Consider the following 70,321-nt stretch of genomic DNA (forward strand, 5'->3'; position numbering starts at 1 on the left):
CATACACCAGAGAGAGAGAAAAGAAACACATAGTATTGTCCCCAAACCAACAAATTATGGGCTGGCCATTCCCTCACCTTCTTAGCTGTATATATCAGCTTTGCATAAATAACTGAAGGTAGGTTATAGGCAGCACATGGCTAAGGCCTCTAGGCTTCTCTAAGTACTGAGTGTTTTTTTTTTTTTTTGGTTTTTAGTTGCCCTTTGTAAGCTTTGAGTTCTAATTTTCATTTGGAATTTTTCTGTTCAACAATCTATCAGTAAAATGATATTACTATCCTGTATTATCTAAAGCCAGCAGGACCCTTGTCAGTTTGTGCACTACAGTGGCATTAAGTATGTGTGGGAAAATCTGTTCACAAGAAGCCTGCATTCCAGGAGCAATAGGTACAAATCTCCTCCATGTACAACCCCCACAAAATCAGTAGCATGCACTGTGAAGATTGTTTTCATTGAACACATTAAGGAAATATAAGGAATGCAATAAAGAAAGGCTAACTTAAGAAGCTAACATTTGGGCTAGAGTTAAAATGAAAGGGAAAGAGATATCATATTATGCCAAAAGAAACATTTCAGAAAGTGAAAACATCTTATACAAAGGTGAAGGCCTTCAGAGTAGAGTAGAGAAGGGGCAAGGGGAAGCTTGAGTCAGAGGCAAGAGTAGGTGGTCGGCCTTATGAGAATTATCCCCTAAAGTAAGGGTTGTTTAAGATGAAATACAAAGCCACTGGAAGATTTTAAAGAGGGAAATAATATGATGCATGTTTGAATATGATTTTTCCTTCCATTTTTGTGATAGATGGATCATGCAAGGAGAAAGTGAAAGTGGATAGAAATTCAGACAAAACACAGTGGGTAGCATGAGCTTGGAACCTTGCGGGAAAAATACACAGAATGCACATACTTAGAGGACGAGGGGCTAGAGAGATGGCTTAGAGGTTAAGAGCACTTGATATGCAAGCTTGAGAAGCTGAGTTCAAATCCCATCATCCACATAAAAGCCAGGCATGACCATGTGTTCTGGTAACCCCAGTGGTAAGGAGAGGAGATAGGGGGGTCCTGGGAACTCCCTAGCCAATCAGCCTAGCTGAAACAGTAAGATTTGGGTTCACTGAGAAGCAGAAAATAAGGTCAGAGTGATAGAACAGGATGTTTACATCCTCCTCAAGACTCCACACCCTCACATGGACATACACTATATATGTGCACACACTCAAATAGAAATTATAAAGAACTAGCCAATAAATTGCAACCTGGAGGGGAAAAAAAGAAGGGAAGTAAAAAAATAGAGTGTATGTTTGAGCTTGAAGAATTTCCTGAGGGATGGTGCCATTTCTTAGAAAGGAAAAAAGCTAGAGAAATATTATAGTTACATTGTTTTTACTCATATGAAATGTGAGATGCCCTATTGATTCGCAGCTAAGAGTCTAGATAAGCAAGGGGCATTTACATTTCAGAATCTAAAGCTCCTGCATAGATCAAGCTTAAAGAAGCATTTTGGAGACGCACCTTTCACTGCACAGAATCTCTAGAAAGCCAGGGTGACGTGAACAATGGTGATGCCTTCGCTTGCCTCTTGGATCCTGTTCATTCTCACTCCCATAAGCTTCTACCCATAAGCTTGGGGGAATGGGATGGTTGGGATAAAGGAAGGGTGGATATGGGAGCAGGGAAGTATATATCCTAATTAAGGGAGCCATCTTAGGGTTGGCAAGAGACTTGACTCTAGAGGGCTGTCCAGGGAGATGTCCCCAGTTAGTTCCTTGGGCAACTGAGGAGAGGGAACCTGAAATGGCCTATCCTATAGCCATACTGATGAATATCACCATAGAACCTTCATCTGGCGATGGATGGAGATAGAGATAGAGACCCACACTGGAGCACCGGACTGAGCTCCCAAGGTCCAAATGAGGAGCAGAAGGAGGGAGAACATGAGCAAGGAAGTCAGGACCACGAGGGGTACACCCACCCACTGAGACAGTGGGGCTGATCTATTGGGAGCTCACCAAGGCCAGCTGGACTGTGACTGAAAAAGCATGGGATAAAACCAGACTCTCTGAACATGGCAGACAATGAGGGCTGATGAGAAACCAAGGACAATGGCCTGGGTTTTGATCCTACTGCATGAACTGGCTTTGTGGGAGCCTAGTTTGTTTGGATGCTCACCTTCCGAGACCTGGATGGAGGGGGGAGGACCTTGGACTTCCCACAGGGAAGGGAACCCTTACTGCTCTTCAGACTGGAGAGGGAGGGGGAAAGGAGTGGGGGAGGGGAGAGGAGTGGGGGCAGGGGGAGTGGAGTGGGAGGAGAGGGAGGGAAATGGGAGGCAGGGAGGAGGCGGAAATTTTTTCAATAATAAATAAATAAGAATTTATGAGTCTAATTTGGCACCAAGAGCTATGTTTAACAGTTGCCTATGCTCCGCTACTGACTAAAGTTGGCCAAACTTAATTCAGACTTTTACTCTGTAGGTAAATGTCTCACTCCCTGCTGATAACGCCTTTCTTTTGAATTCAAAGTCTGTTTGCCTGTTTCTGGAAATATCCAGATTAGAAATTAAGAATGTAGACACCTGTTTGATAGGTTCCCTCGGGGGGGGGGGGGGATCTTAACTACCTCTCTGCAGATGGTGTAAGAAGAGCAGGGAAAAGCAGGAATAGGATGTTTCCCTTGACCTTGGAGACCAAAGCAACTGGAGATTTAGAAGTCTGGCCAATTTTCAAACTGTACCTGCATACAGAGTAGCCACTTCTAATCTGGGAGATGAAAGCTTATGTTTCACCAGAACTCATTCTGGTTGCATTGATGAGGAGAAAAATGAAGGAAAACAGGGATAGGAACCTCCACACAGCATCTTCTACTGAAGAGAAACAACCAGTCTGAGTCTGACTCATCCGCAAGCAAACAAGCTAGTTAAACCAATGGTGCACCAAGGCAATCAGGCCCCTCCTCTAACCCAGCTACTAAATTGTATCACACCTACTCCACAGCTCGAGGTGGGGTGACAACAGAGGGCAGAGGTGTAGGAGGACTTACCTTTGAAGAAAATGATGGTGATAAAAGATGGAGCATTGAAAAGCAAACAGGGTTGCCAGCCCTCCAACCGAGAACTGCTTTCAAAAGCTCCAACCCAGTGAGAGATGTCCACAGACCAGTGAGGTCTGAAGAACCACTTTAGCTGTGACGTCCACAATGCCACACTGATGTGGAGTGATGAGGCTCTGCTTTATCCCCTCCCCCACACCATACACTAAGAATGCTGGGATTTAGAACAGGTCTTAAAAAAGAGAAGGAGTGTGGGATTGAGGGTTGACCCAAACATTGGCGAGAAGAGGCTGGACTATTTCATCAGCTCACACCTCTGTCTGCTCATCTAACAGCAGGAATGTCTTGCCCATGTGAGGGGGTGTCTTGGTGTGAAGAACAATTTCACATACATGATCCTATATGAGGCTCTGTAACACTACAAAGCAAGTCAAAATATCACCTTTTTGGTTTACATGCTAAGACCTGGAGATATAATGGGATAATGGGATTTGTCTAAAATTACTTCCCAAGTCAACAGCGCTTCAAGGAATCAAGCAGAGGCTCAGGCCTCATGTTCCACACTCACGCTAAAGTTGGATGGAGATGGGGAGGACAGCACCACCACTCGCACCACGTGACAAAGCTGTGCGGTCACCACTCTGAACCATGCTCAACAAAGCTGTGCGGTCACCACTCTGAACCATGCTCAACAAAGCTGTGCGGTCACCACTCTGAACCATGCTCAACAAAGCTGTGCGGTCACCACTCTGAACCATGCTCAACAAAGCTGTGCGGTCACCACTCTGAACTATGCTCCGTTCTCAGCTAAAGAACATTCCCTGGTTCTAGGCCTTTGAAGGCCGCCAAATCAAGTTTATTGCTCAGAATACGATTCATAATGATTGTCGAGTTGGTGGGACGTAGAATCACCTAGAAGTCAAGCCTCGGGGTACACCTTTGAGGAATTACATGGACGAGGTTAACGGAGTGGGAAGACCCAGACTAAGCATGGGCAGCACCATCCCATGGGCTCCGATCCTGGACTGACCAAAATGGGGAAACAGAACTGAGCCCCATCATTACTCTCCTTCTGTCCTGTGAACGTGGACGCCGCTCCCCCTGCCATGACTTCCCTGCCATGACTTCCATGACTTCCCTGCCATGACTTCCCTGCCCTGACTTCCCTGCCCTGACTTCCCTGCCCTGACTTCCCTGCCATGACTTCCCTGCCATGACTTCCCTGCCCTGACTTCCCTGCCATGACTTCCCTGCCCTGACTTCCCTGCCCTGACTTCCCTGCCCTGACTTCCCTGCCATGACTTCCATGACTTCCCTGCCATGACTTCCATGACTTCCCTGCCCTGAATTTCCTGCCATGACTTCCCTGCCCTGACTTCCCTGCCATGACTTCCCTGCCCTGACTTCCCTGCCATGACTTCCATGACTTCCCTGCCCTGACTTCCCTGCCATGACTTCCCTGCCCTGACTTCCCTGCCATGACTTCCCTGCCATGACTTCCCTGCCCTGACTTCCCTGCCCTGACTTCCCTGCCCTGACTTCCCTGCCATGATGGACAGCATCCTTGAACTGTGAGCCCAAGTAAGCCTTTCATTCCTCAGTTGCTTTTCTTTGGTATTTTATTAGGGCAACAGAAAGTATGCTGTTAGCATTAATGTGTCAGAATTGTGTCAGCTCACTGGAATTTTTTTAATCCTAGAATATTCTAGCACATGCTTGAGCATGGCCAACACATCTTAAGTTGAGGAAGGAAATATGGGGGAGGAGTTGTGCTAGGAAGGGTGACAGAGAGGGATAATAATGGCAGTGGAACTTTTATCCGTGAATTCAGTGTTTGTATTTCTGAGCCAATGCCAGGTTGTGGTGGTGGTGGTGGTGGTGGTGGTGGTGGTGGTGGTGGTGGTGGTGTCTGTCTTCTCTGGCCATGATTGTTAGTGATGATGATGATGGTGGTGTCTGTTTTCTCTGGTCATGATTGTTAGTGATGGTGGTAGTGGTAGTGGTGGTGGTCATATCTGTCTTTCCTGGCCATGATGGTTTGTGTGATTAAGATGATGATGGTGGTGGTGGCAGCGGTGGTGGTGGCAGCGGTGGTGGTGGTGGTCATGGTGGTGGTGGTGGTCATATCTGTCTTTCCTGGCCATGATGGTTTGTGTGATTAAGATGATGATGGTGGTGGTGGTGGTGGTGGCAGTGGTGGTAGTGGTGGTTGTGGTAGTGGTGATGGTCATAGCTGTCTTCCTGGCCATGATGGTTGGTGATTAAGATGATAATGGTGGTGGTGGTAGTGGTGGTGGTGGTCGTGGTGGTGGTGATGGTCATATCTGTCTTTCCTGGCCATGGTGGTTTGTGATTAAGATGATGATGGCAGTGGTGGCAATGGTGGTGGTGTGGTAGTGGTATCTCTGGTCATGATGATGATGATTCAGGTGATTGCCAATCACAGTGTTGCAGGAGCACATGTTTAACATTAAACTGACCTAAAATTTTATCACTTACTAGCTGACTCTTCTCCAAAACAGAGGTGAAGTTAACTACCTTGCTTGGCCTTGACGGGAATCTTTTCAGGTCAGCGATCATGAACTCTTCCCCTGCACCTTGATGCTAAATGTCAAGTGCATATGAATAAATGAGACTTCATCCTTAACCCTGAGAAGGTCACAAGAAAGCAGAGCTTTTGTCACATTCTAATGCCCATCAAAAACTGCCCACGAGAATGGCAGGTATATACAGCATACTCTGGAAGTGCCGACAAAAGTGTGATTAAGTCTATAAATGTTCAGTTCTAAGGAAGCCTTCACAGAGGAGGTACTTCAACCACAAAAAAGAAATTTACAGGTAGGGCATGGGACCATAAATACAAAAAAGCATAGGCTCTTGAGTCATGGCTGCCTGTAGGAACGGCAAGCTCTGCGCTATGAAGCCTTTTTGTTGATGTGAAAGCATTCTGCAGAGGATAAAGCACCATCTCCGCACACTTAAGCACACTCTGCACTGATGGAGATCCATGGCCAGTACGAAGCGTGAAGGCTAAAGTCCTCTCGCACAATCCTTTTATCTTCATATCTCCCTCTAGCCTGCTTTCTGCTGCAGGGTCTAGAAAGTACAGCCTTCCCTCCACAGCCCCAGGGCTGGACTCACTCAGTCAAAGAAGACAGAGAACGTAGAGCGTTTGTAAAAAGATGCAGGGAAATAGCTCAGAGACACGCTGTGAGGAGGGATGCTACGCTTGTGGCTGATGGAAGCCGTAGTAATGAGAGAGCTTCGGGCTAATCACATTAGGATCTATTATAACATTATCCCACGTAAGACAATGGAAGGACTGGAGAGAACAGTGCTACATAAAGCAAGAATGAGAAGAATACTCACAATCTCACTACTGATTTTTTTTAACTTTTCATTCATTCCACAAAATTGAAATTACTGTAAAATAAATTGTTCTGTAACTAGCCTTATTTCAAAGGAAAACATTATACAAGTATTTTCCCCATGTCGTGGAATTTTCCACAGCATTTTGATTTTGGAACGTTTTAACTCTAAAGCGTGATTTAAAGACACACACAGCATGACCCACGCATCCCCACCCTGTAACACCAGAGGTAAAATACTCACTCACTGAACCCAACTGTTATCCTGGTGGCTGTGGATCTGTCAGGAGGTAGACACGGGACCTCTGACCCTGCCACAGACCAGCACTCCAGTCCCTGGTCTGGCCTCATGCTGGCTAGTGGATCACTGTCAGGAGCCAGCCAATCTCATGGCTCACCCCAGCAAACTAAATCTACAACCTCCTGCAACATTGTGCCTTCTGTTCTTTGCAAATTGGACCACCATAAGAGACCCTTGCTGGGTGGTAGTGGCACACACCTTTAATACCAGCACCCGGGAGGCAGAGGCAGACAGATCTCTGTGAGTTCGAGGCCAGCCTGGTCTACAAGAACTAGGTTTCAAATCTATAGAGAAACCCTGTCTCAAAAATACAAAGAAAGAAAGAAAGAAAGAGAGGAAGGGAGGGAGGGAGGGAGGGAGGGAGGGAGGGAGGGAGGGAGGAGAAAAGAACCCCTTGTCATGTCCACAGGCTCCCACTGCAGTGCTCTGTCCTCATTGATTGCTTTGGTCTCTTAGGATTACTTTTCTTGCTCATCCCAGGGCTCATCATGGTTCAGGCTAAGCGCTTCTAAAGAAAGGATGACTTGAATGTTCTGAGTCTGGGACAGATTGGCTAGAGGCTAAGAAAATGAGTTCCAGGTTAGACTTGCTCTCAGCCTACCACATAGTTTATTACTTAACTCTCTAGGCCTTAGTTATTTCACCAATAAGACGGAAGAAGCCCAATCCTGCTTCCCGTCCTCAATCTGGGAGACTGAGAACCCCATGACCATGGTCCCTTTATTGTGACCTAGAATTCCACCATCAGGACCCCATCCTCTTTTGATAGTCATCTTCCTGAAGGATGATGAACTAGCTGCACACCTGTCTCCATGGATACTGAGATTTGTTGTCTAAATTCCCTTGAGTCATGACCACAGTTGATTTCAAAAATAGCATAGGCGCCAATTGGGTTAATGATGTTCTTCTGTCGGATTTAAAAACTTATCCTCAGTGTCATGGACAGTCCCTCCAACATGGCAAATGATAGGATGGGTGTGAGACCCAAGACATTTTCATCACATCTCTCTTATGGCTTAGAAATGTTTTAAGATTGTCTCCAAGAGTTCATGAGTTAATGTGAAGAGTGTTCTTCATCCCTCACTCCTACTCTTGGGAGAGAATGATTATTCTGGAGGGATCTCTCAGGGTTATTTTAAAGAATAAGCCTCTATGAATAACTTTCAGGCTCTCAGTCTGGTGGTGTGACCCCTACCTCCCCAACACATTTCTATTATCATGACACTGTCCATCATAAGGTCCTACATGAGCCAAGCAGAAGCCAGTACTCAGGCCTGGGGGTCCCAGAACTGTGAGCTAACTAAACCTACTCTTTATTATGGTACCCATATCCAGGCATTTCATTATAAGATTAAAAAAATCATCAGGGGCTGGAGAGATGGCTCAGAAGTTAAGAGCATTGCCTGCTCTTCCAAAGGTCCTGAATTCAATTCCCAGCAACGACATGGTGGCTCACAACCATCTGTAATGGGGTTTGGTGCCCTCTTCTGGGCTGCAGGCATACACACAGACAGAATATTGTATACATAATAAAAAAAATATTTTAAAAAAATCATCATACCCAAGATTTCCTCTCCTGGGCTGAAGTGTTGGCTCAGGGGTTAAGAGTTCCTGCTGCTCTTGCAGAGGACACAAGTTTGCTGGGCAGGTCACAAGTGCCTGTAACTCCCGATCCAAGAGATACAATACCCTATTCTGGCCTTCACACATACTGCAATCAAATACAAAAACCCATGTACAGACAACCTCTCAGGGCACCCACACACATGTAGTGTATACTCACAGACATGAACAAACATATATATACATGCCATCAGAAGGGTTAAGTCATAGGACTAGAAATGTCTTTAAAAGCGATGTAGTCAAAATTCCCTGTTTACAAGTTGTGGCATGTTAAGATCCAAGAACACAACAAGGTTTTACAAGGACCCACGGTAACTTTCTGGTTCTGCCTGCTGGATGATTCTTTTGTAGACTGAAATTGTCTAAGGGGTAACAAGAAGGATGGGAAGCTGTCTGCTTGGAGGGGATTGCTGGAGAGGCCTTGTTGTGAGCAGCCATGGTAAAGACAATGAAATTTGGTCAATTCAGCACAATTACAGTTTTCTTAAGGGAGGTTGGTCAGCAGCAATTCTGTACAGTTACCCTTTGGTAACTACAGGGGGTGATTCCCTTCTGAAAAATACCATAGTATATATAATTACTTATGCTCCTGCTCTTGTATACCTTTAAACAACTTTAAAAGGTTTAAAATTCCCAATGCCAAATTTCTATATAAGCATTGTCACGAGGTTCCATTTGGGGAATAGCGACAAGAAAACGGGCATCTGCACACACTCGGCGCAGATGCTGTTCTCCTAAGCACTTTCAACCTAGAGTTGCTTCACCCCACAGATGCAGGCCCTGAGGATACAGAATTCCAACCATATTCAGGTTAGAGGACATTGCAAGCTTACCCATCTTTTTCTTTCTTCTGTAGCCAACCATCAGGCTGAAATTATTCATACGCTTCATGGCCCTGAGTATTTGGATATGCAAATCAACTGTGTCCATGCATAATTAAGACAGACACTGTGGAAAGTTTCATTTTCCAGGGAAAAGGCTGCCAGGCGGCTAGAGAGAAAGGTCAGAGTGGATGGCCGCCTCGTATTCTTGTCTCAGACTGTTGCTTGAAGATAATAGAATAACACGTATCCTGCCCTTTTATTCTGTTGGCTGAACTGGGGCACTTCTGGGGATGTCTTGTCACCCTTCTAGGCCTGGGGAGACCCTGGGGCTTTCCACAGAACATGCTGGGATGGAGTATGTTCTGCCTGAAGTAAGAGCAAAGGCAGGTAGCTGTATGCCCAGAGGCAGAAGTTTGCCCTCCTTCTGGAGTAAACAGGTTCCCTTTATGACCCAGGAGGGAGTTCTTTCTAAAGGACAACCATTTGGGGATATTTGCTGAAGTAGAGTGTGTAACTTACTAAACCCTTGGTGGCCAACCGCAAATACTCCTACTAGACTCATGTCTCTGAGTGGGGAGCACTGCCTGTCCAGATCTGGTGCCTCTGAGGAGGTGTGAAGATGCTGACTCTGAGATAATTAAGAGAGGCTAGAAAACTAATCCAACTGCTGTTGGAAGCAATTCCTGACTCTAGGATTAATTGCTTTTATTGGTTAATGAATAAAGAAGCTGCTTTGGACTAGGGCAGGGCAGAATAGAACTAGACGGGGGGGGGGGGGGGGATAAACTGAATGCTGGAAGAAAGTAGGTGGAGTCTGAGAGATGCCACCTAAGGAGAAAGATGCAAGTTGCCAGCCAGAACTTTACTGGTAGGCCACAAGCCTCATGGTAAAATACAAAATAATGGAAATGGGTTGACTTAAGATATAAAAGGTAGCTAGCAATATGCTTAAGTGATTGGCCAAGCAGTGTTATAATTAATACGGTTTCTGTATGATTATTTCAGATGTGGATGGCTGGGAATGAACAAATAGCCTCCATCTACATAGGATAAGGCATTACTGTAGGAAAAAAAAAAACAAACAGAATGGTAGGTGAACTAGGGGCAGAAAGTTCGTCAGCTTTGCAGCCTGGGAGACAGTAGGAAGCCTGCTAATGACAGGGAAATGCATGTTCATACTCCCAGCCACTAACTACCTGGCAGAAAACAATATAAACACCTTCCTCGCTAATGCCACCCACCCCTTTCCTTAGCAGCCACACACACTCTTCCTCATATGCAAACATACCCACCAAAGTTGGTAAGTTATTCCTGAATATTCTGAAGTGTTAATGATCAATATTCATTCACCTTATGTGAGATAAGATGAAAAGAAGAGCAAGGGGAAGCAGAGTCTGCCTTTATAACGCACATTTGTGTGTGAATGTGTGGATAACACAACAAGGAATTCTCACAGCTTTTCCCATCTTTGTGTCTCTAGCTGATGGTGGCCTCTGTAATTTCCTTCTAGTATTCTTTATTTCCCTTGTCCCCAGCTACCATCTCTCTGGTGGTGTCCTTCCTGATAATGTGCTGTAAAACTTCATTCTCGAGGTATCCAGGTCATTTGACTGGCCTTACTTTGTCTGTAGTCATTTCATATCCTTTTACTCTTGGGTATGCATTTACCTAACGGAGTGCTCCCTGACTCCAGCCCCTGGCTTCATCATTCTCTCTAGCATCCATATGTAGTAATCGCTGGTTTGACTTTAGAAATTGGGTTCCTGATGCCCATTCCTACATTAACCCTCTCCTATTCTTGGTCATCTCAGTTCCAAATCAATGATACTGCTTTGTTCCTCTAGTAGAGCTCTTTGCGAATAGAAATGAAGATATCCAGATGAACAGAACTCAAGAGTTAGCAGGATAAAGAGAAAGTGCATCAGGGCTGTGATGCCTCCTAACCATGGTTCAGGGAAGGCTCATTGCCCAGATGTGAGGACTGGGGTCTGCAGGGTCTAAGGGATGCTTTACCAGGCCCATATTTGCTGCAAAGAATCGCTTTACCAAAATTTCACACTTCCCAGGGCTACAGCTCTCTGACAATGATTGAATCAAGGCTATAAAGACCTGGTCAGCTCATCAAAGGCAGAAAACATCAGATGACCAAAACGTGCTTTAGAATTCCCTGCCTTGTTAGTTAAGGCTTTTCCAGGCCTACTCTGCAGCTTTAATTCTGCCTTTTATCAACCCTGCCCCCCTCTTACTTCATTTTATAGCTGTTGATCTGATGATCCAAATTCCATTTTAGTATCAATTTCTAGAAAACCCAGTTCCAAGGCCTAGGACTAGAATGGGGTGAAAGAAGAAGTACCTAGAACATCAGTTTCAGGAAGTGTTCACAATGCTTGCACAGGCTTGAGATCAAGTGCCTCCTTCAGTCTCATGCCCCAGTCCCATCTCTTTCCCTTGTCCTGATTCTGTACTTTGTAAAGCTACCATTAGAGTCTCTCAGACTGTAGGAGGTAAGTTGGCTTTGGTGGGCCATGTTTTTCACTGCCTAGCTAGTAATGAAGTCCAGAGGGTAGGCACAGCACACTGCCCACTGCAAAAGCCTGTAGTGACAGGCACCAACACATGTTCAACCTGCCAGTAACCGATTAATACTGAGTTCTCAACATGATACTGTTCCTTATGGGAACCAGCAAGCCATTGGATGGGTGACAAGATGGCTACGGTGGGCACTTTCCATCCTCAGAGGAGTGGACACACTATTCACCACATGAGTTTGTATTTCCTATATTTCCAGACCCTATATCTGATCTACACTACAGTGATTGACAGGTGTTTCTCCCACCAGCATGTGTAGGTGGTAGAATCTAGGTTCAATGTTTTAGAGTTTTCACTAGACTGAAGGACCCACTTTAGAATAGAGGTAGGAGAGAAGGTCCATAAAGAAGAAATCTGCTGCTCCTATCACATAGCAGAATCTTCTGGGATGATAGGATATTATAATGCCGCACTAACACAGCAACTAAAACACCAGCCCAGAGGCAATATTCTGTGGATATGAGGTAGACTGTATAGAACGGGAGCATCGGCAAACAGTCTTTTATTTATTTATATTTTTAGAGGAAGAATATATACGTGGACCCACAAACCCAAGAATGAACCAGGAATGACTATGCTTTCCGATATCTCCGGTGTTTTATTGGTAGACTGTGAGTTTCCCATGATCTCAGCTCTGTGCTTTAAGGGTTAGGAAATTTATCTCCCAAAGAGGCAACATGTTTTGCCAGAAGATGCAGTAAGTGTCTCAAACTGTAGTTACAGATGCTGCATGGGAGTTTTGGGGTCCCACGACCAAGGATAAGCAGGCAAGGAATAGACTTAAGATACACATTTGAGCAGCGGCAGTGGGGATCAGGGAACTCAGACGTTCCTTATCCCTCCTCCACTTCCTGGTCATCCTGCAGGGGCTATACTGTCCGATACCTCCTCTCTCTTCCTATTCTACCCAGCTTACATCCAGAACCCCCTACCCCCAGTCTCCCTCCCTCCCTCCCCACTTTGGCAGCATAGCACCTCCCAGCTCAGCCTGCTCGGGCGCTGGGACCGAACCTGAATCAGGAGGGCAAAAGGGAAGGCGGTAGTTCCTTTGTCTCCATAGCCTGCCTGCAGCAAGCAAGGTGGGCCCTTTGTTTGCGAGCTACCCAAGCAGCATGGAGTTTCGATCTGGACACCAGGAGAACCATCACTGGGGAGTGACATCACTGGGAAGGTACATCAGTGGGCAAGAAGACCTGATCCTGTAAAAGAAGATCCATAGGGGAGTATTTGGAGGAAGAGATGGGCAGGCGCCAATGCAAAAATTCACCCAACAATCTGAAAAACAACATGAAACCACCAGAACCCAGCAACCTCACAACAGGAGGACATGAACATCTTAACCAAGAAGAAGTAGAAAAAGCTGACTTTATGAAAGTGATAGAGGCCCTTAAACAGCATATAAAAAAATGCCCTTATAGAAATGGATGAGAAGTATAACAGAAGGTTTGAGGAATTGAGTAAATCAGTGAATGATACCCTAGGAAACCAAGGAAAAACAATCAAGCAGATAATGGAAACAGTTCAAGACTTGAAAACTGAAATGGAGGCAAAGAAGAAAACACAAACAGAGGGCCGACTGGACATGGAAAAATCTAGGTAAACAAATAGACACTACAGAAACAAGCATAACCAGTAGAATACAAGAGATAGAAGAAAGAATCTCAGATTCTGAAGATAACGTAGAGAAACGCACTGATCAAAGAAAGCAGCAAGTCCAACAAACTCTCATCACAAAACATTCAGGAAATATGGGACACAATAAAAAGACCAAACCTAAGAATAATTGGAGTAGAAGAAGGAGAAGAAGTGCAGCTCAACGGTCCAGAAAATATACTTAATAAAATTATAGAGGAAAACTTTCCCAACCTGAAGAAAGATGTACCTATGAAGGTTCAAGAAGCATACAGAACACTGAATAGGCTGGATCAAAAAAAAAATCCCCTCGCCATATAATAATCAAAACACAAAGCATACAGAATAAAGAAAGAATATTAAGAGCCGCAAAAAAAAAGGCCAAGTTACTTATAAAGGTAAACCTATCAGACTTACACCTGACTTCTATATGGAAACCATGAAAGCCAGAAGGTCCTGGATAGATGTACTGCAAAAACTAAGAGACCATGGATGCAAGCCCAGACTACTATACCCAGTCAAGCTTTCATTCACTATAAATGGAGAAAACAAAATTTTCCAGGATAAAAACAAATTTAAACAATACACAGCAACAAATCCAGCCTTACAGAAAATAATAGAAGGAAAATCACTAACCAAGGAGTCCAACAGTGACCGCAATAACTCAGACATCTAGAGATTCTTCATCAGCACAACTCAAAGAAGGGAAACACACAAACCCTACTACTAAAAAAGTGACCGGAGTTAACAACCTCTGGTCATTAATATCACTTGATGTCAATGGGCTCAATTCACCTATAAAAAGGCACAGGCTAAGAGATTGGATACGAAAACAGGATCCAACATTCTGCTGTTTACAAGAAACCTCAACCACAAAGACAGGCACCTTCCCAGAGTAAAGGGCTGGGAAAAGGCTTATCAAGCAAATGGACCTGAGAAACAAGCAGGTGTGGCCATACTAATTTCTAACAAAGTTGACTTCAAACTTAAATCAATCAGAAGAGATGGAGAGGGACATTTTATACTCATAACAGGAACAATTCATCAGGATGAAGTCTCAATCCTGAATATCTATGCCCCTAATATAAAAGCACCCACGTACGTAAAAGAAACATTACTAAAACTCAAGGTAGCCATTAAACTGCACACACTAATAGTAGGAGACTTCAACACTCCTCTCTCACCAATGGACAGGTCAATCAAACAGAAACCTAACAGAGAAATTAGAGAATTAATGGAGGTAATGAAGCAAATGGACTTAACAGACATCTACAGATTATTCCACCCAAAGAGGAAAGAATATACCTTCTTCTCTGCAGCTCATGGAACCCTCTCGAAAATTGACCACATACTCGGTAACAAAGCTAACTTACACAGTTACAAAAAAAAATTAGTAACCACCTGTGTCTTATCAGATCACCATGGATTAAAGTTAGAATTCAACAACAATGCTACCCCCAGAAAGCCTACAAATTCATGGAAACTGAACAGTCAACTACTGAACCATACCTGGATTAAGGAAGAAATGAAGAAAGAAATTAAAGTCTTCCTGGAATTCAATGAAAATAAAGAAACAACATACTCGAACTTATGGGACACTATGAAAGCAGTCCTAAGAGGAAAGTTCATAGCACTAAGTGCCCACTTAAAGAAAACAGAGAAAGCACATATTGGAGACTTAACAGCCTACCTGAAAGCTCTTGAAAAAAAAAAAGAAGCAGACTCACCTAGGAGGAGTAGAAGACTGGAAATAATCAAGCTGAGGGCTGAAATCAACAAAATAGAAACACAGAAAACAATCTAAAGAATCAATGAAACAAAAAGCTGGTTCCTGGAGAAAATCAACAAGATTGATAAACCCCTATCCAAACTAATCAAACAGCAGAGAGAGAATACGCAAATTAATAAGATCAGAAATGAAAAGGGGGACATAACCACAGACACAGAGGAAATTCAGAGAATCATTAGATCTTACTACAAAAGCCTGTATACCACAAAACTGGAAAATGTAAAAGAAATGAATACATTTTTAGATAAATAACGTATATCAAAGTTAAACCAGGACCAGGTGAACAATCTAAACAGACCTGTTAGTCGCGAAGAATTAGAAGCTGTTATCAAAAACCTCCCTACCAAAAAAGCCCAGGACCAGATGGTTTCAATGTGGAATTCTACCAGAACTTCCAAGAAGAGCTAATACCTATACTCCTTAATGTATTCCACAATATAGAAACAGAAAGGTCGTTACCAAATTCCTTTTATGAAGCTACAGTTACTCTGATACCAAAACCACACAAAGACTCAACCAGGAAAGAGAATTACAGGCCAATCTCACTCATGAACATCAATGCAAAAATCCTCAACAAAATACTGGCAAACCGAATCCAAGAACACATCTGAAAAATTATCCATTATGATCAAGTAGGCTTCATCCCAGAGATGCAGGGCAGGTTCAACATACAAAAATCTATCAATGTAATCCATCATATAAATAAACTGAAAGAAAAAAACCATATGGTCATTTCATTAGATGCTGAAAAAGCATTTGACAAAATTCAACATCCCTTTATGATAAAAGTATTGGAGAGATTAGGGATACAAGGGTCATACCTAAATATAATAAATGCTATATACAGCAAGCCGACAGCTAACATCAAATTAAACAGAGAGAAACTCAAAGCCATCCCACTAAACTCAGGAACACAACAAGGCTGTCCACTCTCGCCATACCTCTTCAATATAGTGCTTGAAGTTCTAGCAATAGCAATAAGACAACATAAGGGGATCAAGGGGTTTCAAATTGGAAAGGAAGAAGTTAAACTTTCGTTATTTGCAGATGATATGATAGTGTACATAAGCCACCCCCAAAACTCCACCAAAGAACTTTTACAGCTGATAAACACCTTTAGTAATGTGGCAGAATACAAGATCAACTCCAAACAATCAGTCGCCCTCTTATACACAAAGGATATGGAAGCGGAGAGGGAAATCAGAGAAGCATCACCTTTCACGATAGTCACAAACAGCATAAAATATCTTGGGGTAAATCTAACCAAGGAAGTGAAAGATCTATTTGACAAGAACTATAAGGCATTGAATAAAGAAATTGAAATGGATACCAGAAAATGGAAGGACCTCCCTTGCTCTTGGATTGGGAGGCTCAACATAGTAAAAATGGCAATTCTACCAAAGGCAATTTATAGATTCAATGCAATCCCCATCAAGATCCCATCAAAATTCTTCACAGATCTGGAGAGGACAATAATCAACTTTATATGGAAAAACAAAAAACCCAGGATAGCCAAAACAATCCTATACAATAAAGGATCTTCTGGAGGCATTACCATCCCTGACTTCAAACTCTATTACAGAGCTACAGTAATGAAAACAGTATGGTACTGGCATAAAAACAGAGAAGTCGACCAATGGAATTGTATAGAAGACCTGGATTTTAACCCACAAACCTATGAATACCTCATTTTCGATAAAGGAGCTAAAAGTATACAATGGAAGAAAGAAAGCATCTTCAACAAATGGTGCTGGCACAACTAGATGTCAACCTGTAGAAAAATGAAAATAGACCCATATCTATCACCATGCACAAAACTCAAGTCCAAATGGATTAAAGACCTCAATATCAGCCCGAACACACTGAACCTGATAGAAGAGAAAGTAGGAAGTACCCTACAACAGATTGACACAGGAGATCACTTCCTATGTATATCCCCAGCAGCACAGACATTAAGGGCAACATTGAATAAATGGGACCTACTAAAACTGAGAAGCTTCTGTAAAGCAAAGGACACTGTCACCAAGACAAAAAGGCAACCTACTGACTGGGAGAAGATCTTCACCAACCCCGCAACAGACAAAGGTCTGATCTCCAAAATATATAGAGAACTCAAGAAACTAGACTTTAAAATGCTAATTAACCCACTTAAAAAATGGGGCACTGAACTGAACAGAGAATTCTCAACAGAAGAAGTTCAAATGGCCAAAAGACACTTAAGGTCATGCTCAACCTCCTTAGCAATCAGGGAAATGCAAATCAAAACAACTTTGAGATATCATCTTACACCTGTCAGAATGGCTAAAGTAAAAAACACCAAGGATAGCCTTTGCTGGAGAGGCTGTGGAGGAAGGGGTACTCTCATCCATTGCTGGTGGGAATACAATCTTGTGCAACCACTTTGGAAATCAGTGTTTTGGTTTCTCAGGAAATTCGGGATCATCCTATCCCTGGACCCAGCAATACCACTCTTGGGAATATACCCAAGAGATGCCCTATCATATGACAAAAGCTATCATATGACAAAAGCTATGTTCATAGCAGTATTATTTGTAATAGCCTGTAGTAAGCCGGACAGGATCGCCATTACAAGATGGCGCTGACATCCTGTCTTGTTGGAAATAAACAACTCCATATTTGGCTAAGTCTTTGAGAGCTGCGTGTCCCCTGCTTCCCGCATGCGCGGGTGGATAAGGGTTCCTGGGCCTATCCCGATGCAGTCTGGTGTCAGCTGTTGGTGGCAGCCAATCACAGGGCGACCCGTGTGCCATTTCCATATATAAGCAGCTGCCTTAGTGCTCTTGGGCCCACTTCGCTTCATGCTCTCTCTCAACAAACGGCACTCCAATAAAGCGTGATCTGAGAAGAATCCTCGTGTGGTGTTCGTTCTTTCTTGCTGTTCGAGAAGTCCGCCGCAATAGCCAGAACCTGAAAACAACCTAGATGCCCTTCAATGGAAGAATGGATGAAGAAAGTATGGAATATATACACATTAGAGTACTACGCTGCAGTAAAAAACAATGACTTCTCGAATTTTGCATGCAAATGGATGGAAATAGAAAACACTATCCTGAGTAAGGTAAGCCAGACCCAAAAAGAGGAACATGGGATGTACTCACTCATAATTGGTTTCTAAGCCATAAATAAAGGACATTGAGCCTGTGTGTGTGTGTGTGTGTGTGTGTGTGTGTGTGTGTGTGATATGCATGTACATGAGTATATACACATGGTGGCCAGGGTTGGTGTCTTCTTCTATTAACCTCTGCCTTATTGCTTTGCAGTACAATCCCTTCCTGAACCAGAAGCCCGTCTTTTTGGCTAGTCTGGCTAGTTGCCAAGTTCTCAGGATCGCTGCAGGCTGCAATTTTTATTTCCCCATCAACATTCGACTTCATATACTTGCCACGATGACAATTTTTACTTTAGTAATTTTGTCACCTACGATGGCTATACTAACACTCCCCCCCTCCATTTGCATTTCTTGTTTTTCTAGGGATCTCCCATGACTAACATGGTAGGATTGTTTAAAGGCTGGCCTGTTGAATACATGGCCAGCTCCATCTGTTGGTATAGCTGAAGGATAGTGCTTCTGAATCTCGATGTCCTCTATCAATGCACACAAGAAACCTTCACCACTGAAATTACACAAAGCAACCGATAAGATAGAGTAGTTCAACCCAGAGGGCAGCTATCTTTAGTGTTCAGCCAGCCTGATGTTTCCCCAGCAGACCCACATATCTATATGTAGTGTAGGCTGTGCCTCCCAGCATCTCTACAATAGAATAACAAACCACTCAGTAGCAATCTATTTTCAGTCTCCTTCCATCCTGGAGGTGGAAGGGTTTTGTTCCCATCAGGATCCATATATAGTCTAGATATGTGTTTGCCTTTCTACCCCACAGTAGCCTAGCAACACCACTCTCCAAGGAAGCTGTGGGATCCTTCACAAAATTATGTTAAATCTAGGCACTTATTTTATGTCAGCCTAAGTAAAACAACATCACTCGTGTACAACATATAACATCCAAAGCTGATAGCTTAAAAAAGATACAGAATGGAAGGAAAGACGGGAACCCCAGCAGCCAATCACCAGGCAAGACTCCTGGGGGACAGACTGCTCTACCACCACTGCTGCCCATTGGACTCTGTAACCTACAAGACCCACTCTGCCTCGCAAACCCACCAAACCCACTCTCCTCCCCATGACCAACCATCCCCCTACAGCATCAGCGGCATCCAGAGGCAGAGATACCACCTGTACTTATTGGGGGAAGAAGTGAGAGACTGATCTCCCTGTTGGACTGCCCCATTCTCCAGATTTAGGCCCCAGGGCACAGTCTGTGCCCCTCCCCACCCCCATCTTAGCCCCAGTAGCTGGTCTGCAGGTAAGACTCCTGTGGGCAGGCTGCTCCACCAATGTTGCCACCCACTGGACTCTATACCCTACAAGACCCACTCCACTGCCCAAACCCACCTAACCCACCACCCCTCAACCATTCCTCATGGCAACAGCTTCCCCCAGAGGCACAGCGACTACTTTTACCAATTGGAAGAAGAGCCTCCTGTGAACAGCCCTCTCCAGCAACATCAATAGATCATCTAGGCACAAGCACCATCCATACCAGCTGGAAGAACAGGCATAGGCAAAACCTGCACCTGATGGAATAACAGACTCCATAGGCACAGGCAAAGCCTACATTATTTGGAAGAACAGATCCCATGGGCACAAAAAGCCTACAGCATCCAGAACTGGATAATACACAGGATCTAGGTAACCATGCCCCAACAAACTTCACCTGAAACAACCCTACTCGACCTGATAACCAGTCAATCACCAGAACCCTTGGCCATTCAGGCCAAAAGACAAGGAAACAGACAATAAAGAAATAAAAGACCCATCCAACAAAGACATCATGAGAATCAGCACTTGTACCTATAATTACCCCAAACCCATAAAGATAGATAGCAGTGTAAAAATACATTCAATGACATAAAGAGCAGTATGGAACCACAAGAACCTAGTGGTTCTACAACAACAAGACCTGAACATCCCAACGCAGACGAAGCATAAGAAAGCAACCATTAAAAAAAAAAAACTTTAAGAAGATGATAGAGGCCCTTAAAGAGAAAATGAAAAAAATCCTTTAAAGAAATTTAGGAAAAGACAAACAAGAATTGGAAGAAATTAATAAATCCCTTAAGTAAAACCAAGAAAAACAATCAAACAAGTAAAGAAAACAGTTTGAGACTTGAAAAATGAAATAGAGGCAATAAAGAAAACACAGACTGAGAGAATTATGGAAATGAAAAAGCTGGGTAAGCAAACAGGAACTACAGATGCAAGTATAACCAACAGAATACAAGAGACAGAAGAGAGAATCTCAGAAGTTGAAGATACAGTAGAGGAAATAGATTCATCGATCAAAGAAAATGTTAGGTCCAACCAAGGCTTAACACAAAACATCCAGGGAATCTGGGACACCATGAAAAGACCAAACTTAAGAATAATAGAGATAAAAAAGGAGAAGAGTCCCAGCTCAAAGGCACAGAGAACACATTCAACAAAATTATAGAAGAAAACTTATTCAACATAAAGAAGGCCATTATGCCTATGAAGAAACAAGAAGTGCACAGAACATCAAATAGACTGGACCAAAAAAAGTCCCCTCACCACATAATAATCAAAACACTAAACATAAAGAATAAAGTAAAAATAATAAAGAAATAATATTAAGAGCCGCAAAGGAAAAATGTCAAATAATATATAAAAGCAGACCTATCAGAATGACACCCAACTTCTCAATAGAGACTCTGAAAGCCAGAAAGTCCTAGACAGATATTTTGCAGACACTAAGAGATCATGGATGCCATACCAGACTACCATACTCAGCAAAACTTTTAATCACCAAAGATGGAGGAAACAAGATATTACTTCCTGACAAAGCCAGATGTAAACAATACCTATCCACAAATCCAAACCTAGAGAAAGTACTAGAAGGAAAACCACAACCCAAGGAATTTAGCTGTACACACAAAACATAGGCAATAGATAATCTACACCACCAAAGAAGGGAAGTGCATACACACTACCACAAATAATAGCAAAATCAAAAATTAACAAGAATTAACAATCACTGACCACTGTCTTTATGGTATGAATGAGTTTCATTTGGGTATATACCCAAAAGTGGTATTGCTGGGTCTTGAGATAGATTATTTCCTAATTTTCTAAGAAATCGCCATACTGATTTCCAAAGTGGTTGTGCAAGTTTGCACTCCCACCAGAAGTGGAGGAGTGGTCCCCTTACCCACATTCTCTCCAGCATAAGTTGTCATCACTGTTTTTGATCTTGGTCATTCTTACAAGCGTAAGATGGAATCTCAGAGTTGTTTAGATTTGCATTTCTCTGATGGCTAACGATGTTAAACATTTCCTTAAGTGTCTTTCAACCATTTTAGAATTCCCTGTTGAGAGTTCTCTGTTTAGGTCTGTACCCCACTTTTTATTGGATTATTTTTATTTTGATGACCAATTTCTTGAGTTCTTTGTATATTTTGGAGATCAACCCTCTGTCTGATGTGGGGTTGGTGAAATTTTTTTCTCATTCTGTAGGCTGCCATTTTGTCTTGTTGACCATGTCCTTTGCTTTTTAGAAGCTTTTCAGTTTCAGGAGATCCCAATTTATTAATTGTTTCTCTCAGCTACTGGAGTTATATTTAGAAAGTTGTCTCCTGTGCCAATGCATTCAAGTGTACTTCCCACTTTCTCTTCTATGAGGTTCAGTGTGGTTGGTTGGTTTTATGTTGAGGTCTTTGATCCATTTAGACTTGAGTTTTGTGCATGGTGATAGATATGGATCTATTTTCATTCTTCTACATGCTGATATCAGTTATGTCAGCATCATTTGTTGAATATGCTTTCTTTTTCCATTTTATATTTTTTACTTCTTTGTCAAAAATCGGGTGTTTGTAGGTGTGTTGATTGACATCTGGGTCTTCAATTTGGTACCATCAGAAGTGGTCTCCTGTGCCAATGTATTCAAGTGTGCTTCCCACTTTCTCTTCTATGAGGTTCAATGTAGTTAGTTTTATGTTGAGGTCTTTGACACTTTGGGGCATATACCCAAAGGAAGCTCATTTATACCACAAGGGTATGTGCTCAACTATGTTCAAAGTAGCATTATTCATAATAGCCAGAACCTGGAAACAATGTAGATGCCCCTCAATAGAAGAATGGATAAAGAAAATGTGGTACATTTTACAAAATGGAATACTACTCAGCAGTAAAAAATAATGACATCTTGAAATTCGCAGCTAAATGAATGGATCTAAAAAAACCATATTGAGTGAGGCAACCCAGACCCAGAAAGAAAAATATAATATGTACTCACTCACAAGTGACTTTTAGACATAAAGCAAAGAAAAACCAGCCTATAATTCACAACCCCAGAGAACCTAGACAACAAAGAGGACCCTAAGAGAGACATACATGGATCTAAATAGGAAGGAGAAAAAGAACAGATCTCCTGTGTAAATTGGGAGTGTGCAAGTCACAGGAAAGTGTAGAAGGGGAGAGGGGAGGAAGGAAACGGAATGGAGAAAAATATATAATGCAATAAAAACAATAAAAAAGAATAAAAACATAAAATATATAAAAAAGCAATCACTGACCATTAATAACTCTTAATATCAATGGACTCAGTTCACCTATAAAAAGATACAGGCTAGAGCCAGGCAGTGATAGTACATGCCTTTAATCCCAGCACTTGGAAGGCAGAGACAGGTGGATCCCTTTGAGTTCAAGGCAAGTCTAACCTGCAAGAGCTAGTTCCAGGACAGGCCCCAAAGCTACAGAGAAACCCTGTCTCAAAAAAAAAATAAATAAATAAAAATAAAATAAAGACACAGGCTAACAAAATGGATATGAAAACAGGAGCCATCCTTCTGCTACATACAAGAAACATACCTCAACTTCAAAGACAGACATTACCTCAGAGTAAAGGGTTTGGAAAAGATTGTATAATAAAATGAACCTAAGAAACAAGCTGGTATAGCTATCCTAATATCTAACAAATTCAACTTCAAACAAAATTAATCAAAAGAGATGGAGAAAAACATTTCATATTCATCACAGGAAAAATCCATCAGAGGAAGTCTCAATTATGAACATTTATGCTCCAAATACAAGGATATCCACATTTGTAAAAGAAACATTACTGAAGTCTAAGTTAAAAACTAATAGTGGGAGACTTCAATACCCCACTCTCAACAATGGACAGATCTGCCAGACAGAAAATTGGTAGAGAAATAAGGGAACTAACAGATGTTATAATTCAAATGAACTTAACAGATATCTATAGAACATTCTACCCAAACATAAAAGAATATACCTTCTTTTTAGCACCTCATGGAACTTCCTCTAAAACTGGTCACAAAGGAAATCTTAACCGATAGTAAAAAATTGTAATAACCTACTGTATCTTATCAGATCACCATGGCTTAAAGTTTGAATTCAATAACAACACAAATTGCAGAAAGCCTACAGACTCATGGAAACTGAATAATGCTCAACTGAATCACACTGGGTCAAAAAATAAAGAAAGAAAGAAATTAAATACTTCCTATAATTCAATGAAAATGAATGTACAACATTCCTAAATTTATAGGACACTATGAAAGCAATGCTAAGAGAAAAGTTTATAGCACTAAATGCCCAAAGAGGGACACTAAAAAGAAATCCCACACTAGCTCAGAATTGAATATTATAAAGGGTTATTTAGGAGTAGACTCACAGATCATAGTCCTCTGCTTGAACAGGGAATCCAGAAGCCAGAAGAGAGAGGGAGCATGTGCTTTACTTTGGCATTTATAGTATAAAAGGCCACGCCCAAGTGGGTGTGTAACTTAAAGGCTACTGGCTGAAGGATTTCCTATAGAAAATACCTCCATAAAAACTTTGGAGAAGCCTCGCACTAGCAACTTAATAGCACACCTGAAAGCTCTAGAACAAAAAGAAGTAAACTCACCCAGAAGCAGATAGCAGGAAATAATTAATCTGGGGGCTGAAATCACTAAAATAGAAACAAAGAGAACAATACAAAGAATCAATGAGATAATGAGTTGGTTCTTCAAGAAAATGAACAAGATAAAAAAAAAAACATTTATCCATAACAAAAAAGCAGAGCATTTCTGGGGGAGGGGGGATCATCATTTGGTGGACTTTCTGAGATGCAGCAGGGAGACAGATGGGGGAGGGCCTGAGGTGGAACTTCTACCAGAACAGAGAGGAGGATGTCATCATGGTTGCTCATCTAGATGCTTACTGACTATTGCTTGAGTCAAACCGAAACATACAAGGGGTCTAGGGAAAGCAATCTCTTGTTTGTGTTTTATCACTTAGGAGTTCTGTGACTTTGAGCAATTCACTTAACCCTTCTAGCCTCAGTTTTCCTCTTTTCTAAAATGGGGGCCACAATGCCAGACCTGCATGACTCCTAGGTAACTCATACCTTACCTACTTGGAAGGTTGCCATGGAGATTAAAAGGGATAATGCACATCAAAGTGTTTTTTAAAATTAAAAGCCTGGATCAATGTGAGGGATTGTTGAGGTTATTACTACACTGCCCAGTGCAGATTGGTGGCAGTTACTGCCAGCGCCAGTCTTGCAGACACCCCTTCTTTTTACCTCTCTAACATATGCTGTTCCGGGAGGCTGTGTATCTAAAATCATAGATGTTCTTTGTACCTGAGATGGGGCTACATCCTGACAAGCCCACTCATAGTTGAAAATGCATTTAATAACCCTAGCTTGTCACATATCCAAGCTTAGCAACACTGTGGTTGTAGTGTCTCAGTTTACTCTTATGAAGATTACGTGGGCTGACTGGAACTGCATCTCACTGCTATTTCCCAGGTTCATGAGCAAGTTTGGTGTCGCACATTGTTAGCCCAGGAAGAGACCAAACTTCAGAATCTGAAGGATGCCTTCTGCTGAATACCTATTGTCTTTCCACCATCAGCAAGTCAAGAAAAAACTTAAATGAAACCTTGATAAATCAGGGACATCTGTACTCAAGCCCCAGATGCCCTCACAGCGTGTGACCACTTCAGCAAAAGGCTATTGAATAGTGTTTCTAGAAAGCGACTATTTTCTCTGACAGGAAGAGGCAGGTTCTGTTGTCATGGTGATTTTATCCTTCACCCTTCTTCATACCTCCAGTGCATATTTGTGACCTAGAAGTAAGCTGACCGTCTTGTCAAGAAAGAGTCCTATCCTTAAGATGTCAAAGCGGGACGCTAAAGTCAAGGTCCTTGATTGATTAGTTCAAGCTCATCAACTGTGTTTTTCCACTGAAAATAAATAACTACACACAATCCACCCTGATCAGATTCTTGTCATAATGAGCTAAAGACAATTTTAGTGGACAATAGGTATTACTCAGAGCAACAATAGAAACAAACTGAAGCATTCTCAGGCACTTTGCAACAGTTTTGTGCCCTCAGAGTCATTCAAACATACATTCCGAGGCTACAGGGATGGTTCAGCAGTACTCTTACAGAGAACCCAAGTTCTGGTCCCAGCAACTCTATCAGGCAGTTCAAAACTGCCTATAACTCTAACTCTATGTATTGTTGACACCTCTGACCTCTTGACGCACATGTGTAGATATGTTCATGCCCAGACAAATACACACATGGGTGAACACACACACCTTGTTTAAACTATGTTAGACTTTTGTGCATTAGAAAGAAACAGAAAGCATGGGTTCCATGACCACTGTTCAAGAGCTGTGTTCTTCAACGGGCTCTTAAGTGTAAGTAGCCACAGAAATATCTTTGGAACAATGAGTTCCAAGTAAAAAGGGTGTGATGCATATTAAATACCCCACAAATGTGGATTGCGCTTGGTTGAGTGCGGAGAAGATCCTCTGCAGAACGAGGCTGGGAGCTATTGCTCCATAATGAAGCCATCTGCTTTCTGATGGGTTGCAATACAACACTAAAGGGCAGGAAGGACTGCCTATTCATCCAATAGGCTGGCAGTTAGGCATTCAGATTAGCATCATTAGCCACTGAAGACAGCAAGGTATCGGACTGAGAGATCTGATTTGCAACCTGGCTGCGCCCATCCTGCTTAAACTTCAACACATATATTGTGGAAGAAGTAGTTACCGCACTGCTCACAGAGCTGATTCTGCTCTCCTTGGTACTTACTTCACATTGGGCATTATGAGGTTCAAGTGAGAAGGCAGATGTGAACATGCTCAATGTGCTCAAGCTCCTTATTAATATGATTTGTCTTCTTTGGTCTATCAGGTGACCAGAGCTAGCAGGGGAGGGAGGAGAGGTCAGAAGAAGGACAGAGTTGGTTATAGTTATAGAATGAATTCAAAAAACTATAGAATACTGATATGTGAAAAGGCATGGAAAAGGGTACTTAGGTCAACGCAAGCCTGGAAGGAGATGTGGACTCTAAACTTGTGAAGTGGTAACTGCCTGCCAGGCTGTAGCACTTGGGAGGGTAGGGGCAGGTGCCAGAAGAGGCATTCAAAGTCCTACATAGCTCACCAGCTCTCCTCCATAGAAGTCATTTCCCTGAGGGCCCAGCAGGGCTGAAAATATCTTTTGCCGCTAACACTGTTCAATATATTTTAAGCTGAGGAGGGGTTGGGGGAAGGAGAGCTGAGCTGAATGCTATCTCTTGGCATTAAAAGTTTTCAGAATAAAAAAAAAAGCTTCTTTTAAGGAAGATGTGGAGGACACATAACATACACACACACACCATACACACATACATGTATGCACATATGCACAAATATACATACATGTACATATGCATGCATGCATAAGTACACAATTATACATATGCACATGCATGCATGTACACACACACATACATATATACATACACACACACACACACCTCCTTACTCTCCCCTCCCAGTCAGCAGCTATCATTCTCTGTGAAACTCAACTGTTCTACTGTTCTCAACTGTTTCTTCAGAGAACTGTTACTAGGACCAAACCCATCCTTTTCTTTATTTTTAAACGTTTATTTATTTATTATGTATACAATATTCTGTCAGTGTGTATGCCTGCAGGCCAGAAAAGGGCACCAGACCTCATTACAGATGGTTGTAAACCACCATGTGGTTGCTGGAAATTGAACTCAGGACCTTTGGAAGAGCAGGCAATGCTCTTAACCTCTGAGCCATCTCTCCAGCCCAACCCATCCTTTTCTTAGGACTTTGCATGGCTTCCTTCTGTCTCAAACATAAAAGTTCTGTTCCATGCTACAGTTGCAGAGCTAGGTGTGACCCCACTGGGATGAGGGGAACAGCAAGAAGGGCTCAGGTTGGGACACAGGGGATCAAGTCTCAATAACGCAGCAGCTCTAAGAGTGAGCAAGTTGTCCAACCTCTCTGACTGCTGGCACTCTTCAGGTTTATTTAAAAAAAAATTAACAAAGACACAGTAATGGCAGCTAAAAGCTGTGTTGCTTACAGCTAACACTGAGTATAAACAAGTGTTAAGGCCTGCTTCACTTGGACATGTATGCATGCATGGTGTGTGTGTGTTGTGTGTGTGTGTGTTGTGTGTGTGTGTGTGTTGTGTGTGTGGTGTGTGTGTGTGTGTGTGTGTGTGTGTGTGTGTGTGTGTGTGTTAGCATGCAGGTGGAGATCAGAGGACAACTTGTGAAAGCCACTTTTCTCCTTCCACCATGTGGGTTCCTGGGAACTGAACTCAGTTGCTCAGTACTGGGGCAAGGCTATTCACCCAACACCTCCCTGGCCCCCTGTTCCAAAAGTCTTATAGATGTTCATTTCATTCTTTCAATAACCACATGAAGAAAGAATCCTGGTTGCCCATGTCTTATAAATGGAGAAACAGATACACGTAGAGGTAGACTCAGGGTCACTTGCTCAACTATGTTCATAACCAAATTACTTGTCCTGATTTCTGACTTCAAGTCACAGGTTGGCTGCCTCCATTGCTGTGAACCTGTGCTGAGGCAGAGCAGGGTGGTAGGAGTGTGTGGCATAGGAAGCTGTTAGTCTCAGTGACAGAAAGTGAAAGATACACAGAGGGGCCAGCATGCCAAGAGTCCTTCCAAGAGCACATCTCCAAATGACCTACCTGTCTTCTAGTCCCCATCTCCTAAAGGTTCCATTCCCTCCCAACAGCATCTTGGGCTGAGAAGCAAGCCGCTGGGACACCAGATACAAACCAACAGCATTGCTAGCATCGCTAGTGATCCCTTCCGCCTTGACTCCCTCCCTTCTTTGGTATCTATGAAGTCATTCATTCCTGAATTCCTTCTTCCTCTTTCATCCTCCTCCACGAGTCTCTCTTCCTTTGCCCAACCCCGATGGACAGCACTTGTCCAAAGTCCTGCTGTGGCCATCTCATCTCACATCCCACACTGTAGGCTCAGACCCAGAGAGTTCACCCAGCCTGGGGCGTCGGATGATAGCTGCATGCTAACTGCTCCCATGCCCTTGGTTCCAGCCCAGACTGCTTTCCTGGGCATCAGTTATTTCCAGCTCCCAGCTGCAGATAAAATGAAGTAAAGCCCAAAGAGGACTATTCTTGAGTGAGCAGAGTTGGGATGAATAAAAATCAAACAATAACAGTCTGCTGGTGATTTGCAAGGCCTTATTAGGTTGTCGGCATTATGCTGAGGGTCCTACATGCACTATCGCTTTAAATCCTCACCAACTCTGAGAGGTAGATATATTTTTGGTAACCAGGCTACAAATGAGAAAAATGAGGTCTGGAGGGATCATAAGCAAAACTCAGTCAGCTCTGGCTGTGATGAAGTAAACGATATTAGACTCGCCTTGAAAAGCCACGCTATCAACTCCAGGAAAATATATGCAAAACATATTCACCATAAGGTGCTTGTGTGGAGAATATGAAGAGAAACATGATCTCACTTACAGGTAGCATATAAAAAGGCTGGACTCACAGAAGGAAAGAATATAATGGCAATTAGCAGAATCGAGGCAGGGTGGGGGGAGCGGGTAGAGAGGGAAATGGTCATTGTCAATCGTGGGGCACAAAGTTTTTGTCAGGCAGCTCTAGAAACCCACCGCCCAGGACGGTGACTGTGATCATATACTATTTATGGCAGAATTGCTAAAAGAGCATGCTTTAGAATATTCACCACCACGGAAAAGCAGATCTGTAAGGTGATATTTATTCATTAAGTTAATTTAAATATTCTAAAGTGGAACACCACAGTGTAGCCTATAAATATATAATTGTATTTATCAATTAGGAAGAAACTATTAAATAAGATATGAAAAGAACCCGTATAGCTGGGAGTGCAAGGTCATGTCTGTCATTCCAACCCTGGGGAGGCTATAGCAAGAATTCTGCTACAAATTCAAGACCAGCCTGGGGTCACAGAGATTTATGGGGCACCCTGACATGCACGAAAATCATATAATAATAATAAAACTTTCGAAAAACTAAGCACAAAACACTTTCAAGTCAATAATAAGAATATAACTATCCTGAAGTAAAAGTAGACAAAAAAAAATTGAGCAGGTGTTTGACCAAAGGAAAAATTCTCAGAATCATCAGTCACTGGAACATGTCAGTTGGAACTGTGATGAAATACCTAACCTTGAACCCAGGTATGGCCCGGGCTATCCCAATGCTTTGAAAACTACTTTTCAGCCTTTTTTGAAGTCAAGCATATGTGATATGTGTGTTATATATGAAAATAAAACAAGGCTGACATGTGAGCGTGGGGAGGTAACTCACCAGCTAAGAGTATGCATACTCGCTTCTCTGTCAAAGGACCATAGTTCAGTTCTCAGAACACATGTCAAATGGCTCACAGCTGCCTCTAACTACAGCTCCCGGAGACTCAACACCTTATTTTGGCCTCTGCAGACAAGTGTGCATGAGTGTGCATAGTATACACACACATACACACACACACACACACACACACACACACACATACATAAGAGAGAGAGATTTAATAATAATAAAAATAGATGGTATATGAGTGATGCTTGCAGCTTTTATTCACCATAATCAAAAGTAAAAAAAAAATTCGAAATGTCTATCTTTTGATGAATACTTGAATCTCAGTAGATCTGCATTGCATAATGAGAAGGAAGTGATCTCTTAATAAAGGTACTAGAACAATCATAAGAGGAACTGGGGTTTGGAGTGTGCTGCTGAGCTGGGCTTCATGTCCAACTGCTATCACTTCTTGCTACTCTGATCACAAACCCAAGGGTCCTCCACTTCCTGTGATTCAAAACACAGTCACTACTGGGGCCTTTGGGAGGGGAGAGGCGAAGCTGTTTGCTTAGGGAGTGAATTGGGATTAAATGTTCCGCATTAATGGTCCCTACCTACAGCCTCTCCCATCCCTGGGCATTCGGGTACACCTACGTGTATATTCCACATCCCTGGGGCAGCCTCTCCCTTGACCGGGGTGATGAGAGTTCCCAGAGATGTCTGGGTGGCATCCAGTCCATGTGATCTGTGAAGCTTGCACCCACACCCTAGGTAAGAAATTATACCTGTGAGGGAAGGAGGGGTAGATGGTAGATGCATGGCTGCATGCCTTAATTTCCCCATTGAGCCCACTTCCATAGAGCTCTGGATGGCAGCTTAGCCTTGCTTGTACTTTAGGGTCACATTTAGTCTCCTGGGGATGAGGCATCTTCTACTTTGCCAGACTTCAACTCTGATGCCACCTTCTCTTTCAGAGGCTGGGGCTGCTCTCCTGCACGCAAAGTATCAAGATCTGCTCATCTCCATTCCAGCTCTGTCCCTGCCAGTGGGATCCCCAAATTCACAGCCTGAGTCCCAGGAGTGCTTTTGTCGACGCTTCCCCCTGAGCCCAGGAAGGTGCCTGGAAGATATGGTATCTTCTATGTGGGGGTGCTCTCGAGCTAGCTCTGACCCTACCCTTGATCCAGATCTGAGCAGACTGCTCTTGGGGAGGACACCAGGATGGCCTGCTGTCCAGACACAGGACAGACACAAGACCAGGGTGCCCAGGCTGGGCGGCTAAGAGCTCGAAGACTGTATCTTGTAGAGTGGGCCAGAGACACCCATGTAGTAGGGCTGCTGGCAGGCGTATTAGGTGTAGCTCAACACTGCAAGGCCCTGGCACACTTGCAGAAGCTGACTGAGGAGGCTGGAAAACGTAGCTACATATTGGCCCTGGGGAGGCCCACATCTGCCAAGCTTGGCAGCTTCCCAGAGATAGACATCTTTGTGCTTTTGGCCCGTCCTCTGGGATCCCTAGCCCCCAACCTTCAGGTGGCTTCTTACAGCCTGTATAGACACCATATGAATTGGGCGCTGTCTATAACCCTGCCTGGCCACCCCCCAGGCCTGGCTCCCCAACCTCACACATTGTGGGGAGCTGCTGCCTGGTGAGTGGTGGAGACACACTCCTGGTGGCTTACTTCCTTAACACGCAGTGCCTCCAGCTGGGTCCTAAGTGTGAAGCACCTGAGCCTTCAAACCCCCTCACTGATGAATCACAAAATTATGCTAAGTGAAAACAAGTAGATACAAAATGAATCTGATTCTGTCAACGTCTAGAAAAAGCCAAACAATAGCAGTCAAATATGGATCGATGGTTGCCTGGGGCTAGCGACAGAGAATTGCTTGCAAAGGAATATGAGGTTACTTTAGCAAAAATAAATGCCCTCTGTATCTTGACTGTGGCATAGTCTATACGTGTTCATCAAAACTCATTGAATTGAATACAGAAAATTGATGAATTTCATTGCATGTAAATTATATATCATAAAGCTAATTTAAAAACCAATAAAGTAAATCAAAAGGAAAAGATACGCACAGGACACAGAGGAATCAACAAGAGGTACACATTAATCATAGTAGGGGTGTTCTAACAGTCTACCTGACTCTTAGGCACAAGTCAGTGAAAAAGTTATTCCCTACCATTGGTTCTGTTTGCCTGTATTGACTGAGGGTTGGGAATAGGTTCCTTCCTTCCACTGTAACTAGGAGAATGGGGGAAGTTAGAGAGCAACATTCCTAAGGCTAACATGGGGGCAGGCATTCAGTAAGGCTTATGCTTGTCAATACCTAAGGATATGCAAAAATAAAGCCAAGACAACAGTAGAGAACTTGGAGGGGATAAAGAATTCTTTGCCTACTTCCCAGTTCTCTGCCAGGGCATGTTACTGTTCTCTGAGCATAGTTTGAGCCCCTGAGATATGAGGGAAGAATGAGCTAATCTGATCATCTCCAGGGGATCTTGCTTCCTTAGCTTTTAATGAGATGTGCATGCTTTTGTGCTAGCCACTTGTGGGCAGAGACTGCTCGTTCATTTCCCAGCTGCTCAGACCCGAATAATAATAGAGAGACTATATTAATTACAATTAATTACAACACTATTTGGCCTATTAGCTCAGGCTTCTTATTAAACTAACTCTTACATCTTAAATTAATCCATTTCTATTGATCTATGTATCACCACGAGGCTGTGGCCTACTGTAGTTGGTGACTGCTCGTTCGTTCCTGGCTGCCCAGACCCAAAATAATCACATAGAAACTATATTATTTGCAATACTGTTTGGCCAATAGCTTAAGTGTCTTACTAACAACCCATTTCTATTCATCTGTGCATCGTCATGTGCTTGTGTTCTACCAGTAAGGTTCTATCCAACATCCAGCATGTCTCCTGCCGCAGCTATATGGCTTCTCTCTGACTCTGCCTACTGTCTCCCAGCATTTATTTTAGTTTTCCTGCCTAGCTCTATTCTGCCCTATCACAGGCCAAAGTAGCTTCTTTATCCATTAACTAATAAAAGCAACACAGAAACAGGAGGACTTCTCACATCGGCCTACCAGTAAAATCTGGTGTCTTTCTCTTTTGACAATTCCATGGCATCTCTCTGACTCTGCCTACTCTCTTTATAAATGTATCTCTTGCAGCCTGGCTATATTCTGCCCTGACATAGGCCAAAGCAGCTTTATTCATTAATCAATAAGAGCAACACATATACAGAAGGACATCCCTCATCATCTTCCCTTTTCTGACTAAATAAAAAGTAAGGTTTTAACTTTAACAAAGTAAAATTACATATAACAGAACAGGTATCAAGCAAGAATTACACTTACAATGCTTAGTCTATTTTTATATGGAAAATTTTATATCTAATTTATCTTTTATCATAACTGAGGAAAACTATAACTATCTGTCTCCAACTCTTCAAAGCCCTGGAAGGAAATAATATTACCTAAGTAAACAGGAAGTGCATTGTAAGCTACTTCCAAAACTCTAGAAATGACATGTTGGGCCAAAATTATCTCTATTAATCTATGCATCACCACGAAGCTGTAGCCTACCAGTAAGGTCTGACATCTTTCTCCCTTGGCAGCTTCATGGCATCTCTCTGACTCCACCTACTCTCTATATATTTATCTCTTCCAGCCTGGCTACATTCTGCCCTGTCATAGGCCAAAGCAGTTTTATTCATTAACCAATAAGAGCAACACATATCCTAAAGGACATCCCTCATCAGACACTTACCATCTATAACAAAATATCTGAGAAAACAGGACTGAGGAGCTGGGCGGTGGCAGTGAAGGTTTTTAATCCCAGGACTGGGGAGGCAGAGGCAGGCAGATCTCTGTGAGCTTGAGGCCACCCTGGTCTGTAAGAGCTAGTTTCAGGTCAGGACTTAGAATATGACTCAGTCAACAAAGTACTTGCTGTGCACATTACTAAGTTCAGGACCTAAGTCTGGATCCCGAGCACCAAATAAAGAGCCAGGGATAGTGTGTGCATCTGTAACTCAGCACTAGGAGGCAGAGACAGTTAGATCCTAGAGTTCACTGGCCAGCCAGGCCAGTCAACTGGTGAGCTCCAGGCTTACCAAGAGAATGACTCAAAGACTAAGGGAAGAAGTGATCAAGGAAGACACCAGATGTTGACCTCTGTCTAGCCTTTATTCACATGTGTACATACTTGCAAACGCACACCCACATAGATACATGCTCATATCCATACCCCATACAACATGCATATACATAAATAACACACATGCACACACAAAAAAACTTGAAATCACACACACACACACACACACACACACACAACCTGGGAAAACTGTTTAAGGGAGGAAGATATCAACTCATTCCACAGGTTTAGGACAGTCCCTTGGCTCTGTTACTGCTGTGCACTGATGAGCTGGAGCATTGTAGTAGGAACAGGTAGGTGATAGAGAAAACTGGTTTACCTGGTAGCATACAGAGAGGAGAAAGAATCAGGAAAAGGCATGGGCCAAGAAACATGATTGCAGAGCACAGTCCCCACAGGGACCCCCAACCAAGAGTCATCTCCTAGTTTCATCACATTAACACCACCTAAAGAATGAACCCATCAAAGGGTTAATGCGCTGATGGATTTAACACCTACATACACCTTTTAGGTGGGGCATCATTTTAAATCCAGGGTAGATAACCACATCTGATGCATGCTTATACAGGAGGCAGGAGTTCTGAATGTCTGCCTGCATGCCCTGCTTCCTTCTCTCTGTATCTTTAAAACATTAGAGACCAGAGGCAGGGCCTGAAAACTCAGAAAGATAGGGATGGTCACATTCACAAAGAACTGGGGTCAAACTTAGAGATCAAGTCTTCAGAAGTCAGGGGCAAAAGTAAGAAGTAGGCCTACTGTACCTCTGGGTCTAAACACTGGCAGATCCATCCATCAGACAAACACTTCATGAAGCATCTACTGTGTACAATACACACACACACTCACCTACACACACACACACACACACACTGTGTTTAACCACCTCCTGTGACTCTGGTATTTTGACAGTGAAGCAGATTAGTGGCATTCTGTCTATAAGGATCTGAACTGGAGATGCCTTGACCAGATTTGCTATTCGGAAAGAAAACAGGCGGCCTTGCCTAGAGTGGATGATAGGTGTGAAACTCCCCGGTTTACAATGCGGATATCAGGCTATATTATGAATATCCGGCTAGCCAGAGACTTTATTTTCCTCAGTAACCTGGGTTTGCTACAGTCTACATCTAACCCACTGCAGTGTTCCTCCCTATTCATGATATGTGTAAAGCAGTATCAGGAAAGAGGAGGGCTGCGAAGGGAGGCGAGTGATGGAAATGAGGTGCCCCCAGGTCATGTGTGCTGGGCTCACACTTCAAGTTCTCCATGCTGCGCTGCATTCTGTCTGAGCCTAGTTGAGAGGCCAGCTGTTCCCAGGGGCTCTGGTTAGAGGGAGCTGCCCTCAGTGGCAACCCAACAAAGATGTCTCGCTGCATCTTGTTCCTATCGATTACCCACCAAAGTGTCTCTCATCGTTAGGCATTCCCCAGGGCTAAGCAGGAGAGAAGTCCTTTCTCCTTTTGTGCCTTTAATGACATCCAATCCTCTCCATGATCTCTGCCCCCTTCCTAGAGGCGGGAGATGGGGGAGGGGAAGCACACCGATACAGATACAGAAAGAAAGAGAGAGACAAAAGGAGAGTGAGGTCTAGAGGCACAGGGGTGGAAAGAAAGACCAGCTAGGGGAGAAGACAAGGCGCAGAGACATTCAGAGATAGAAGAGACAGAAAGCAGAGAGAGACTGAGGAAGGGAGGGGCACTGACAGCAGGACAGAGACAGACAGAAACCAGAAGGAAATAAGGCAGCAGGAAGAACCGGGGAGAAGCAGTCAGGTAAGGAAAGCAAGGAAAGGGGAAGGCAGAGAGTTTCCTTGCCATCCAGCTGTGGGATGCTATGAGCAAGGAAGAGGAGAGGTAGATAGTTATCCTTGCCATCCAGATATGAGATGCTATGATTTGGATGTGCAATTTCTACAGGCTCACGTGTTTGAACACTTGGTCCCCCAGCAGGTGGCACTGTTTGGGGAAATTGTAGAACCTTTGAGACTGTGGCCCACCTAGCAAAAGTGAATCCCTGGGTAGCGCCTTGAAGATGGTTACAGAGTCTGGTTCTAGTTTTGTCTCTCTGCTCCATGATCCACCAGGACCTAAGGCACCTCCATCCCACATTCCAGCTGCAAGAGCGCCATGCCTCTCCCACCTTGATGTCCCCCTGAAAACAAAACACAAAACAAGCCCTTCCTCCCTCAGGTTGTTTCTGCCAGGTCTTCTATCACAGCCTAGGTAAGTAGGGTCATTTGTTCTGGAACCCAGGCACAACCGAATTATAGCATTCGTATCTGCCAGGATATGGATTGGCTGTGCGGACTCCCGTGGCATTCAAGTGAAGAGCGCAATTGCCAGAGAGGGGTGCCCGCTGCTGGCAGCCAAGTGCTGCCTGCCTTCAGGGGCAGCACTGGAATGAGAAGAGAAGACTCCTCAGAGGAGTGCCTGGGCCAGAGCCTGGAGCATTCCTCAGGTTTCCCAGGGAAACTGTCTCTCTGGCTTCCTGGCTCCCGAGAGAACACTGAAGCTCGCGCCTCTGAGCCCCACACACTCTTCTTCATCTATACCTGCCCAGCGACCTCCAGACTCTCACAGGCCCCGGTATCCTAAACACACACAGCTATGCTCAGCATCTCCCATACAAAGCCCACATACTCCTCCTTCTCCTGGGTACCTGTCATTGCAACCAGAAGCCTGGACTCCCTTCTCTCTTCCCCTCACCCTGCCCCACCCTATTAAATCATTCAATGTGTCCTGTGGAGTTAATGTCATCCATGTTTCTTAGTTTCTGTGAGCCAAGCCTGTTTTCCACAGGGTTGTTTAACACAGAGTCAGTTCCAGAGTCCACTGCATTGTTAAGAAAAGTCATGAGTTAACACTGCTCAGCAACTGGGGAGTGAGTCGAGGCGTAGAAAAAGAGTGAGCCAGAACCTTCAGGGAGTATCAGCCAGTGGCTAGCAGTCCTACAAGCTAATCCTATGGCTTTGGCCCTCTTCAAACCACTGTTGGCTCTGACCCATATTGATCCCTAACTGAGCCCCTGTGCTGAGCACCTGGATCCCAATACAGCCTATTTTGTGACCCCTCAGTTTGAAAGCACAGCCAGCCCTTTGGCTGGCCTAAAAAACTGCAACTCTCTAGACCTGTCTCCACCCTCTTCTATATCTCATTACCAGTCTGCTCTCCATTTTGTCCAGGACACACAGCAAAGAGATGGCCACACAGATACTCCCATCCCACACAGAGTCCAGCAGGGACAAAGAATCTCCAGGGTCACCCCACCTCCATTACAGATGATTCAGGTTAGATGAGGCACCCAGAAATGGCCAGTGGGAAAGAGACACACCCTTCATTAATGGCAGAAATGAGCAGTCATCAGAATAAGGGGAGAAGTCCAGGCCTTTAGACCTAGCAGACGACACCCACAGATCAGACACTCCTGACGTCAGCCTGACTCCTACAGAACCTGGGAGGAAGGCAGAGATACAGAGAGTCACAGCTGAAACTAGAAAGGTCCCAAGAATGTCAGCACAGGACTGAGGTTGCTCAGAGACAAAAACTACCAACTTTGCCAGGACCACCAGGAGAATCCTAACCATTGCACAAAACTTGATTGGAATCCCAGAGACAGTGGAGTTTTAAGTAAGTGTATGTGTGTATTGAAAGGCTATAAAGGAAACAGGAGAGTCATAATTGTGGGTTCTGTAATATATGTGAAACCTATTGAAATTCACAACTGAGAGTTCTTACTTAGATGTTTTTGAGATACTTATATGAATGATTTGCCATAAAATGTAATACATATAATTTAAAATGAGGTCATCTGGAGCATGGTCTTTTTACTCTTTAACCATGGCAAAGTCAGATATGAAGACTGGGGGAGGCAGTGTGGTCTAATGGGTGGGATGCTATCGTCAGCATCCTGTGCATCAGAAACCCTAGTCCAACAGCTTCAACCACTGTGATGCAGAAGCCATGCATATTGTCAATCCCAACTTCTCATCGAAAGCCAAAGCCAATAGCACAGCTGAGAGCTCTGAGAACCCTGAGTAACACAACTGACGTGGGTCAAATCATGACAGGTCTCTGCTCCAAACCTCAAATTCAGGGTGATCACCCATAATGCCTCCCCCATAACAAGATTTGTCTGAGAGCTTCTTGTGTCTCCCCTCGTTTCCACACCCAAGTCCCTTCAGCCACATTGGCTTTCAGACACCATAAGCCCCACACTGTGCATGCTGCTCACCCCTCCCTTGGTCTGGAAGCTCACTGTATGAGTCAGGGTTGTCTAGAGAAACAGATCCAAAGGAATAAATATATACACATATATAGACATAAAATAAGGGCTGAATATATAGTCATAAAACAAGGGTGACTATACAGACATAAAATAGTAACGGTGGCACAACCTCACCAGACAGCTGAGAATTCATCTAGTATTTGCTGGTCCTCGAGACTGGTGCTTCAGCAGAGTAGCTCCATAATACTGGCTCTCAATATGTAATTGCTCAGTCCACAAGACTGGGCGCCTCAGCCTCTCAATCTGACGCCAGAAGTCTGAGGTGTCCTGGGGAGCTGAAGGTCCCTAGTCCAGGATGAGAGTTTGGAAACACTGGTTCTAGTAGCGAGGAATCAACAGCACTGGCAAGCAAACTAACTTGGTGACAAAAGGGGAGACCAAGCAAGCCAAAGACCAGATAATTGTCCCTCGGCCATGCCCTCTTATCCAGGTTGCTACCAAAAGGTTCTGCCCTCACTCTGGTCAGTCTTCCACGTGAATCAAGGCAATCAGGACCCTTTTTCAGGTGAGGCTCCCTGCTCAGGTGTGTCTAATTGTGGCTGCTGGCATCAAAGCAACCACAGTACTCATTCTCTGTTGAGTTTTTCTTGCCTAAGTCTTGGCTCAAATGCTTTTGTTGACCACCTTCTCTAAAACAACCTCTCTCTCCAGCACATCCCTCTCCCCTCCTGCTTGTTGTTGTTCATGTCATATGAATAAACAAATGCAGGAAAACACATAGGAGGAAACTCAACACACAGTGGTTTCCTGGTGCCCCTTCTTTCCACAGCTGAAACAATTGCTTTTCCTCCAGGATGACTTGGATATGAGTGGCATCCAATGCCTAAACAGCACAGTCGAGCCCGTGTTCAGCCCACCCATATGTCAGGTGTTCCTCTCCTCCTCATTTCACTTTTGCTCTTATTTATGTTATTTAGACATAGAAGGCGCTCCATGGGTATTTACCGAGATGATATAAGTGTCCAAATCCCAAGAAAAGAAGCAAAGTGAATGTTCTGCCAACAGCTGCCAACACTTGGGGAGATCAGTTCTTGGTAGACCTTGATTATACAGAGAACTCAGGCATTGAGAAATGGTGGCATGATCCTAACTCTGGAAGCAGGCATAGGCAAAGGGCCTTGTCTTCTAGAGTGTCTGGAATGGCCTCCTGCTGCTCTTGTCTGATTTCTCTGCATTACTAAAACTCTCTACTCTCGTCTCATTGTTCTAGAACAGCAGGGGTTCTTCAGACACCTCTGCATAGGCTGAAGTTTCTGTCCTGTCCAAACCCACAGCCATTCAGTCCCAAAGAAACACACAGAGGCTTATATTAATTATAAACTGTTTGGCCTAATAGCTTATTACTAACTAGCTCTTACAACTTAAATTAGCCCATAATCCTTTTCTATGTTTCTAGCCATGTACCTTTTCTTAGTGAAGCATTCTCATCTTGCTTCCTCTGCGTCTGGCTTGTGACTACGTCTCCTCCTTTCCTCTTCCCAGAATTCTCTTAGTCTGGTTGTCCCACCTGTACTTCCTGCCTGGCAACTGGCCAATCAGTGTTTTATTAAACCAACACAAGTGACAAATCTTTACAGGGTACTAGAGCATTATCCCACACCACCTCTGGTGTGGAGGCCAGGCTAATGTCTCTTTCCTATGACCCAGTGATTAGTCCTTCAGGTGTCTACTCCATGTCTTCTCAAGTGCCTCCACACCACCCAAAATGTTTAGCTGATAGCAGAAAGTTCCTGCTGCTTTGCATAGTGAAGAGCAATAGATTTGTATCAACAGTCACAGAGTGACAACTTTCCTGCCACATGGTCTGCCTGCAGGGGAATAAAAACAGAACTAGAAAAGAAGAGAGACAAGGTGGGGACAGGAAGAACAATCTGATATATTCTCCTGATCCTTGCAACAGGAGCTGACACATAGTAGACCCTCAATACATGCCTGTAGGGTCAATTTTTGAAGAGGAGGTGGGGAGAGAGAGAGAGTTGGTGATTTCATGTGTGTCCAGATCCCAACACAGTTTCTGGGTTTTTTGTTTTGGTTTTTGGTTTTTTTGTTTTTGTTTTTGACTTTGGTGTGTTGTTGTTGTTCTTGTTCTTGTTTTGGGGGGAGTTGTTATCACATGCCAGGCACTATGCCAGGAGCTGATTTCTTGGACTCCGTTCTACAGGAATAGCTATTCTAGTGAATAAGTTGAACCTCAAAGTAATAATGGCCGGATTCAAAGATTCAAAGGATGGCCTCTGAAGGCCTGAAACCTCTGGTGGACTAGCTGACCACTTGTAGGAACTCCTCAGCCTTGCATATGTTCCCAGAGAAGTATACCCAGAAGTGATGTCAGCACATATGGCTATTAGGGACTCTCTGGACCCTTTAACCCGAGGGCCAGACGCCAGGGTTCATCAATGTTAGTGATATAAACATCAGACTTTCGAACAAACCTTTAGAATTCTCACCGCTGAGGCCCACGGACTGACTCTGGTCTTCACTCAGTCTAGGACTTAGGTGATACATCTTTTTGGACTCTCTGACCTTTCCCCAAACCCAAAATTTTCATTTTTGCTTAAGCTAACATGTAATGGCATTTCACTTGTATTTTAATAAATCAAACTTCCCTGAAGACCAGAAAAGTAAAACAGCCACACTGGCCAGCCTTATAGACAAAGTAACAATGACACACACCTTTAATCCCAGTAGCCACACTAGCTTGCCATAGAAACCAGGTGGTAGTGGTGCACGCCTTTACTTCCAGAACTAGAGAGAATTAGAAAACAGGAGGAGACAGCTCTCAGGCATAGTCTCATTCCGAGATTCCTGGAGGGAGGATTGCCATTTCAGACTGAAGTTGAGGTAAGAGCCAGTAGCTGGCTGCTTTGCTTAGATCTTTAGTTTGAACCCCAATTTCTCTCTCTGGGTTTTTATTAATCGTGCACCACTAACAGCTTAAGCAGTTCTTTGAAAAACAAAATGTCCAAACTACAAAACTAAAAATATTTCCTCAGCTCTGGAGAAGAGCGATAAATGGAAAGAAGTAAAATTTGTAGAGTCCTCTGGGGTTTTCATCAAGTTTCTCAAGCGCCAAGTCCTTCCTGTATTCAGCATGTTTAAGCTCACAGCCCAAGAGGTTCTCGTCCAAAAAGAACTCCACAGCCCCACTGCTATGGTCTCATTAACAGTTCTTAAGAAGGTTGCATCCTTGTTTGTTCCTGACTGCAGACGCCCAAGCTAACCCTCAGCAAGGTTAGCAGTTGTTGTTTTAGAGTGTTGACATTAGAAAGACCATTTTAAATTCAATTACTGAGCCGCTCAGCTGTGTGACGTGAGCAGGTTGCTTAACTCCTCTGAGCTTTGATTTCTTCAGGTGTGAATGAGATCTGGGCATTGTCTCATGTTTATAAGATTGTGAGGAAGAAACCAGATGTTGAGCATAAAGGTCTGAGGATCTTCAGTCTTACTTTCCCCAAACTGCTGATAGCTTATTGGGGAGAGTCGAGTCTAAGCAGTGGTAAAGCTTACACTTGCTTAGTCTGGAAATGTTCTTTTGATAGTTACCTCGGGGAATATAGACCAAGCTGTCCCTGTGAGTTCTTGGGGTTTGCTATTGGTAAAGGACTTCCCCCCAAAGTTCATATGTTAAAAGCTTGCTGCTCAGAGAGGCACCGTGAGGGATACTGAGGCCTTTAGGATGGGGAGGCTGGCGGGAGGTCCTCAGATCATTGGGAGCAGGCTCTCAATGGTGTGTGGAAAAACTTACGTATGCAGTTATAAACTACTCTCTCAGAAAGGAAGGCTTCGTATTAGTAGCATTTGTAAGCTTGACACAAACGAGAGCAATCTGCCAAGAGGGAACCTCAGCGGAGGGATTGCCTCCACAGATTGGCCTGAGGGCGTTTCTGATGGAGAAAGGTCATTGGTTAAATAAAGAAACTGCCTTGGCCCTGATAGGTTAAAATTTAGATAGGCAGAGTAAACAGAACAGAATGCTGGGAGGAAGAGGAAGTGAGCTCAGACATCACGCAGCTCCTCTCAGAGCCAGATGCGATGAAGCAAGCCGCCAGATCAGACTCCGAATCTTTCCCGGTAAACGCACCTGGCGGTGCTGCACAGATTATTAGAAATGGGCTAAATTAATATGTGAGAATTAGCCTAGAAGAGGCTAGATATAATGGGCCAGGCAGTGTTTAAAAGAATATAGTTTGTGTGTTGTTATTTCGGGGCATAAGCTAGCCAGGCAACCAGGAGCTGGGGCGGCAGGAATGCAACCTGCAGCTCCTACAACCCATTTCTGTGTGGCATTTTTATGGTTGCTAATTAGTGTAGGAAGGTCCAGCCCACTGTGGGTGATGCGATCCCTAGCCAGGTGAGCCTGTGCTGTATAAGAAAATAGTTGAGCATGCCAGAAGGAGCAGTGTTCCTCTGTGGTTTCTGCTTTCAACTTCCATCCCCAAGTATGGACTGGAACCTGTATACCAGACAAACCCTCTGGTCCCTAAGTTCCTTTCACTCCATGTTTTATCACAGCCACATAGAAGTATACTAGAACAGGCTTCATCTCTCTTCATTGTTGCTTTGTCCCAGTGTGGCAGATGAGAGCACCCAAGCTTGGTTAATGAAGGAACAAGTAAAGAACACAAATTCTGCCTTTTCATCTTCTAAATAGAGAAACCAGGCCTCAGAGGCTCCTCCCATCTCTCGCAGTGACAGTGTGGCTCTTTTCTCACATTGCTTCTATCTAGATGCTGGAGACTGTGCACCGGGGAAAGAAGAGACCGGTCCCAGGGGAGCATCTCTGACCAGTAGCCGGGTGTCCACAGTATCTGTAAGCCCTGTGATAGCTGCTTCACTCTCAGTACAAACCTGCATTTTTCAGAACAGGAAACTGAGGCACAGAGAGTTCAAAGGCCCCATAAAGGGAGGCAATCCTCCCAGCCATGCTGCCGCTGTCCTGCAAACCGGCTACCTTTTCCCCCACCTCAGCTCCCTTAGCCCTCAGGGACCACCACACAGCATAAGTGAACAGGACAGCCTGTGAATCTAATGGAGCAGAAAATCTCAGCATCTCGGAGACAAAAGAGAACAACTTCTTTCAGAGTCACCCGCCCGGAATTGGCACGACCAGGTCTCATCTTCCTTACTTTCCGATAGAGCAAAAAGGCCACTGAAGTCCCTGGAATGCAGTCCTCTTAACAAGGACATCAGGCAGCCCTGGGCGGTTCCGGCTGCTTTCAAAGCCACCGCCCAGAGCCAGTTTTAATGATCACGGAGGAACTTCTGAAAGAACCACAAAAGAAGGATGGGATAATTGCACTAGAAATACACGGCACTGGCCACAGGCCCATGCGCTTTTGGAGCTGCACCTTCAAGGTCAACTTCTCTGGCACCCTGATTCCTCCCACTCTGCTCCAGGATAAATATTAAAAAAAAAAAAAGACAGCATTTTTTCTGCCCCCGCCACCATTGCTCCCACCTCTGTCCCCACCCTGATGAAGCTCATGGCAAAGAATGATTTCTGGTCGTCAAGTATAAAGACATGGCCAACCGTACTCTGACTAGGATATGGGGCATCTGGGCTCTAGGGGATGAAAGAGCGAGACTTTCACAACTATGTTAGGTATAATCTTAAGTGGATATACAATAATATGACCCCTTGAAGTTTGTCAGACCCCCTTGGTATCATGTGTCCCTCCCCTCTGCAGTTGGAGATCCCCTCCGCTTCATTTTCTTTCCTACCTCTAACCTATATTCTGATTCTCCTGTCCCCCCTCCATTCCCGACTACAGCCTCTACTTCCCCAGTTTCTGCAGTCACTCCATGTTGGATGCTCATGTCTCCATATTTGGAGTGAGGAGCCACCGATGAGGGAGACAGTGTGGGGTTTGTCTTTCTGGGTCCGGATCATCTCACTCACTCAATTTCCTCTTTTCCAGTCCCAGTTGTTTGCCTGAGGACTTCGTGGGTGCATCTTTCTTTATACATGAATGGTGTTCCATCGTGCCCATGTACCACGTGTTTATTACCCGTTCATCTGTTGGCTTTCCATCGTGTAGATACACCACATTTTCATCATCCATTCATCTGTCCATCTGGTAAAGGACATTTAGGTTGTTCCCATTTCCTGAAACTTGGCTGAGTAAGTGTCTGTGACTGTGGAGCCCTTTTTATGTATGGAGGAATGCTACAGCTGGGTCGTATGGTAGATTTCTACTTAGACTGTAAGGATTCTGAACACTGATTCCCATAGTGGTCAGAGCAATCTTTAGTGCCACCACCAATGACTGGAGACTCCTCTTCCTCCACCGCATCACCCGCATTTGCTGTCGGTTGCTTGTGGATCTTTGCCATTCTGACTGTGGCGAGATAAAATCCCAAAGCAATTCTCTAACTCTTACAGATGATGAATACAGATTGAGGTATTTCTTAGCCATATCTATTCCTTCTGTTGAGAATTCTCTATTCAGATCCCTAGCCTGTTTTTAAAAATTAGAGCTGTGCAGCCATCCGAAGCAAAGGGCTTTCTAGAGAGTTTGCTGATTCTCTGTTGCCATGCAGGTGCATGGGGGCTTAACAGTTGTTCATGTGAGAAGATGCCTTGGCATCTGTGAAGAGAGAGACACTAAGCTGATGGCTGCTGTTTCTGGGCACCAGGTCCTAGCATTCTCTTCCTGGTTACCCAAAAGGCCTTTCGCCACTCCAGACCTTGTTTTCACTTCTGAGGTTGTATGGCCAGCGAGGCTCCTTCCAGCCCTCCCTCCAGCGTTAGAGGGTAGACTGAAGACAGTGAGGAACACTAGGTGTGGCAACCCTCAGAGAGGGTCATGCCCAGCCAATGGGACACTTCCAGTTACATCTCCAACTGGCAAAGAAGCCTCCTGCAAACTTCAGGCAACAAAAGACCCAGCTGAGGTTTAAAGTCTTCAGTGACTGTTCCCATAACCACCTGGGCACCTTCCCCAGGCACAACCCTCTCTTCACTCCCGAACACACACACATACATATACACATGCATGCACACACACATACACACACCACAAAACTTCATTTTATTAGAATTCCAGTCGTGCTCCAGTGACTTGGAATTCCCAGAATTCCTTTATCCCAGAGCAAGAGGGTCTTTTTCCTTCTCAGCCTCCCCCTCCATCCCCTTCATCAGCATGCTGGGCAGTGGGCACTCCTGGTTTTGTGAAGCCACACAGTTTTGTGAAATTATATATAAACTACTTAAGAGTGCTTTCTGCAGTGAAGGCAGCTTTATGTTCTGATAAAATCACTTCCTGTCTTTTTCTAGTCTGTTAAACTCTGGGGTTAGAACCTGTGATGCTGGGGGTTGTTCCTTTTCCTTATAGTCCTTTCCTTTGCCTCCCTCTCCACAGCCCTTCACAGAGGATTCGGGAAAGAGGAGAGGGGAGGGAACTGAACCGGAGTCCACTGCCTAATCCAACAATACACACACACACATGCACACATACATGTGCATGCACTCACACACACACACACACACACACACACACACAAGCATACAGTGTTTGATATCTTCAAGATGCACAACAGCTAACATGCCATCTCATGCTCCAAGAGAGGCCGGGAAGGTATTAGGAGTCCCCTTGAGGAACCCGAGACTCCTAACAGAGTTAGAGGCGGATGTATTCTACTGACACGAAGTCCAAGATGCCTTCCCACACTCCTCGGTCTTTGCCTGATTGCCAAGCTCAGGAGTAACTCCAAGTTGGGTGAGACAGACTACTCACACTGATGCCCAAAGATTAAACGGTGATAATGACGTTAAAGTGGGGGCCAAGTTCTGTCTTCTTCCTGTTCCCAAAGCCACCAGTAGGCTAAGGTGGCAAATCTCTGTAACCCACCTTTCGTGATGTGACACTCTCAAAGCTACTTCCTCTAAGCATAACCATGACTAGATTTAAAGTGCGAACCATCAGTCTTGATGGGAAAGATGGAACTGAGACAGACAAACTCAATACTCAAAGCTCCAACCTGCACCAGTAGCCATTGGCACTCTGCTTGAGTAACTCCAGAGATGAGGGTCTCACCATCTTCCTTACTCATCTTCCCTCACTTACCCTATCTGATGGCAGATGTTGACACAGACACAGGCTAGCTGAGGGAATACAGCCTGAACATCTGATGGAGAAGCTCAGCCAATCACAGCTGGCTTGGGTGTGGCCACCTGGAGCCAGGTAGATAGATAAATGGGGATAGAGAGGTGTGTGAGATCTCTGCGCACTGATCATCTGGCCCTTTTGGACTTTGGACCTTCTCTGGTAGCGTGAGTTTCCCATTTTTTTCAATTATTAAATTTTATCTGTTGTTTTGAGCTGGTCTGGTTATTTTAGCGTACGGCTCAAATATGTTTTCACTGACAAACATCACTAAGTCACATGGCTGCAGTTTACAAGCTCTGAAATCAGACTGCTTGAGTCTGAATCCCAGCCTCATCACTTCAACCAAGACTCACCCCTTCGTTGGCTCCATTTCCTACCTGAAAAAACAAATGGGATTAAAACATTGCAAGCTAGCTCTGATCTCTGGGAGCCAGTTTAGGACTAAGTGGGCATGTGTGTGCAGCATAGGATGCTTCCAGGAAATTTTGTCTGTCTGAGGTGGTTGCTGCCGAGGGCTGCCCAGAGGTGATGACCTCTGGTGAGATGTTACACCCTCACGGCTCCATGCCAGTGGGGGAAAATTAGGCTGCAGACACTGTGGTAAGACCAAAAGAAAGCACAGAATGTTCAGAAACTTAAGAGTTTTGTGCACCTGGATGACAGAAAGCAAAGGAAGTAGCTGGGCTTGCCAGAGAGGGAGGAGGAGCCACCTGGGCTAGCCACTTCCTTGGCAAAGAGCCAGGTTGTGGCAAAGCCTTTCTGTCTGGGGCATAGTGTTGGATGACTTGGACTTGACTTATTGTCAGTTTATTTCCCGATTCTGTACTAGTCACGGTCCATCCACAGGAATCATAGTTTTCTATGTCCAGGCCATCTCTCCAAGGCTGATTCTCTCCACAGGTGCTAGAGATGCAGTTTTCCTAAGACCCATCCGTACCATCCTTTCAAACCAAACCCTACATTCTTGTGGGGCACCCATTTAACATGGCCAGGAGAGATCATGCCAACCCTGGCCATGCCACACACTCCCTCGCTAGCCTCAGAGATGCTCACCTAACCCCTGGAGTAGCGCAGAGTTCCTTCGGTTTCCAGTGGACATCGCAGGCTCGATTACACTTCTCAACTGGGAAGACATGAGTTTGGGTTGGAGGCCGTTTTTCTGCCCCACCAAGGATCCTTCTGAAGACAAACACCAAGAGGAGAGAAGCAGAGCCTCGGGATGCAAGAGACAGAAGCAAGACAATGCTGTTGGACCCTTGCAGAGACTCTGTGGCATGGCTTCCTCCATGAACTGCTCAGCCAGGTCTCCAATCTGCCCTCCTGTTATTCCTCAAACTGCTTTGAGTTGGATTTTTGTCACTTCAGTTGGAAACGTTGGTGACATATGTATGCTCATTCTGGCCCTTTGACCCTGCCGACAGCTACAAGAACCTGTTCCTGGCCATCTGGATGGTCAGGTAAGTGACTTTCTTTTCTCATTGCTACAACCAAACACCTAACTACATCAGCTTAAGGAAGGGTTTCTTTTGGCTCATGGCTTAAGAAAGGCTATAAAGTCCATCATGGCAGTGAAGAAGACATGGGTGGCAGGAGGAAGAAGCAGCTGGTCACATAGTACCCACTAACAGAAGAGAGAGGTGACAGTAAGTGGAACCTTGCTATTAAACCACAAGGACGGACCCCCCAGAGACCCGCTTTTTTCCACTGAAGTGCCAACTCTTAAGATTCTACACACTATGAGAAAGAACAGCACCACCAACTGGCGAGCAAGCATACAGGTGGGCGACTCTCGGGGCCTCTCTCTTGGGGCCTTTCCCTCTCTGTGGGTGACTCTGGGGGGCTTCCCCCTTCTGTGGGTGACTCTAGGGGGGCTTTCCCTTTCACTCCACACACCTCTGTCATCCAGAAGCTTTGTCCCTGCGCATTTAGAGGCCCACAGCGCACTGGGGTTTGCAGGAGCCAAGAGGTGGCTAGCATAGCCTGCCTGCCTTGCTGCAGTTTGGTGTATGGGTCTACACCTGACGGGAAACCCCTTCCAGGCAGCCAGCCCTGAATCTGTCCCCTATGGTGGGCATGGCGGTATTCACGACAGGAAGGTCACTCAATAAATGCTTGTGGAATAAAACAAGAAAGCATAGAAAGAGCCAGAGAGCGGGGGACAGCAGTCAGACACCGTGTCCCACATTTCTCTGATGGCCGTCCTTGGAAAAGCCACTGTCTCCCCTAATCACAGCTCTGTACTTTTTTCCCTGTCTGGGCAATGACAACATTCACTAACGTCGTTCCTGCATGCAATAAAAACATGATGTTAGATTGCCTGTAAATGAAAACAGACCTCTTTACATAGGACCAGCCCTGGATTTGGAGGGTCAGGGCAGCTGAGAGTACCAATCTCTATAGCAGGCATACAGTGCTCTTCAGGGGGCCTCAGTCTACTCAGGGATGAGGTGAGGGCAGGGAGACAGACAGCTGAGCTTGAGAGCACGCCCTGATTCCAGTAGTTTAGCAGCTGGTGTGTTCCAGTTCCCAGACCAATGGAAGCAAGATGTCAACCCAGGATTCTGAAAGAGCTGGAGTCCCCTCTTGTCGTCTTTCCCTGCCTTTTGCTGGTGGCTGAAATGTTGCCTGCTACGTTTTTGTCACTTCCTGTCATAAATATCTTCAATGGGTCCTTGGCTGCGGGTTCAGGTGAGACAAAACCTACTGACAGGAAGTACGTGATGGGGATTGGTCACCCTGTGATGAGCAGGAAGGACAGAGGGCATAGGAAAGGGTCAGGTCAATATACCAGTGTATAACCAGGTACACCTTCTTTTCAAACACAGCCTTGTGACTAAATTCCTCCACTCAGACCCTGCCTGGCTCCTTCCCGTCGTCTATTTACATTTTAACCCCCAGTGGATTAGGACTTTGGTTAGGTGAGGGTCACCATGATCTAACTGTCTTTGGCAATATTCTCTTAGATTCACTGTGAGATGTGCTTCTTATCCTCCAAGGCAATTAAGCTGACAAGATTAACCATCACAGGTCTTCAAAATGGCTTGGGGAGTAAAGACAGATTCCCCGCAGCCTGACGATCTGAGTTCGATCCCTGGGTCTCACAAGCTGTAAAGAAATGACTCCAGCAAGCTGTCCTCTGACCCTGATACAAGCTTGTGAGAACACACACACGCATGCACACACGCACGCATGCACACATACACGCATACACACACACATACACACGTGCACACAAGAGAAAATAAATAAATGTAAGAATAACCATTATACTAGCTAGTTAGTGTGTGCTGTTCTGTTCTTCAAAATGGCTCTCTGAAGAAGACTCTGTTGGCCTCTTCTTAGAACCATAGAATCAGAGATATGCTTTAGGTAACAGGCCAGAGCTTCACAGCTACTCACTGGTGAGGTCTGTGATCCAAACCTGATGGCACGCTTCTTAATCGTCTTACCCACTGTACCACACTGCTCTGGGTCCTGTAATGTCCCTTGACAAGGGGGTAATGAGAGGCTGTATCTGCTCCTGACCACAGTAATAGTCCTGGGTGCTGGGAGCCTGCGCTGAGCAGGAATGCCACACTGCTAATGGAAGAAAATGCAATTATGGGGCATAATTACAGTGTGTCGCATTCCGCAATTACACTGATGGTATTTAATAGAGAGCATATTCGGAAGCTAAATGGAAGGGGAACACCCCCAAACAGAACCACCAGGCTGCCGAGAACCTGTTCCCTCCACCCTGCAGAGTCATGGGCCCTCTGCTTAATGGGAAATACCTTGTCTCTTTGGAGCTGCTCCCTAAATGCTCGGAGCCATCATCCTGCCCTCGGCTCCACTTCCAAGGCTCTCCTCACGTGGGGCAGCTCTTCTGCCTCCTTCCTAGTCACCTTCTGCCCTGCACACCACAGCCCTTACAAGCTTCCTGTTAGTCTTACCACTTCCGGAGATCCCGCTGGGTCACAGTCTGCACTGCAGATCAGAAAACAATTGCAAAAGTCAATTGTCACTCCCTTACTGAGTCCCTAACACTGCTACTCAGCCTAAGACCCTGGGCTCACTGGCCCTGGGTGGCCTCCCACCACCCCTGTGCCAATCCAGCCATTCAGAATCTCTCACTCCTGCCAGATTTGTGAGTGACTTCCTCTATGACAATGCCTTCCTTGACATCTTTGCCTGACTTGAAATCACTGTGACTCCTCTTACCCCCCAGACCATGCAAGACATTGCTATAACACACCCTTTCTCTGTACCATTGCAAAGAGTCCCCTTTGGGGTCATGGACCTGATTCTACTCAAGTTCTCTCTCTCTCTCTCTCTCTCTCTCTCTCTCTCTCTCTCTCTCTCTCTCTCTGTGTGTGTGTGTGTGTGTGTGTGTGTGTGTGTATGTGTGTGTGTGTAAACACCATCTTACTGTATAGTCTACGCTGTCTTGGAACTCACGAAATAACCAAGACTGGTCCCAAACTCATGGCTATCCTCCTGCCTCAGCCTCTTAACTACAGGCATCACAGAGCAGGCCACCACACCCAGCTCCTTTGTTTTCATTTCTGTATCAGATGCCTATAGTGATGCCTGGCATAAAGTGAGTGCACTGAGGGACTGAAGGAAATATATTCAAATCATATGCAAGCAGGAATATTTTATTTCTGTGACTTCACACAAGAGAAAACAGAGACTGGCAGCCAGTCACAGACAGAGTCCTTCTAGGCCTTCTTTTGATTTTAAACATTTTTGAAAAGAAGATTAGAGACACAAAAAATCTCACCCAAAGTCACAAAAGAACGTGACAAAGAAAAAGGGAAAAAAGGTCTTTGTATTTGAGGCTTACTGCTGTCTCCTAAATAATAAACTACTTGGCTGTTTATAGCCAGACAGACAAGCAAAGGGAAAGAGGCACTTGAAACATTGTAAATGCTGGGGATGGAGCGATGGCTCAGTGGTTAAGACCACATGCTGCTCTTTTTTGCAGAGGATCTTAGTTCAGTCTCACATCGATGTTTAAAGGTTCACGACTACCTGTAACTTCAGCTTCTGGGGATCTTGACTCTACTGGCCTGTGTAGGCTCCTGAACTCATATGTGCACATACCTGCACATAGACACACACACACACACACAGAATTAAAATAACTTTATAAAATTTTATTTTATGTGTATAGGTGTTGTGCCTGCACATGAACCTGTGAGTTACACGCACACCTGGTACCAGAGGAGGTTAGAAAAAGATATTAGGCTCCCTGGGACTGGAGTTACAGATGGTTGTGAGCTGTCATGTAGCTTCCAGGAATTGAATGCAAGTCCATTAGAATGGTAGCCAGTGCTCTTAACCACTGAGCAACCTCTCCACTCCCACAATCTTTGTTAATTGAAAATGTCCATAGAAAATATTCTGATAACAAGCCTAGAGTATGGTTGTTCAGATCCTAGAGCTTGGTGCTAAGCTCTGAAGGTTTGTGTTCACCCAAAATTCACAGCTAAGAGTTCCAGTCTCCATGTAGAGCATCAGCAGATAAGTGGGGTCAGATTGAAAGACCCCTATCTAGCAGCATTAAGTTAGCAGCAGCAATAACAAGCCCAGCCACCCCCCCCCCAGCTCCAAGAGTAACTTATAGATTTGTGGGACTCCCAAGCACCTCATTCCTTGGCGTATAGGTTAAGCCAGACTAAATTACATGGTGTGGAACCTACTGCAGGTCCCTCCAAACCTGTGAAAATAGGGAGATGTTCTTTGTTCATAGTGAAAGACCCTCTGGACATTCCCCCGCACCAGAACCCGCAGCTGGCCTGCTCCCATGAGAACATCCTGTTCGCTTGAGACCCTCAGGACCCTCTCAGGACCTGCAGCTAGCCGGCTCTCATGAGAACATCCCGTTTGCTTAGGGAAACAGGATGCCTATAGTCAGCACATGTGCCCAACTTAGAATATCAGCAATTCACAAAAGAAACAATTCCCCCTATGAAAGATCCCAGCTTAGCTGCTGTAACGTCATTTCACAAAGCTTTTGACGAACAAATGTAAGTGCAGAGTGAGGTCAGGGTCCCTGGCTGCAAAGCAGGATATCTGTATCTATAGAATAGGACAGGACATCAATTAACAGGAAATCTGTTGCCATACATCTGTGCTGGGAAAGGAAAAACCAAAAGAGGAACAGGATATCTGTTCCCATATATCTGTGCTAGGAAAGGAAAAACCACCTATGCCCCTTGCCCCATTCCAACTGACCACTAACCACACATTTGCTTCTGTAATCTGCTTCTGCTGCCCTCTTTCCTATAAAAAGAGCTTCCCCCAGTCTGCAGGCGCGCTAGTCCTCCGAGCGACCAAGACGCCCCAGGTACCTGTGTATCTGAATAAACCTCTTGCTGATTGCATCCGCACGAGTGGTCTCGCTGTTCCTTGGGAGGGTCTCCCCAGACTGAAAGGCAGCCCACCTCGGAGGTCTTTCAAGATGAGGTCATGAATATGGAGTCTTCTGCTATGGAATAGAATATTACTTTATCTATATAAAGATGTGTTGCATTTGTTTTGTTAATGTTTTGTTAATTGGGAATATTATTTTAACTATGTAAAGATGTGTTACATTTGTTTTGTTAAAATAATACTGAGAATATTATTTTAACTATGTAAAGATGTGTTCTATTTGTTTATGCTGCATTTGTTTAACTTTGTAAAGAAGTGTTGCGTTTCTTTCATCTTGCCTGCCTAAGGTTCCCGATTAGTCTAATAAAAAGCTGATGGCCAATGGCTAGGCAGTAGAATAGGTGGGGCTGGTGGACAGAAAGAAAGACAGACACAGAGGAAGCAGGGACATAGGACATACAGAATGAAAGAAAGGTAAAAAGGGGGGCAAAATGTAGATGAAGAGAAACAGGTTAGATTAAGTTATAAAAGCTAGTGGGATGAGCATAAAATAAGGCCAAGCATCATAACTAATAATAAGTCTCGTTGTCTTTATTTAAGAGGTGGTTGGTGGCTCAAAGAGAAAGCCAGCTACAATCTTCATGGCAGGATTTGATTCATACCTTAAAGGAAGAACTTTCTCTCTCCCTCCCTCCTTTTTTTTCTTTCATCCCTTCCCTCTCTGAATACACATGAAGGAAAGGCCATATAAGAAGAGAGAACCTGCCCTCCCCACGCCAGAAACACTGCCTTTCTCAAAGCCCTGGGCCCGCCAGGCTCCCCTCTGGTCTTTAAACTTGCCATCTCAGCACTGTGGTGCACACATCTTGGTTTTGAAGCAGCCTTTTGTGTCAGCTGAAGCTGGCTGAGACAGCTTGCAACACAGCTCATGACTTCCTTTAGCTAGGGTGGAATAAAAGGAAAATCCATTTGTACCTAGGTGCAAACTCTACTGGGCTTTTGTCATCACCGACTGCCCTTGGGGACACAGGAGTATGCTAGAGAGGGACAAGACAAATGCAGCATGCAGAAGTCATATCTTCACTTCAGAAACTTATTTATTTAGAATACAAAATACATCCTTGCACTGTGAAACACCCCAGAGGCTAAAAACTTTGAAAATGAAACATACAAAGCACCAGAGTGTCTCTTCCTCAGGCCTGCTCATTTACGTATTCAGTCAACAGTTCCTGAATACCAACTGATGTCAGGGCTAGGGCCACAGTCTGAGCCAGCAGACCCCTGCCCTCAGGCAAGCTCGACTTGGGGGTGGGGGGACTTCACAAGCAGTTCTCTACCCTGTTACCTCATAAAGGGAAGAGCACTAAAGCAAGCAGATGCAACCCCACCATCTTGTTCCACAGACAGGCTAATGACCTCAGAGAGAACAGCGTTGCATCCCGGGTCAGACTAAATTTACCTCACTCACAATCAATGCTCTCTCTCTCTGAGTTCCTCAGCAGACTCTGACCTGCCAATGCCAGTCACAGACCTGGGTCAAACTCTGAACCCACCCCTTTCCTGGTTGTCTCCCATGAAGATGTTTACTTAAGCTCAGCGTCTCCATGTCCCCATCTACAGAATGGGCACACTGCATGGGTCCCTTTTCTTGTTGCTGTGATTAAAGGCTACTTAAAGAAGGAAGGGTTTATTTTGGGCTTACGGTTTGAAGGTACAAAAGCATCCTGGCAAGGAGCAAGATGGCCGGAGTTGGTCACGTGTCATCTACAGTCAGGAAGAAGAAAGCAAAGACTATTCACGCTCAGCTAGTTTTCTCCTTTCTAACAGTCCAGGCCCCAACTCAAGGAATGGTGTTATCCTCCTTTAGAGTGGAGCTCTCCACCCCGATTAACCTAATGAAAATAATCCTTCAAAGGCATGTCTAGGGGCTAGCATAATCCAAACCATCCTCTGCATGTGCCTGGTCTCTTGGGTGGGTCCACATCCTCTCAGGTTGCTGATTGACACTAACCACCACACGCATCGTAGTGGTACTGAGGGTGGAGATCGCAACATCGCAGCCTCTTCCCTCCTACAAAGGGACTCACAGGAGACTAGACGTGGGATTTGGGAAATGGGAACGACTGTAAAAGGGTAACTGTGGGTGACAATGAGCACTTGCGAATGGGGACAGAATTCAGCTGTAGGCAATTTCAGCTAAGTGATACTTATGTTTAAAAATGAACCCTAAGTTGGAAAACTCCCAAGTGTTTACAGTTTAGGTTTTTGAGTCTACTTTTTCAGCAGTCTGTTTTTATAAAATGCCAATGCGGAGAGTATTCCTGATGAGACTATGGTGTCCCGATTGGAATGTAATTGTGTGAACTATACTCATGGTCTTGAAGACAGGATAAAGTATGGGAGGTATCTCTTCTGCCATTTTTGTATTAGGTCACATGTTGATGACTTTTGGAGATGCTCACTTACAAATTATAAAGTAAGTCTCACTTTTACTCATTCATTTAACTGTCTGATGACTTGGTGATCTACTGAACAACTCCACTTGCTGGATCAGGCTTGCAGGGAGACCCTCCTTCCTTTTCCTGCCTTATTGCCCTTACTAAGAGAGACACATCTGCTTGCTCTGGTTGGGTTTTTTCTAGTTCTTTAGTTACAAATGGGGCGGTGGAAGGTCTGTACCAATCTTCTTAGCCAGATGAAGAACATGAGAATCATCATGATAGTCAGGGAAAGCTATGTGGAAAGTTTAGAAAAAGAACTGGTCAGGGCGTGGGGAGCTGGCTTTCAAGTCCACACCTTCTCCTGGATTTATGGTCTCTAAGGAGTTGCAATCTGGTGGCCTAGTTTGTCTCACTAGCTGGCTTATTCCTGGGAGGGATTATAGGGGAAGGGAACATGGCTCCCAGATCCATAAAGGAGGGTCTTCTCCAGTGCATAGACGCCAGCTCTCAGGGAAAGGCCAACCAAGATGCTGGCACTGAAGGAAGAAGCTTGCATCTTGGGCAGGTCACTCAGAACAATGACCTCGGTACAGTCAGTTCATAAGAACATAAGGAAGAATTCAGCAGAGGATGGGGCTGACCCTGAATTTAACTTGGGTGCTATGGAAACAATTGTTCTGCCTTGGTGGGCGCCAGTTTCCTCAACTAGAAAATGGCAGAGAAGTGTCATCATCAGTCCCCTTCTGCTAGAAAGTGATCACGACTTTATTCACGCCTGCTCCTGTCATCCTCAGGGCTGGCTCGCCTAGCAGTGCAAGGAGAAGTCTGGACTCAACTGCAGTCAGCCTCCTGCCAGTCCCCTGCTTTGTGTCTAAGCACCTCACACTTCTCCAACCCTCCTCTGGGCTCTTCCCTCCTCCCTGCTCTCCTGTGCACTTTAGTAGCTTTGCTATAGAAACAAAAACGCAAAAGCTGGCATTCACAGAGAACTCCAGTGTCTAATTGATCAGGAATTGCTAATTCAGCAAAACTTAGGTGTGAGGAAGAGAGTTTAACTTCCTGGATGATGATTCCTGCGAAAAGAGAAAGAGAAGATAGCTTTACACACACACAGCACATCAGCCCCAATTACACTCCGTGGTCAACCATGTCTTTCTGTGCTTGCAAAAGTAGCCTTAGTACAGATGCCAGTGGCATGAAGGACACAGGGGAACTGGCAATGAGTCCCAGTTGTGCACACAAGGGCACCCAGACTTTCACATATTCTGTTCAAATGAGGGAGATGGAGAGGGTCACCAGGGAGTCTACTTGAGGGTACTGGTGAGTGAGGGTACCAATGAGTGAGGGTACCGATGAGCGAGGGTATTGATGAGTGAGGGTACCAATGAGTGAGGGTACTGATGAGTGAAGGTATGGATGAGTGAGGGTACCAATGAGTGAGGGTACCAATGAGTGAGGGTACCAATGAGTGAGGGTACCGATTATTGATGAGCGAGGGTACCAATGAGTGAGGGTACCGATGAGCGAGGGTACCAATGAGTGAGGGTATTGATGAGTGAGGGTACCAATGAGTGAGGGTATTGATGAGTGAGGGTACCAATGAGTGAGGGTATTGATGAGTGAGGGTACCAATGAGGGTACCAATGAGTGAGGGTACCAATGAGTGAGGGTACCAATGAGTGAGGGTATTGATGAGTGAGGGTACCGATGAGTGAGGGTACCAATGAGTGAGGGTATTGATGAGTAAGGGTACCGATGAGTGAGGGTACCGATGAGTGAGGGTACCAATGAGTGAGGGTACCAATGAGTGAGGGTATTGATGAGTAAGGGTACCTATGAGTGAGGGTACCGATGAGCGAGGGTACCAATGAGTGAGGGTACCAATGAGTGAGGGTACCAATGAGTGAGGGTATTGATGAGTGAGGGTACCGATGAGCGAGGGTACCAATGAGTGAGGGTATTGATGAGTGAGGGTACCGATGAGCGAGCGTACCAATGAGTGAGGGTATTGATGAGTAAGGGTACCGATGAGCGAGCGTACCAATGAGTGAGGGTATTGATGAGTAAGGGTACCGATGAGTGAGGGTACCAATGAGTGAGGGTACCAATGAGTGAGGGTACCAATGAGTGAGGGTATTGATGAGTGAGGGTACCGATGAGCGAGGGTACAGATGAATGAGTAAAAGCCTCACAACAACACATCAGCATCAAAGCCCACTACAGAAGGACTGGGGATGGAACCATCCCGCTACAGCTAGAGAAGCTTGTTAAATACATCTCTAGGTAGAGGACGCAGCAGCCGCAGTCACATGGGTATCACTTGTTTACAGAGTAGAAATGCGTTTAACTGGCACAGAAGTTGCAACGACCAACACCAACGTAAGGCATTTCATCTTTCTTGAGCTTGATCCAACATCTGTCAAGAGGACATGACTGTCCCCTGCCTCCCTGCCTCTGCAGCTGGAGAGGAATCAGAAACACAATCCTCTGTGAAGGTTCTCTGAGACTCGCAGGTGCTGCAGAGACAGAGGTTTGTGTGAGCTCTGCAGAGCTGCGTGGGCTCACGGCCCTAGCATCTGTGGTTCATGCAGATGGGAGAAGCAGGTCAAGTCAGCCTTGTGGTACTCCTGAAGGGAGAGTAGAACATGCCTTTGTCTTCATCTGCTGACCTCCTGGCCCCACCTTTCTGAAACCATGGGTCCTTGGATCTCAGATTTCTTCTTCCTTCCTGTAAGTCGCTTGTCTTTGGAGAAGAATTCAGCTAGCTGCCGATCCTGGCTCTGCTACTTAATAAGTACAAAACCGTAAGACTCACTAAGCCTCTCTTAGGTTCTGTTCCCTCTTCTATAAAATGGGCCGATATTGCAATTCCACATGGTTTTTAGAACACAACACAGCAAACTGTGAAACACACAGAGAGGGAGGGTAAGCTAAGAACATCTTCCTTGCCCTCAAGAATCTATTTTTTTCATAATGAGAATCACTCACGGGGAATCAAACCTGTCATATGAGAGTGGGGTGACTGCATAGGAGGTCATGAACCTCTACTCTGTTTGCAGCTCTGCCCTTTAGTTAATTTCCTCTTGTCACCCTCTGTTCCTCTCACAGCCCGGAGCTTTTTTTGAGGCTCCATGTCCGCCGGCTTCACAGCGACTTGGGTCATTAGGTGACATAGGAAATTGCTAGGTAGGGCATTCCCTCCTATCTTGATCTACCTCAGATTCCCTACCTAGCAACGGCCATGCGTTCACCTCAGTGCCCCTCTGACCACCTCATCTTCTCTCCTTAGCTGTCTCGTCCAAAGGAAGCAGTAACCCCCCTACATAACAGCCTCTAGTTGCCTCTCTTCCCCGGTTGGTTTCTTGGTCCTTCTTCTTCCCATGTGATCATTCTCTCTAATGCGGTTCCTAATGCGGTTTTAGTTCCTGAACCCTGACCATCACCGTGGGTGAGTTCATTCACCATCAAGGAAGGACAGAGGATGGTAAACCTATTTATGTTCAGGGACATGTTACTGTTTCTCCCCCCCCCCCCTGCTCCCTGACCGGCCCCTCCCCTCAGCCATAACCATCTCTCTGGCTACACTCCTTTGCTCAAAACCAAAATCAAGACTGAACCTCACCAACAGTATTCAAAACTGAACTCTCAGTCTGCTTTCTTTCTTCTTCTTTTTTTTCTTTTTTGAAACAGGTTTTCTCTTTAGCTTTAGAGCCTGTCCTGGAACTTGCTCTGTAGACCAGGCTGGCCTTGAACTCATAGAGATCCACCTGTCTCTGCCTCCTGGGTGCTGAAATTAAAGGTGTACACCACCACCACCCAGCTAAAAACTGAACTCTCTGATGCTAAGTTGCTCCTGACCCAGCTCCATTCATTCCCTGTTCCCCACTAGCCCATCTGATTCTGTTCTCAACCTTCTAGAGATAGAGGCCTGCACACTAAGGAGAAGTTTGTACCATCTTCAGGTTGCCTGCCCCGGGGCAAGGGTTCACAGAAAGCTCTCACTATAGATTTTACATTTCACAGGCCTGCTTGTCCCCCTGTTTTTAGAGTGTAACAGATTGCCAGATAACATGAATCAAATTCTGGCTCTCCCGCTTATGATTATGTGAGCTGGGGAACACTTGGTGAATGTTTCTTTCTAATACCCTGTCCACTCTACAAATCAGGACACCAATACCTCACTCCACAAGATGTTTTAATGACAGAGGAAGCAGATTCCCATTTTTGTCTCTTGTCCTTGGACCCTGACATCATTGCAAGTTTGTGTCTACCCTTACATCATTCTTCTTCCATTTCCATGGTGCAAACAGCCTCTTTGTGGTAAAATAATAAACTTCCCATTCAGGTTTACCATGAAATGCACCAAGATCCAGTGTTTTCACAAACGTGGGCCTGGAAGCCCGGTCGCTAAAGACAAAGAGGCATTCCCACCCTCCCATAGGAAGCCATCCTGGGTACCAAGCACTGTTCTCCCTGGACAGAGAAATGAATCACCCTCCACTGGCCCCACCCCATGCCCCATTCCAATTCCACTTACCTAACTCAAGAAAGAAAACAAGAAACCACTTTCTTTCAAGGGCTACAAACCAGGACACACACACACTGAAGGGCTAATTCTTGCCTCCAGATCACTCAATCCTTGGGCCATATCTACCATGTCACAGACGGGGCAGTCATACCATTTCCCAAAACACTGACATATTTCTCTGCACAATTTGCAAGCAAAGCAATAATGCTCTAATTATGTGTCTATTATTGCCATCATCATAATGTACCCACGTAGATGGTGGCAGCTAGACTGGGTTAATATATTCATTAGGAACGGGCACGAGCAACATGACATTAATACTGCTAATAATACCTAATTGAGCTTAATTACAATGTGATGCCTAATATATTGTGATGAATTTATTCTCAAAGTATTTACATATTTGTAGTTGAGTAATTAGCATTCCTCCCATAAATAACTCCTTAAAAAAGTCCACTCCAGCTTGGAAGCAGGAGCAGGGTTGTTCACACCCTCCTGCTTAGAATGCCCTGGCCAAGCAAAAGCTCCTAATTATTGCAAAGATCCCTATATCACGTCTTCCTTGAAAGCAAAGTGACAGGTCCCAGAGGGGAAGGCATTTCTGGGCATGGTGGCAGCATGAGAGGCTTGCTCCTCTCCACTCCAAGTGAGACGAAGAGATTCCCTCCTGCCATTTTGCTGTGCTTGGCAGACACACACGGGCCCAAGGTCTGCCCGTGTGATGGGCTGGAAGAGAAACGCGTATGCGCTGCAGGAAGGTGACCTGGCTAGAAGGACGGACGCTCACAGAGGTGCCCTGAGAGCACTCATCAACCTGCTGAACCAGCAGGGGACAAAACGCCTCGGAGGAGACTGCCCTCCTCTCAGACTTGAGCTGTCGCAGGACGGTGCGAGCTGACTTCAAAGAAGACAACAGCAAAGATTAGATTCTGAAGTCAAGTCCCAGCTCAGTCACTGGCCAACCTCCTACCCTCAGACCAAAAAAAATGCAGTATTGATGGGCCTCTGTTTTCCCTCTACATTATATTTACTGGGTTTCTAACAATAACAATAAATTGGTACCTGGAATTCTGGATGCCAGTCTAAAGGAATTAAACAAACTTAGACTGCTTTCCAAATCTCTTCTTGCCATTTAGTCCCAATGACATCAGGCAAGTTAGTGGACCTCAGGTTCCTCACACAGAAAATGAGGATTAATATATCTAACATAGCATTGTCATAAGAATTAAGTGAAAGAATAATTCGCGTAAATTTCTTGGGGCGCCTGGCACATAGCAGATGTCTACTGTCCGTCAGTGCTGTTGCAACTACGACCGTCCCTTTGGTGCAAAGTCCAGCTGCAGAGGAAGGCATCCGCTCTAGGTAGCTGGAGCAGCAGCAGAATTCAGCATGCTGCTCAAATGGACAAGAGGGTTGCCTGTTGTTCAGGACAAGGTCAAGGTTAGATCAAGCAAGTTACGTCCAGCTGCCCACACTCCCCCTCATGTTTGTGTTTGAAGAAATGTCTCTCCTTCTGCTCTAGCTGCATGTTGTCACGCCTCCCCCCCCCCCGCATTACAGACTCTCTCTCTCTCTGAAGCCTCCCCCCAAAATAAACCCTTTCTTCCATAAGTTGTTTTTGTCCATGATGTTTTATCACAGCAACCAAAAAAGTAACTGATGCTCCTCGTGGCCAGGGTCGGGGAGCATCTGTGGTCCAGCAACTGCCTCTCTTTGGAGGCTGTTTGTATTCCTGCCCACTGCCCAGCTGTGGGCGACCTGTTGAAGTCTGCAGCAGCCTGCTTGCATCTCCACATCCACCATGCTGGTTCCTGAACAATCTGATGCGAGAAAAGAAAAGAGGACGAAAAGTCCTTGCACACACACTTTCCAGCTAAAGTAGGAGAAGCAGCCTTCCCTCGCAGCCACCTATCACAGGGGCAAATCTGATTGGCTGGGTTTCTGGGAAAGGTGGTCCTAACTCCCAAGAGATGCTGCAGTTGGGAAAGTACCCAAGGAAGAGCAGAGAATAGATGCTGAGTTCCAGTTCCATTCTTCTATCGTGCTGCCTCTGCCAATTCCAAAGGGATCAGGCAGCCTCCTGAGCAGCGTCTCATACCAGCTGTGTCTTCAGGCCCCCCTCTCTTTCTTCCTTTCTCTTTCTTTCTCTCTCTTTCTTTTTCTTTCTTTCTTTCTTTCTCTTTCTTTCTTTCTCTTTCTTTCTTTCTTTCTTTCTTCTTCCCTGTCTTTGTCTCTGTCTCTCTCTCTCCCCCTCTCATCCTCTCTGGATCTCCCCTTCTCCCTCTCCTCCTGTCTCCCCCACTTCCCTCCCCCTACCCCCTCTCTCACTATCCCCCTCACTGCCTCCATTCAAAGGCTGGAAAACTCTTGCTCCTTCGACTTCAGGTGGGGAAATAGACTGTTCCCCGGGGCATTCCCTTGGCTATGTTCTTCTCTTAGAGCTCTAAATCTCAAGCCCATCTGAAGAAAAACCTTATAAAATTCAGTTCCTGAAGAGAGAGCGTTTCTCCCTGGAGTATAGTTGTTTCCCATACCACGACCCTGCGCCTGCTCCTGCTCCTGCTCCACACAGTGAAGAGAGGCAGAGGATCTGTAACTATGGGCTTCTTCCTCCAGCTGGCTCACAGCCTCACCTCCGTGTGGAGTAGTAAGCATTTGCCGGCTGGACACAGTAGCCACTCTACTGCTCTCCACGTAGGTTGACCCTAAGGAGAGCAGCACCAGGCTTCCTACTCTTCAGTGTCCCATTGGGGTCAGTTGATGTCACCAGTAGAAGACCTAAAGGCAAGAAGAGGCGAGAAGGGAGCAGATTCCATCTCGCTTTCTCCAGATCTCCCTACTAAGGATCTGGTGCCCCCTGCCCAACACCAACCTTAAGGAAAGAAACCCTAAGAGAATTTTTGTCAAGAGGAACTCCAGTCATATTCATTTATTCATCTCACTGAGCTCTCCATCGCTTTAGAAAGGAACATGGTTGTGCTCCTGGGGCACATCTAAGTCACCTCACCTCACAGCAGAGCTTAGGTGCAGAGGAGGCTGTCTCAGCTGGCCTGGGAAGTTAGGATGTGTGGCGACAAGGATCAGGAGAACGCTAGGAGGATACAGTTGAAGGACCCAACAGCATCCTTGCAGAGCGCTTGCATCCAGGTAGAGCCTGATACACTCTCCCTCCTAGCCCCTTGTTTCTCTCTCACTCCAGACTGAACGATGAGAGGTGGAATGCCCCAGTGTTTGATCAGTCTTCAAATCTAAGGTCTAGTCTGTGTTCAAATCTAAGGTCTAGTCTGGAATGTTGGGCAAGTAAGTTAAGCATTCTGCACTTCAGTTTCCCCTCTGTGAACCAATGGTAATAGCCGGTAATATCAACCTCATAAAATAGTCTCTGAAGATTACATAAATAAATTGTTTCAAGGTGTTTCTAATCATGCCTGGGACAAAGGAAATGCTCAGAGAGCCACAGCTGTTTTAACTTGGACACCTTACATGATGAACCTGGGAAGGATGGATATTTGATACCCACATCATCCCTAACACAGACTACACAGTGTCCATGCTGTCCAGCTCCCGGCTATGGGTCATTCAGTTCAGACCTTCAAAGGTTAATAAAAGAATGAACTGAGGAAATTAGCTGGAAATCGTAACCTGCATATAGAAATAAACATGCTGTGGGCACCAACATGAGGCTCCACAGTCAAGAATAACCTGGCTTAAATCTCTGCCAGCTGGGAGCCCTAGAACCTCAGTTTTTCTCATCTTTAAAAAGAAAAATAAGTGACTTCTAAATTCATCTGTGTTGTGGGATGTCCTTCTGTATATGTGTTGCTTTTATTGGATAATAAATAAAGCTGTTTCGGCCAATGGCTTAGTAGAGTAAATTCAGGTGGGAAATCGTAACAGAGATCTAGAGAGAGAGTAGGAGGAGTCAGAGAGACACCATGTAGCTGCCAAAGGAAGCAGACACCATGTAGCTAGCTGCCCAAGAAGCAAGAGGTAACAAGCCACAAGTTTTGTGGTAAAATATAAGATAATAGAAATTGGTTGGTTTAATATGTAAGAAGTATCTGGAAATAAACCTGAGACATCAGCCAAACAGTGTTGTAGTTAATATAGTTCCTGTGTGATTATTCAGGTCTGGGTGGCCAGGAAACAAACGAGCAGTCTCTTCATACAAATGGTGTCCCAACGTGGAGCAACTACATCTACATAAAACCTGAGAGAGCTTGAGAAGGGATTCTAAACAAAAGAAGAGATCTCAATGTGACTTATTGATAACTTTTTTTTAAAATGTATTTGCTCTGTTTGCTGGTGGTGAGCAGAGACACAGCTTCTTTAAGGGAGGACTTCCTGACTCGGCGTTAGCAGCAAAATACTGTATGGTTTCATTAAGAAACAGCTTCCTGGTTTGTGTTAGCACTAGTGGCACAAATAGCTCTGGCTCTTTGAGGAGGTCCTGCACTTAAATGAGGTCTGTGAGCAGAGTGTTACAAATTGCTTAATGGCCACATAGACCCACTGCAACATTGGAGCCAGGGCAGTGGGCATGACTTGCAGAGGCAGTGAACATACCTCCATATCTCCATCATGTTGGATGGGGCAGAGCAAACTGGCAGGGCTGCAGAGTTGGGCCTAGTCATGCCCACTTCGCATTAAAAAAAATGGTGTTCCTGGTTGGAAAATGATTACAGATAGACAAAAAGATAGATTCAGACAAAAAAAAAAAAAAAAAAAAAAAAAAAAAAAAAAAAACCTCTGAAGGGTCCACAGTGTGTTTAAAAATATACATTGGCTTGGGAGAGAGATAAAAAAGAATATAGACAGTTATAAAAAGAAGTAAAGTCTTTAAAGAGACAGCAAAAGTAATACAAACGAGTAAAGACAGTCAGAGATTAAAGGAATAAAGAAAAATAAGCCATTGTAAAGATAAAAAATACATGAGAGTCTGAATTATGAATATTATTCTGTATTTCTTTGAATTTTTTGACTGCAGAGAGGCATTTTTTTTTCTGGGGGCCGCTAAGTTAAACCAACATAAAGGTATCTTGACTTCAAAAGTTGGGTCTAAGGATATGCTGCTTTGGAAAAGAGGTTCTGTCTTTGTTTCCACAGATGAGAACCTGTGGATTCCTTCCAGGCTAATGTGGTTTGGTGGAACAAGATCTCCCAAAAAGTTCTCCATGAACCCTAAAAATACTTTGCCCAACAAACGGCAGGAAGCAGTTTGAAGAAAACTATGCCCAAATTCCCAAAATGATTGTTTATAAATATTTGTTTTCATTTAAAGGGGGGATATGATATATAGAGATCTTTACATTGGTTTAGACTTTGGGCTATTGATAAAAATTTAAGGTTGATTTGTTACACTTTGTATATGTATTTCTGCTCTTGCTTAAGGCACTATGTTTGTGTAGCTCATTTTAAAATGTAATGTATAATTAATAAATACGGGTTAATAGATAGTCATCTATAATAATCAAACTTTTAGTCATGTTAGGTTTTCTAGATATATAGAGATGTATTTTAGTTAGATAATCTTCAATATTTCAAAGACCTACAGAGTATGTCATTTAAAATATTTTAATATTTTTGTCATTTTAATATTTATGTCATTTTAAGAACTTAGAGTTTTCTCAACAGTGAGACATGTCTGCTTTTGGTAGTACCAATTACTTTGGAGAGGTTGATGGGCATTGAAGAAACTCACTGTGGAATTTGCCTTCAATGTGATAATGCTGGCCATTTGGGCAAGAAACTGCTCTTTCCTGGACTGCTTTATGGTATGTTGTGTAAACTGGATATGCAGGACCCACAGAAAAATGACTGCTGAACTTTACTAAAGAAAGTGAAACAGTCCTCAGGGTTCATCCAAGAGTCTGCCAGACATCCTGCAGGACACAGAAAAAAGAAAGTGATGAACTTTGTCATTAGGAGGTAGAACAGATCTTCAAATTTTCTGCTTCATGGAAAAGTCTGCTGGATACTATGGGCCTGTAGGCTAAATATGGATGCCCCAACAGTACAGAAGAACCTTGGGTGACTGTCCAGGCAGCAAGATGTCTCTGTCAATTCTAGAACTTTGGAATTTGCTTACAATGCACTTCCTGTTTACTTAGGCAACATTATATCCTACTGGAGTCTTTGAGGAGTTGAAGACAGATAGTTGTAGTTTTCCTTAGTTATGATAAAAGATAAATTAGATAGAAAACTTTAACAAAAATAGGATAAATGTTAATTTTCCTTAATTTGCCAAATTTAAATGGACTAAATATTTTATCTGTAATTCTTGCTTGATAACTGTTTTGCATATGTAATTTTACTATGTTAAAATCTTCTTTTTTATTTAGACAGAAAAAGGAAAATGATGTAGTATATCCTTCTGTATATGTGTTGCTTTTGTTGGAAAATGAATAAAGCTGTTTCAGCCAATGGCTTAGTAGAGTAAGGAAATCCAAACGGAGCTATAGAGAGAGAGTAGGTGGAGTCAGAGAGACCCCATGTAGCTGCCGAAGGAGGCAGATTCCATGTAGCTTCCCAAGAAGCAGAGGTTACAAACCACAAGCCTTGTGGTAAAATAAAAAATAATAGAAATGGGTTAAGACATAAGAACTAGCTAGAAATATGCCTGAGACATCAACCAAACTGTGTTGTAATTAATATAATTTCTGTGTGATTATTTGGTTCTGGGCAGCTGGAAAGCAAACAAGCAGTCTCCATCTACACATCTGCATAACTGATGCCAACATCGCAAGAGAACCATCTAACGGCATGTGAGAGATGCCCACCTCAGGTCCTTCCCTGTCCTGCCTGTGGCCAGGACTTTGCTAACGGAGTCCTGAGCTACTAGTCAAGCTGCTGCCAACGGACTGTCCTTTGTCTCTGGGAGTCCAGGTGTTGGATCTTTGTTCTTTCACTAAATTGCATTTCCCTCCTGTTCTAAATGCTGTCAGTTCCAAAGGAACTGGCTTTTAAATGTGCCTTTCAGGAGGAAGGCACCATTCTTACTTGACACTGTGCAGGATCTGTGCCCAGAAATCCAAAGCAAACTCCTTATGCAGTGTTACTGAACAGGCCCCTAGAGATGTCAGTGGGCATGGCTGCTTCAGACATAGAAAGGAGGTTTAGCATCTGCCTATCAGTCAAACTTCAGACAAAGAGAATGAGTGTGTCTATGTGAGTGGGGGTATAATATAGAGAATTAGCTTACATGATTATAGAGGCTGACAACTCCCAACATCATCAGTGTGAATAGGTCCTGGGGACTAGGAGAGACAACAGGATAATTACAGTCTCAAGGCAAGTAGGTTTTCCATCCAGAAAGCTAATGTTTCAGATCAACATTTTGATTTTTTTATCCTATATGGTTGTTCTCAGCAGCAGACTTGTTGTTGTTTTAATTCAATGGCAGGAAAAAGCCAGTGTTTCTGTACAAATGTAGTCACTGTCACAAATACCTGATATACTGTCCCCTTGCTGTAATAAATATCTGAAAAAAGTCAACTTATTAAGAAAGAGGTTGCTTTTGGCTCATTGTTTGAGGTTCTGGTCCATGATCATCTGGCCTTATTGCATTAGGGCCTGTGGTAAGGCTGCAGAGCACAGCCAAGTGTGCATGATGAAGGAAGCTTCTCACTTCATCCAGTGACTACACAACCTCCCAGCAAGTGCTATCTTTGAGCATTTCTTCTACCTCCCAGCAGCAACACCCTGAAGCCAAGACTTTAACGCATGCATCTTTAGAGAACCTGTAGGATGCACACTGTGAAACTTGGTGCTCCCTGGGTATTTGATACTGGGCTTTGTGGGTCTGACTGTTAGAAGAAAAACAGTGTTTGGTGTAATAAGACTTTTTCTGTCCCACCACCAGCCAGCTTCCAAATAATGACATGGAGACTTCTTATTAATTATGAAAACTCAGCCTATAGCTTAGGCTTATCCATAACTAGCTTTTACAGCTTAAATTAACCCACTTTTATTAATCTAAATTCTATCATGTGGCGTTACCTCTCTTCCATCTTGCACCTTCTGTTTCCTCTCCATGAGGCTGGTGACTCCACCCTTCCTCTTCCCAGAGTCCTCTCTATCCCTGGAAGTCCTACCTAACTTCTTTCTTTTAGCTTTTTATTATACCAATCACAACAGTATACCTTCACACAGTGTACAAATATCCCACAACAGTCTGGAGTCTTTAAGACAAGTCTGCTGCTGATAACAACCATATAGGATAAAAAAAAAAATCAAAGAACCATGGCAGAATTTAAGGGATTTCTAGGATATTAAAAAGAAGCATAAACAACTAGGCATTGCATTGTGGTGTCTGAAATCCCAGCACTTGGGTGTAGATATTTCAGGCAAGCCTGGTATACATGGAAAGACTTTTTCTCAAAAAAAAATTAAATTTTTCAAAAGTAGAAAAGCCCAGACATGATGACAAATGCTCCAAAGAAAATGAAGGAAAGAATCTAGACTGCTGGAATGAGAGGACTGTACTTTTTAAAACAAGATAGAGAGATGTCTCAGTGGTTGAGAGTGCTTTCCATATAATTAGGAGGACCAGAATTCAGATCCCAGCATCCACATAACAAGTCAGATACCTATAAACACCTGTGACTCTAGATGCAAGGTAGGTAGAGCTAAAAGGATTGCTATGGTTTGCTGGCCATCAACCTAGCCATAAAATGTGAATCCTAAGTTCTAGGAGAGACCCTGCCTCAAAGCATTAAGCAGGGAGTGATAGAGAAGTAGACCCAATGCCTTCTTTTGGCCTCTGTGCATGCATTCACAGAGATTAGATAGATAGATAGATAGATAGATAGATAGATAGATAGATAGATAGATCTTTTAAAAATTCTATTACATCTATTTCTTTATGGAGGCACATATACACTACAGTATGCATATGGCAGTCAAAGACAACCTGCAGAAATTGGTTCTCTCCTTTCACCATTTGGGCCCTATAGAACCAACAGAGGTCATCAGGTTTTGTGGCCTTTACTCATTTTGTCATGTCACCAGACCATAAATAAATTTGTCTTCAAAAGAAGAAAAGGGTTGGAGAGATGGCTCAGCAGTTAAGAGTGCTTACTGTTTTTGTAGGGGATCTGAGTTAAACTTCCAGCACCCAAAGGGCAGTTCATAATGACCTATAACTGCAGTTCCAGGGAATCCAATGCCCTCTTCAGGCTTCTGTGACCTCCTATGTGTATATAGTGCACATAAACTCACACAGAGCACACATAAAAACAAATAACAAAAACTTTTTAAGAAAGAGAAACTCATTGAGAAAAAAGCCAATAAAGACTCTAAAAGAGTTGAGGAAATGGGCATTGGGACTATCTGTAGGAATAAGGAATGGCAAGAAGAAAAGCCATGAGGTGACCACTTTCAAGAAGTGTTCCAGAAATGTCGTGAACCAAACATACATGGCATGTAATGAGGCTGAGTGGACAGGGATAGGATGAGGAGACGTTCAGTGGGTACCTGGTGGTTAATGGTGCTGAATGGAAGGGATAGAACCCAGTGTGCATGGTGTGTAAGGGGGCTGAGTGAACGAGGATAGCATGAGGAGGGGTACAGTGGACGGGGTGAAGTAGAGTGGGTAACACAGTGGAGTAGTGAAAAAAAGGAAGCTGGGGTAGGGCAGAGTGAAGTGGGATGTCGGAACTGGCTGGCATAGATCAATGAGATCAGGAAGGAGAGGGAAATACATGCAATGACATGGCTTGAAGGGTGTAGCACAGAGAAGAGGTGCATTGGGTGCAGCGGATCGGATAGGTAGAGTGAGAGAGAGCAGAGATTGCTGGTTGGTTCTGGAGGGGTGGGTACTGTACGTGAATGCAGTAAGGGTGGAGGTAGGAAGAACATTAAAGATCTCTAGACACCAGTACATTCCCAGTGAACTACACCTTGCCGTGATCTGACTTAGGCTTCTCCCAACACCACTGTGGCTGCCACACAGAGAGCAAACCTGTGGGAGAAAGTGTGGGACAGGGTAGAACCATTAGAAGATTGTGGACTGCATTCATATGAAAGACACAAGGGGCTTGAACCACTGTAGTAAGAAGGGATTCAAGAATGGGTGTTTTGGCCTTGGTTGTAAAGTTAGAGGAGCAACTAAAATGAAACCGTTATCACTGAATATGACTATGAAGTCTTCAAGACCAGAATTGATGGGACCTGCTGTCTGCCTTAGGAATGTTATTTATATTTGAGATGTCGTATCCCAAGGTACTTGATAGGTAGTTGGTTATGTGAGTTTAGAGTCCAGGACAGAGGTTGAAATAAAGATAAAAATGTAAGGGTCATCAGTTCAGGCGAACGAAGAGGTCCCTACCAGCAAATAAGGGTCAATTCACCAATGAGATGCAATAGATTGGCATGCATAGAATGCTTTAAAATCCATGCATTCATAATGGTGCTGAAAAGAATAGCCTTGGCCCTTTGAGGACACTAAAGAACAAATTCATTATTCAAAGTTAGCAAATTAAAAGAAAAAAAAACCCTACT

The 70,321-nt window shown here is 44.4% G+C and overlaps 1 pseudogene; it reads left to right on the forward strand.

Annotated features, from left to right (window-relative positions):
- Nucleotides 1-29,771: 29,771 nt before the first annotated feature.
- On the forward strand, nt 29,772-60,719 carry LOC121447875 (annotated as a pseudogene).
- The last annotated feature ends 9,602 nt before the right edge of the window (nt 60,720-70,321 follow it).

The sequence above is a fragment of the Microtus oregoni genome, unplaced genomic scaffold, assembly GCF_018167655.1.
Source record: "Microtus oregoni isolate MIOR12 unplaced genomic scaffold, Mior012 000005F_ref0000423, whole genome shotgun sequence".
Lineage (NCBI taxonomy): Eukaryota > Metazoa > Chordata > Mammalia > Rodentia > Cricetidae > Microtus > Microtus oregoni.